Source organism: Thamnophis elegans, chromosome 1 (genome assembly GCF_009769535.1).
Source record: "Thamnophis elegans isolate rThaEle1 chromosome 1, rThaEle1.pri, whole genome shotgun sequence".
NCBI lineage: Eukaryota > Metazoa > Chordata > Lepidosauria > Squamata > Colubridae > Thamnophis > Thamnophis elegans.
The window spans coordinates 141,993,440-142,065,528 of NC_045541.1; the positions used below are offsets into that span (position 1 = coordinate 141,993,440).

The window sequence follows — 72,089 nt, forward strand, 5'->3', positions numbered from 1 at the left end:
TGACAAATAAATAAACATTTGGAGTGCACAATTTAGCTCTTCCTGGATTACAGCACCTCCACAAAGTACAGATGGCAGTTGTGAACAGGAAGGCATTGCGTCATTTCTGAAATGTGAGTCTCTTATCACTGTCAGTCACACCTTAGTCACTCGGCAAACAGATATTGCAATGTACCACATGTGAGGCTGCATTTGAAGACAAATTAGAAGACAATTTAGAAGCTACAGTTGATTCAGAATGCAGCAGAATAAATAAACAATTATGGCTATGACTTGACACAACCACATTAACACCTTTTCTATATAGGCTGTATTACTTGCCAGTGAGCTTTCAGGTGCAATTTGTCACTTACAAAGCCAGTCATGCTGTAATTACCTGAGGGACGGTTTTTACCCATTGTTTCTGCCCAATCCTTAAAATTGATAGGGCTCGTTTCTTACCCCTTTATACAAGCAAGACCATCTGACAGAGCTTAGGAAATGTCTGAAATATCTGTTGTAGAACCGTCTCCTTCACCAGAAAATTGAACAGCTCTAAGGCTTATGTTGGGTCAGTTGAAGTGTTAGTTTCCCCATTTAAGTTTTCTCTCCTTTCTGGTTTAATGTGGTGTTGTATCCAAGCCACTCACAACTACTGTGAGTTTGATGACTTTAAAAATCTAGTAAATAACAAATACTGCTGAGTTCATAGACCTCTATGAGAGTCAGTACCTCAATAATAAAGCCCAAGTACATAACAAATACATAAAGACTTTTCTTCTATTCATGCTAAACAAGCAAAAATCAGTAGGCTTCTAATACCGTTTGGAATGAAAGTATGATCTTTCATACCATATATTCGCAAGTTTTTTAAAATGTTTTTGCCATATCTGAGCATAAGAGAGAAAACCTGTGTGTTATTACTTTTCTCATTTTCAGAGATGTTGCAATTCAAAGCTTTTAGCATGTCAGCTTGCAGTTAGGAAAGTAATCTTCTGTTACTGTATATAACAGTGATGCCTAACCTTTTTGTTCTCATGTGCCGAAAGCCATAATGCAATGCGCCCATGATCCCATATGCACCCTGCCCCAAGCATGCGTGCATGACCCCCCTATCCTCCCCCCATGCAGGCGTGCATGACCTCCTGCACTCTCCCCGTACATGCGCATGAACCCCCCACTCATGTGAGTGCATCTCCTGCATGTGCCATGTCCCTGCATATGCGCGGCAGAGACCCGAAAACCTGCTGGCTGGCGGGAGGCATGTGTGCATGCATGGTGGAGCTAAGCTGGGGCGACAGCTCGTGTGCCCGCAGACCTGTGGCACGCATGTCATAGGTTCGCCATCACAGCTTTATAACAAGGTTTTTTTAAATAAAGAGTTTAAACTAATTCACATATTTTGATAAGCTTCTAAATAGTTTGTCTGTAGCTTTGTTGTGTGAACCAAGTCAGTTGTAATTTAATCAAATAAGCAGTGTTTAAATAAATCATGACTTAGTATATTATGTCTTACAAAACAAGAAGTGATGCTTAAACTTGGATAACATAAGCTATGAAAAAGAGATTAGTATTAATCATTTGATTGGGTAACATCTTAAGTATAGGACTTATTTGTCTGAGTTAGTCTATTCTTGGGAGCAGTTCTTCATTCAAAAAACAAGACTTTAGAAATAGAATTAGAAAACTGATCCTGGTCAACAAGGTTACCATGATACATAGTTACAATAGCTGGTAGCCAAATCTTTTTTTAAAAAAAAAATAACTAACAACATTGAGTGACACTAATCATCTAATGACAAATCATTAAAATGCAAAGACTCTTTTCTTTAAACAATACTACAGTAGGAAACCTGTGCAATTCAAATACAGACTTTGTGGAAGGAAAATTCTGTAACCAGATAGCTTAAAGAAAATAGCTGCTGACAGAACTTGATATAGAGTGTCTTTGTTTTTATTCCAGTGAAATAGACTGACAAGTAAACATTGTGAGATCGTTTAATCTAATAGTCTATTGGCTTTCAAAATGATTTTCTGATTCAGGTATGCAGAATTGCCAGAAGGATCATGGATTTCTTTTTAAAGTTCCTTTTGAGTACTTAAAAATTACCTTTGGCACATGTATTTTTAAGCTGTGTTATTTGTTTTAAATTGCTAAAGTTTAGATGAAAACATTAGTCTCAACGACTAACTTTTTATCTGTCTCTGGAAGATGTTACGTGAGATAGACAAGTTGGCTTGTTGGGGGAAAGTCATTGTACAGCAAATAAAGAAAAATAAATAGTAAATTAGTGACTAAATTAAATCAAGTAAACCATACTGACACAGCAAATTGTGTTATTGTTCCTTGACTTTATAGGATTTGCTGTAGTACATCAAGCTGTGTTATTGTTTTATAGAAACAAGTAGGTTCATACTTCAACAATTTCTAATTGGAAGGGGAGGAAAAATTGGGGAAAAAATAACAGGAGGAATTTGTATGAATATGTTTAAATATAAAAATTGCAATTCTAAATACCCTTACTCAAGTATTTTTAAATACAGGACCAGTTCCTGAGATGGATTAACTGATAGAATTTGAACAAATGGGTCAGTTAAAGCCTTGAAAAAAAATTAAAACAGGGATTTGAAAGAAGAAAGACAGCACTACAGTATTTATACTTATTTATTTGTATATCGCCTGTATTATTTTTACAAATAACTAAAGGCGATGAACATATCCAACACACCTTTCTCTTCCTATTTTCCCCAGAACAAAAGCCCTGTGAGATGAGTTGGAGTGAGAGAGAGTGGACAGCCCAAGGTCATCAGCTGGCTTTCATGGCTAAGATGGCACTTGAACTCACAGTCTCCCATTTTCTACCCTGTTGCTTTAACTACTAGATCAAACCTGGCTCTCTATATGTAACTGTTCTATGACAGAATTAATTAATTGCATTATACTGAGCAGATTTTGATTTTTATTGGATGAAGGTTTCAGTTTTAACTTTAGGTATCTATAGTATGAAGAGCAATTCCATGAGTTATTTCTGCATAATTATTTTGGCTGCTGCTAGCCATTCAATTCTTTGTGATGAATTTCTTAAGTATATGTGCAGGTGAACCAATTTAGATTCTATCATTTTAAAAGATAATAGGAAAACCTCCAGAGAACCTGGATTCCAAGGAAGACAGGGCCTTCCTTCACATAGAAATCATAGATTATTTTATTAATTACATTTATAGTCTGCCTTTTTTTCTGTGACATCAAGGTTTAATTAGGGTCTTTCCTAATTTTATGTCCTTCAGCAACCAAGTAGTTGTAGTTGTAGTTGCAAAGTAGATTGAGCTACAAGAATGATTGATCCTGAGTCACCTATTGATCTCTGTGGTTGAGTGGAACTTGGATCTGGTTTTCCTCAGCACATTGGATACATGAGTCGTCTGAATTTAAACTGCAGAATTTTTTTTTCAGATTTAGTATTAGAGGGAAAAACATGTTAGAAAATTAGAAAAATTTCATAACAGTAAAAATTAAAAAGTTTCCAAGCAAAAGTTAAGAAGAGAATAATAAGAAAAGTTAACAGTGGGAACCAGAGAGCTGTTGGGCTTCTTTTCACTGGAGGCATTGAAGAAAATATTAGACAACTAGTTCTTTTGATGCATTAAATTGCATTCCTCTACTGAGCAGTTGGACCGATTGAATGGTCTAAATTAGCTCTTCAGAGTGGATATAATTTTGCTTGAGCCTCAGATTGTCCTTAAAATTGAACCAAGTATTTTATTTTCAAACTCTTTCTGAAATTGTTGTATCAGTAGAATACAGAGGTAGAGAGCGAATCTGTATCTGCCTGTATCTGTGGGGCTGTTTTCTACTCTGTTCATCAGTAAGGTCAACTCCCTCCCCTTCATAATTTGATGGGGTCTTATAAGATAACTTTCTCAGTAGACACCCCTCCACACACACTTTGAAATTCCCTTCCTAAACAGTTTTGGTTGTCTATGTTTCTTCTAAGCTTTAGGAAAACTGCTAAGAACTGCCACTTCCATCTGGCACAGGAGGAGGGAATGCTTTGATTAGAAAGGAGACTACAAGTATATTATTGCTATAATTTTCTGTTTTTTTTTTTTTTTAAACTTTGATCAGTTTTGGTTTTTAGGTTTTTGGGTTTTTTGTAATCAGTGTCTTACTTTATCATGAGGTTAGGTTTAGCTACTCTTTTTGGAATTGAGTACCATACAAATAAGTAAAATAAATAAATAAATCTCATGTTTTGTTGACAATTTTGTAAGCCACTATTAATCTATATTTGTTTGGCAGTATGAAATAAGTAGTGAGACATCAGAATTGGATTTTCAGAAACAATTTCTGCTTCCAGGATAAGGAGGGCAGAAAATTAGTTATGGATCCATGTTATGTTCTTTGATATACGTTCACTTTTTGTAGAAGAAGATATCTTATTCCTATCTCATTTGCCAGAATTTTAAAGCTGAAGCAACATTTTATCAAGAGTAATTACAGCTTGTCATGCAACTGACTCAGTAGGCAAATTTGGGTTTTACTAGTTTCACATAGTTACCCTATAGAGTTCTGTTTAATCGTATACCAAACTGGCATTTTCACTGTCCACAGTGTAACATCAATCTGGTATCATCTTCCTATCTTCCTTCCCTTCTTTTCCAGCTTGGTTTATATGCTGTCCCAGTTGAAATGAATTGGAAGCAGCTTACATACCTAAATACATATTAAGATCAAAACAGTTAAACAAAAATAACAGCATAACAGTACAATGTTTCAGAGAAATACCAATCACATAAATAATCCTACTTCGTTATAATTCAGATCCTTCTTTGGTTTTGCTCATACATATGGATTCATCATGCTGTTGCTGTTTGAAAACAGCAACATTATACACAGTGGTAATATGCTAAAGAAACGAAAGGCAAGAAATAAACGATACATAATAAATAAATAAACTAAAAGGAAACCTACGCAGATCTAGTTTACTTTATCAACTCCTTATATTTTTGTCCTTGCACACTGCCTTTATTTCTGTCACATCTAAATACTATTTCATACACTTGGTTTTTTAAACTTATGGCCTCTCTGTTTTTGAAGAGCTCATCTTCTTCATCCAGCCATGACTTTCTCTGTCTTCCCCTTCCTTATTAATTCTTCCTTTATATATTTGTTTTGCAATTCAGTTCTCATTCTCTCTATTTAACTATATACTTTTTGCATACTTGTTTCTCTTCTGTATCTGACCATCTTACAAAAAATATTATCTTTGTGTCTTCTATCTCTATGCATTCCTTACCACTGGTACCTCCCCTTCTAAACTCTGCATCTAAGATACTTGGTTCAGAATTTAGAACATTATTTCATCTGTTGGATGACCACCATCTTTTCATTTTTCATACAGGACTGTGCAGTATCATTTTTAGCATCAATTGGGGGGAGGGAAATAGCTTTCAGGGCCCATTTAAAGGATATGATCTTTCCAGATTTCTTCAAATGGATAGCACCCATCATTATATTTGTATTTACCGAACAAATACCCTACTCCATTCCATTTGTACTCTATTCATTCCAATATTCTCCCAAGCAAAATTAATTTCCCAATTTAATCCCGTACTATAAACTGGACCTCCACTCCCAGAAAGACACAACCATTAGAAAGGCTGTCATCTTTTTCATTCCCCTTCTCCAGACCTCCCTCCAGATAAAAAATTTGCTGCTAAAACTTGTGCATGAAGAGATCATGATGAAGAAGAGCTGGATATTTACTTCTAACTGCATCCTTTGAGTGGTCAACTATGAATTCACACAGTCCACTCTACTTTGCTTGGTCTCAGGTGATTTTATTTTTCCTTCAGATCTGCTGTGTTAAGTTTAAAATCTGAAAAAGTTCAGCTAATCACACTATATGCATGGGAGGGCAGGGCATCCTATCAAATCTTTTAAGTTCTGTAAGGTTTTGAATAGGACTTTGTGCAAGCACATTACTCTTGTGTGTGAATTCAGGGAACCACTCAAAGAACTGTACTAATGGATACAAAATAATTTTTATCAAGTCTATTCACATTAGATTATTATGTTCTAAAATATAATGATGTCAAAATGGCTCTAATTCAAATAATAATTTGGAAATGAGAAATATTCCAAACCGTGTAATCTTGGGTGACTAAATCTACATTATTATAAGCTGAAAATTTAGCTCAGTTGTCTGTCTCGGAAACATGTCGTGTAAACCAGTTAAGTGTAACATTTAACACTGAGGAAGGTCTGATAGTAAAAGTTGAAATATTTTGAATTCATTTAAAGCAAATCATAATGGTTGGGTTAGGTTTTATGAGTTCATTTTATTGTATTCTTTTAATAGTATGTGTAAATTTCTTTTTCACATGTTTTTAATTTTAAAATTGATTTATCTGGTTTATGTATTTTTATGATATGAGGTTTTTCAATGCAATTTTCCTTTTATTTTTATTAAATTTGATTTCATAGAAAATGTTTAAAAATGTTTTGTTCTTTTTTTAAAAAAATAAGTTCTGGTCAAGACGTCCAAGGGACAAGCGTGGTTGCAAATCTTCCAGTCCTGATGCGACAGAATCCTACAGAGACGCTGAGGAGAGTCTTGCCAAAAGTTCGAGTAGGTACAGCATGCTTTCCTATTAAAGTATTCCAGTTATACCAAGAACAAACCTCCCACTGATTTTAACAGCTGTGAATATTTTATTACAGCAAAAATTATGTACAAGTAGTCATTGACTTACAACCATTTATTTAGTGATTGTTAGAAATTACAACAGCCTTGAAAAAAATGACTTATGACTGTTTTTCACAGTTATATCTATTGCACATCCCCATGGTCACATGATCAAAATCTGGACACTTGGTAACTGCTTCACTGTTGCAGTGTCCCAGGGTCACATCATCACCTTTTGTGATGATGGAAAGTCAGATTCACTTAACAGCTATGTTATAATTTAACAATTATAATGATTCACTTAATTGTGGCAAGAAAAGTTATAAAATAGGGCAAAATTCACTTAACAAGTCTCCTACTTAATAACAGAAATGTTGGGCTCAATTGTGATCATAAGTCAAGGACTACCTGTATAGTTCTCTATTTACAACAGTTTGTTTAGCGACCCTTCAAACTTACAGTGACACTGAAAAAAGTAACTTATGACCATTGCAACATCCTCATGGTCATGTGATCAAAATTCAGACAATTGACTCTTACGTGTGATGGTTGCAGTATCCCAGCATCATGTGTCCCCTGGCATAATGACAAGGTTAGTAACAAGCTGATCTGGCTTCACCACTTAGCTGCAAAATGCTGCAAAGCCAATATTTCCTTCCAAATATTAATGAGAAACAGCAATGCTGAAACAATTGCTGCTGATTCCCAGTTTCTTCAAATGGCAGACTTTAAAGGGATAATCTTGCAATCACAGGAAGACAAAAGAGCAGGCAAAAAAGTCTGGCTAGTTTTGCCTGAAGGGTTAGAGCCTTACTGCCCCCCCCCCTTCAAACTGGCTCTCTCAACAGCCCGCCAGGTGATTTACACATGTACAATATACACACACAGAGACAGAAACACATGTGAAGACTCTAAAGCTTTCACACCCTAAAAATGCCAGCATGGAGGATATGCAATAGGTGCGGAAGAGTGAGTATTTTAGCCTCATGGTCAAGATGTGAGAAATTTGAATCTGATCCTGCCACAGGTTGGGTGAAAGGAAGGGGTAAGTTCATCCCAAAACTAAAAGAATACAAGGGAATTCCCCCTTTCCTTTCTTCTCTTTTTTTTTAACCTCCTACAACTCTGTCCAGGTGCCACTGGAGGAAAGAGCGGGAAGGGGTGAAAGCAAGGAGGGTTTCACACACAAAAAAGTGGCCCTGTCCCCAACCACCCCCGGTATGGGCTGCTTTTTTCCTTCTCCTTGCCTGCACATCAAAGCAATGTCCTCCACCTTCCCATGCCCAAGTCCACTCACCCCTTGGCGTGCGGATTGGCTGCCCAGATGCACATTTATATGTCCCACATAGCCAAATGGCTGTGGAAAAGTACCCCCCTGTGAAACACAGTTGATGAAGGGGCAGGGGAAGAATGCTGCTGGAATAATGGCAGGAGAGGACTGCTGGTGGAGAGCCAGCCGAGTAAGAATGCCTATGTTTGGTCAGTCACAGTGACGTGCCTGAGAAGAAGTGGGCATATGTTAAGGCAGCCGTGTTCAATTGTCCTAAAGTGAGAAAGCAAATAAAACACAATAACTATAAATTAGGTGTGATTTAAGGTGTGATAAATTTTACAAACAGTAAGCTGTACATTTTATACTTGTCATATTTCCTTTTAATGTGTGTATATCTTTTGCTTAGTTATTATTATTTTTTGATCATACAGGAAGTTCTGCCTGTTGCAAGTGTGGAAATGCAGTTAACAGCAGCTGTTTCTCTTTTGACAATTCTTCAAGAAGAATCAATATCCATCCATACTTATTCTCACTCATTCTTACAACTCATTCTACAGAATCTGGAGCATAGAGATGCAGGTCAGAGGAATGCCATGTTGCTGATTTCTTAGTTTGCTCTTCTTTTTCTTCTGATAATTTACTATTTAAAGCAGTACATGCAGGAATAAAATATGTAATTACACAATAGATTTGCTAGTGCTACATCATGTAGTTGATTAGCTTTTGTTTTGTTTCACCTTTTTTTAAAAGAAACCCCTTTTAATTCAATTATAAAAAAGAGAAGGGAATTACAAGAATCTAAGCAGGCCCATAATGAGAAAGACACATAAAAAGGAATGAGGTGGTGATGGCAATCCAAAGAATGCCCAGAAATTAAAACTATGAGGGTGCTCTACAAACATCCCAATGTATTTCCACTTTGTGCTTACTCACTTGTGATCCCTTCTTCTCTAGTCTCTCATGTTTGCAAGGGGGAAACAAAAAGAAAAACAGATCAGGCACAAGACAATATGTACTGACTATAATGCTAATCAAATGCCTGAGAGACACTACAAAGGTCACTAATGTGAACATAGGTCTTAAAGTTAATTTTTCAGCACTGTCAAAACTTCATTTGGTCACTGTACAAGTCAGTAAACCCAAAGGTAAGTTCAATCTAGGCTTTTATTTGGTGGAAGCCAAATTCCTATTTGATCAGTTAAATTATATTTTAACATACTAACTTCTATAATGTATACATTATATATTTATTTTAGTGTTACTGCTGTCATAATGTTGTTAATTGAAGTCATTGTTTAAAAGAATTTTACGTAACTGGTTTGAGGTGCTTATGTCTGTAGTTTATTTGTACTTCACAGGTGTCAGTAATGCTTGGCTGGACACACTTCTTGCTGCAATAGAAGCTCTTCCAAAAGAAACTATTAGACATGAGGTAATATTGTTTTCCCATGATATTAGTGGGAAGAAATAATATTGACTCAGTGATGTATGTAGATCATACTCTAATTGTAATATCCTGGTTTCAGAAATTATCTTCAGATGGAGGATGAATGATAGATGTTACTTAGAGAAACACCAATCATATAGTGTTGCTTAAAGAATTATAGAAATAAGAATTATTGTTTGTAAAAGTATGTCACAAAAGACAGCTGTATGGGAGACAAGTAAAACATATATGAGAGAAATTTTAATCAGGAAATTTGCAGCAAATCAGGAAAAAAGAACATAATAGAAATTATAATTAGAAGATAGAATAAAAGACAGGATAGAATCATAAAACTAGTCTCTATCAACAAGCACTAAAACAGTTCAATAAAGTAACAATTAGATTTATTGGAAGTGATATAATTTGAAAAGATAAAAAAGTAAACAAAATCATTTTGAAAATGCAAACAAACCAAGGAAACCTCTAGCATATGAAGTGAGAAAAAAGAAAGAAAGAAGTCTGATATAGCTATTAAGAAAAAAAATTATATATAGGATTGGTAATAACAAAAGAATATTTTGTGTGGAATTATATTCCAGGCATAAAATAACAAGAGGCATTCAAAAACATTTATTGAAAACTCAGCTTAAAGATGTACTAAAGAATGTAGATAAATCTTAAATGCTGTTGACTTTGTGTAACAAAAAGATAGAAGAGGTATTAGCAGAACTCTTATTGAAAATGATGAATGAAAGTCAAACAAGAAAAATAATACCAAAAGCTTGAGAAGAAAATGTTTATAAAGTTAATACATAATAACCCAAAGAAATCTCAGGCATATAGGCCATTTTTTTTACAAATATATATTAGCCAAAATGTATGAAGTGCATTCCCAAAACTGTACATGTAAATCAGACAATTATATTCCAAAAAGTAAAATAAAAGGTAACATTCATTATAAATAGACTAAAATTTGTCAACATTAATAAAAAGAAGGCACCTGTTATATTTTTAGACGTAGAAAAAAGCCTTTGATAATTCAGAATGGACTTTTTTTTGCTAGAGACATTAATTCAAATGAAACCTGGAGTATTAAAAACTTGGCTCGATAACATATATTAAAGCAAAGATTAGTGAATGTTCAAGATTTATATGGAATGGGAAAAACCAAGTTATGTTTAAAATTTACAAAACTTAAAATAATTTACATTGTTCTAGATCCGAGAGTATATGAGTTTATCTTAGTGGTTTTATTAACTTGGCCATTATGCCACAGGTTAATGTTTTTCTGATATAGAATTTTTTAAATAAATTTTATCAAATGTAATCTATAATTTCGAGTATGCTGACTCTTGCTGCAAGGTTGATTTGGAAAGCTGATATTAATAAAGATTTTAGCATGTGAAGTAGTTCTTAATGCATATTTTTGTTGCTTGACTTTTATTTATCTAATTCTACATTTGTTACCTGAATTTCTTCTTCTTTTCTGTCTTATAGATCCTGAATCCTCTTGTTTCCAAGGCACAGCTTTCCCAAACGCTTCAGTCTCGCCTGGTTAGTTGTAAAATCTTGGGGAAATTAGCTAACAAGTTTGAAGCTCATATGTGAGTAGCTTGTGTGTGTTTTAGATGTCCTAATGAATAAATGGTCTTCTACAAAGGAAACAAGGTGACCTCATTTTGTTGCAATAGAAAAGAATACTAGTTTTGGATATTGACAAACTGTATATTAGACAGTGATCCTAAGACACAATCTATAAACCTCTGGTGAGGAGCAGCATTTTTTTTATCTAAATGGGAACGACTGAATCTACATAGCAATTGTAGGTCCTGAATTGTATCCTCTATAAAAGATAAATATTTTCTACACCTTCAATTATCATGTTTGTCCTGCACAGTGTCATTCAGCAAATTTTATTCTTATTTCCATGATTTGCCCTAGTGCTTGCCATTTTAGAGTTTATGTTATTTTGTTTGGAAGTGTTTTTAAATTTGTTGTCAAGACTGGTATACCATATTGAAGGATATACAATAATTGCATGCCATCCAGCATGAAAGCAATTTCAGAAACAGTCAACCTCATTTTTGTTCAGAAGTACCACCTTGTTTGCTCTTATAATGGTATAATGGATTTGTCTGCCTGTCTTTTAGTTTTCAAAGAATATGATAGTGTAACTTAGAATAGAGTTTATATAAGAATTGAGATTTATGAATGTTCAAGGTAGATTCATTGTGATTTGCTTAATTTTCTTCAGACTTTGCATTGGCATGTTGATAGGCTTACAGCATGTTGGATATTTTATGTGGGTGTGGAAGACATTAAAAATAACGTCAGTGAATGTTACTCGAATCCATTATCTTCTGTTTAGCATATGAATTTATTTTATTTTTTATCTTGCTGTGGAGATAATACCCCCCCCCCCTTTGAGAACTGTATGGTGAATAGCCAGGAAATAAAGGCACCCACTATATTTTAACAATGATGTAACATAGATTGCTAGAATTCTTGACTTCATCCTTTTTTTCCTGTGTGCCCATGGGAAAGAAGAAAACATTGATCAAAATATGATTTGACTTCAGGATGATGCCAAGTAGCCAGTCAAATTTTGTTCTGTGATGATTCTATGAAAGCAAAGTCCAAAGAATGCTTGCCTTCATCCTGATGCCAATCAACAAATGAGGGAACAAAATGACCAAATGAGGCAGGACTAAATGAAATAGGTTTTCAAAATGTATTTTGTCTTCTCAAGAACCTTCTGTTGTTTCTGAAGTATATTGTGAGTTTTAAAGCATTTAGTTCAACTCTAATAATATCTTGATTTTCTAGAAGATTTTTTTCAGATCAGTCTGATTTGAACAGAGATGAAATTCATGCTGTATCATTTATGTTGCCTGTTCAGTAATTTAGAATTTTGATACATTTTCCAATTATGTATCTACTTACATATTTTAATACTGATCAAGTAGTTATGGTTTGCAGTTCTATTTGTTTGCTAACATTTGTGCTTCTAGTATTTCACTATTAAATATTGTTATGATGTTATAGTGGTCTATATGTTCTTAACATTTGAGAAGTGTAAATTATCTTTTATATATATTGTAGTGGTGTTGTTCAGACATTGAAAAAACATAAATACAGTTATTACATACAGTATTGTAACAATTATATAAATAATATTTATGAGTTTTTTATCCTTGTTTACAGTTTTGAAATATATGTGACAAAATTATGAGAGCATTTTTTTCTATTACAATTTAACTGTTTCCTTTTTAGCATTAAAAGAGAAATCCTTCCCTTGGTAAAATCTCTTTGCCAGGATGTAGAATATGAAGTTCGTTCCTACATGTGCCGGCAGCTAGAACTAATTGCTCAAGGAATAGGGTGAGCAAAACTTGATAATTCATAATTGATAAATCAGTGAAAATAATTCCAGATATTTGTACTAATTTGCAAGAGATCACACAGTTTCTAAATCGGATTTAACATGTTAATATAAGTTTCCAAATTAGTTACTCCAATTATAAGTGATTTTCTTTTATGAACAACCAAGATATATTAGATATGTTAGGGGAAAACAATCATGCTTTTCTTAAATTTCAATTGTTAATAAATTCACCTTTGAATCCTGGGCTATTTCTCTCACAGCCAATGTGACATAAAGATTAGAATATCTGGAAAAAATCCAAATTCAAATTATCACTAAGCTGATCTTGGTCAATTAATAAAGTGTGACTATTCTGCCATTAAGTGAATCCAGAGTTAGGTAAACTGTTATAACCCAATATCAGTATATCAGTGGTTCTGCATTATGTTTAGTGCTTGAGTGCACTGAGTGACATACTGTAGCCCTCTGTTCTAGTTTATATGTTTTTCCACATATGTAAACAATTTGGATGTGTTTAGGAAACATGATTTTAAACTTGGCATGGTGCACAAATATAATGGAGTACAGATAACCTTTGACCTATGATCATCCAGTGATCATTTTAAGTTATGCCAATGCTAAATGAATATTGGTTACGATCAATCCCTGGAGTCCTGGCCAGCAGTCATTGATTGAGATCTGAATGCTTGGCAGCAGATTCATAGTTTTTATGCCATGGCAGTTAAGAGCAAAAGATTCTTCTTTGGTTTAAGTTTTTCCTAAACTGGAGCTCACTAAATTAATGGTGAAACTGACATCTTGAGACAGGAAAATGAAAAATAAGTAGGTTTGGGCTTTCAAAATTAGAATTTTATTTTTCTATCGTCCTGTTTATTCTCTTGACTTTCCAGGTGATGCCATAAGCCATGGTTTTCGGTGAGCATTGGACTACACACACACACACACACACACACACACGATTCTCTCATAAAAGGATGGAGAGAGTTATTTCAAGGGGGGCACCAGACATAGAGAAGCCTCTTTTTTATGTGCTCACCTGTCTAGCAGCGTAACTCCCACTGGAATGTCAATAATTATTTTACTCAACTGATGACAAACAGAACAAATCTCTACTGAAAGCATTTCAGCATTCAAACTCTTAACACATAAATTTTGCTCTAGATTACACTGTTCTTGTATGTGAAATTTTACTGTGTATATTGCTGAGAAATTAAATGCAGTAAACACTCTACTTAGTAGTTAGACCCATTGATTTTAATAAACTAATTATTACTTGATTAACGAATTCTATTCATGTTTAAATATATTTTTCTGTAGAAATAGATTAAGGAAATATACATATTGAAAGCCATCTCTTATTTCCAATGTATGGATACTATAATAGCTGAAAATTATGAATTATTTATTAAATGTTTGCTGGTTTTTTTCTTTCTTTCTTTAGAACGGAACTAACAAAAAATGTAGTGCTTCCAGAGCTAGTAGAATTAGCAAGGGATGAAGGCAGCAGTGTACGTCTTGCAGCTTTTGAAACTTTGGTAAATCTCTTAGAAATGTTTGATGCAGGTAAGATTCATTAGCTCTGCAGCTATTTTTCTACCTGTTATGATCTTTTCTAATATGCTAATAATCATATGTTGATTATTCGTCCCTTTCTAATCATATCTTTTCTGTTTTTCAGATGACAGAAGTCAAACTGTTCTCCCATTAGTGAAATCATTCTGTGAAAAGTCCTTTAAAGCAGATGAATCTATTCTGGTTTCATTATCTTTTCATTTAGGGAAGCTTTGTAATGGACTATATGGTATGACTAAAAAGTTCTAAATACAGTTTTAATGGTGCTGCATTTGTTTATATTTGTTGGAAACATTTAACACTGCAGTCTAATTTGGGTTTATTTCTGGAATAAAGAACCCTTACTATGCAGTTAAATATAAGAAGGAAATATATAATTAAATGACAAAATCTGCTACTTTCCTCCAGATAATGTTTGATATGATAATATTGGTATGAATTTTTAATCAATATCTGCTTAAATCAAGGAGAGAGGTAACCTAGAACTAAGGAGAAATTTCCTGACAGTTAGAACAATTAATCAAAGGAACAACTTGCCTCCAGAAGTTGTAAATGATGCAACACTGGGAGTTTTTAAGAAGAGATTGGACAACCATTTGTCTGAAATGTGTAGGGTTTCCTGCCTAAGCAGGGAGTTAGACTAGAAGACTTGCAAAGTCTCTTCCAACTCTGTTATTCTATGCTGTGCTGTGCTATGCTATGCTATGCTATTCTATTCTATTCTATTCAATATATAGTATAACTACTTAGTATAATTTAGAAAATATATGATTTATAAACATTCACTTAAAAATAGTTGAAATAATTAAATACCAAATAAAATAGTGTCAAGCAAACAATTATTTCCTAGGTGCCTTTGGGGGGGATCTATTACAATACCCAAACCAAAGTGGATTTCTAATGAGTTTAATTCACATCCTGCAAATTTTACATGGAGGGAGAATGAGCTGAAAGGAAAGGAAGATTGTTCTCAAAAGGTGGAACTGTTCAGTGGCTGTAAGAAAAGCTGGTGCTGCACCATAGTTATTTACAAACACTTTGAATTGGGTCCAGAAGCTTACTGACAACCTACAGGTAGTCCTCAATTTAACTACCATTTGTTTAACTGTTCAAAGTTACAATAGCACTGAAAATAGTGACTTACAACAGATCTGAGCCTCAGTCAGAGCCTAGTTTTGACTGACAGAACAGTTTGTCCATACTTGCTTGCAAAATACATAGACAGTTTCATGTTGGTGTTGTCTCTCTGGTAATGACTATATGTTAGTTTGTCTTCTAAATTATTGGAAGAAACCCTAAATATTTGTAGTATTCTCTTAGCCTATCTTTTACTTCATTAGTAAGATATGATTTTTAATGTTTTGTTGACACAGTGTTACAAGTTACTTTTGAACTTTTCAAGTTCTGCTTCTTCTAAAACGAAGGTTGGAATGTGGACTTGGATCATCATAATATTGGCTTGCCCGGAATTCAAATAGAGACCATTCTATCATGGTTATCCAAGCATTGACTCTGAGTCCCTTTTGTTAATAAGGTTGACCTTTCTTCTATGGTATTCTTGTTCATAATAGAAGCTTTGATGTCCTCTCATGTGAAATGGTCTATTTCAGTATTCCTTCTTATGATTCTGCTAGACTTCATCAAGTTTGCCTTGGATCATGATTCCAACATTTCACTATACATTTTTTGCAGCATCAATTTATCCTTTTGATAATGATATCAGCAACTGACTATCCTTTCACCTTTAATCCAGCCACATCACAAAGACCACTACAACTCAGATATTTGGTGTCTGATTTTTCCTCAATAGCTTGCTATATACTTTGCAACCTGTAGAACTAATGTTCAGATTATATGTTTAATCAGATTTTTTGGTAAACACTGAAGGAGGTTGCTATTTCCTTCAGCAGTGTATTTGTCCCTTCATGTATGACCTGCCCATCATGGGTTAATTTTTTGGAAATGTATAACTCTCACAAAAGAGAATATACATAGCTCAAGGTTGAACTGTAGAGTCCTTGGTGTTCTCTGAATTTGGTTGTTTGCTTGCAGATGTTTCATTATCAAACCAGGTAACACTTTCTGTAGATACAACTAATCTGGTAATGAAATATCTGCAAGCAAACAAACAAGCTTGGACTCCATGTACCTCCCAACAATATACAGTAAATTGTATCATTGGCATGTGCAAACCTCTTCAGCATTTCAAAATAACAATCCATGAAATGGGGAAATAGTAAGCTTTAAGATTTTATTTAGTATATTATAGAAAAGCCCTAAAGCAGGAGTTCATATATACTTTTAGGATATAAGCCTCGCATGTTTGGAAATATGCAAGTGAAATCACATAGAATACAGTCACCCTTATCTTGATATTTTGGAGAAGTATTAGATTGCTGTTAGCCCTACAAAATGTGGGTTTGATCAGTGCAGAGAGGAAAGCCTCAGTATATTAGACGTTCATGGTAATTATTTTGTTATAGTTCTTTGATCTGCAAATACTATATTTCAAAGTGATAGAAAATAAAATATTTAGTTTAATCAAATCTGTGTTTCTTCACATTAACATAGTGTTTTCAGAAGTTATATTTGGAGTCTGTTAAGTTTACAGTTGCGCGAGGCAACTAGGGGAAGAGGAGATGAAATTTGCCGGTATTGTCAATGAACAGCCTGGCATGGCAAAGATTTAAAGTGCTAAATTCATTATGTCTGCTACTTATAAGCACAATGATTTGATAGGCTGTCATTTAACCAATTTATGAAAATAAAATATTGAACAAGTATTTTATTTGTTTAAAGGAATTTTTACACCAGAGCAGCATTTGCGATTTTTGGAGTTCTATAAGAAGCTTTGTACACTGGGATTAGAACAGGAAAATGGGCACAATGACAACCAGATTCAGCTGCAAACCCTAGAACAGGAAAAGAAATACATATCAGTGAGGAAGAACTGTGCTTACAATTTACCTGTGAGTGAAATGCTCTTTTGTTTATCCATAATTTATGTGAAAGATAGACTTGTGAAACTTTAAAGAGAGATTATTTCCTCTGAAACACATTTTCTCCTAAATCAGCGATCAGTAAGGTTAATAGGGCTGTTTAACAAAGGGTAGTTTAAAAGAAGAAAGAAGGGTTGCCTGATTCAATGGCCATTGTCGCTTACTCCAGCTAAATGGACAGATTATAATTTCTATTTCTGACAATTATTTTTGGAGAGCAAATAGGAAAGTGAAGCAGGGGGCAGACATATATGTGCTAACCTTTATCATATATTAAATCATTTATATTTATAGGCCATGATGATTTTTGTGGATCCCAAAAATTTCAATTTGGAACTGTATTCTACATTCTTCTGTTTCTGTCATGATCCTGAAGTACCAGTTAGACATACTATGGCTGGTAGCTTCTATGAAGTAAGTCAAGAAAATGTATGTTATGGAAACACTGTTTGCGTTAACGTTAATAAATATTTTTAATATTGAATCTTATTTTGACATGTTTATAATTATCTAAAACATCACATTTTAACCTATTAAAAGTACTTCTTAAAAGATTGCCTCTCCTTAGAACCATGAACCATGGCCACAGTCGTTAGAGTGCAGTACTGCAGACTACTTCTGCTGACTGCCGGTTGACTGCAATTTGGCAGTTTGAATCTCACCAAGGCTCAGGGTTGACTCAGCCTTCCATCCTTCAGAGGCGGGTAAAATGAATACCCAAATTGTTGGGGGCAATATGCTGACTCTGTATACTGCTTAGAGAGGGCTGTAAAGCACTGTAAGGCAATGTGCTAGTGCTATTGAGTATGCAGTGTAAGATCAGTTTCAAGGCCATAGCTAGGGTCTTTTGATAGAGTTGCTTCATGTTGTGATTGTCAAGAGTAAGCCATCTTATTATTTTTTATTTAAAACATTTCAATAGCTGCAGTAATATAGTAGCAGTATCTCAGTTATGGAACTCTCTCAGGGGAAATTTGCCTAATTGCCTCTCTTCCAGGAGTGCTCTGAATGCTATCTTAAAAACAGCAATCAATATCGAATGCAACAGCACATAGTGATGGATAAGAGCCATTACAGCCATGTGACTGTATATTGTAGGTGCAGCATTGGTTTCCAGTAGGTTGCAAAATACATTGAACACGATGTTTGTTTTGATTTTTAAAGAAATAGCTCCTAGCCACTTGCAGAACCTCTTCTCCTGGGTAGAACCAGCTGATAGCAGTGTTCCAATATTTGAGGGGCTGCCACAAAGAAGAGGGGGGTCAACCTATTTTCCAAAGCAGCAAAAAGCAAAACAAAAAAATGGTTGGAAACTAATGAAGGAGAGAAGCAACCTAGAACTGAGGCGAACTAAGGAACAGTGAGAAAAATTAACCAGCGGAATGGCTTGCCTTCAGAGGTTGTGGATGCTCCATCACTGGAGGCTTTTAAGGAAAGACTGGACAGCCACTTGTCTTGAATGATATAAGGCAGGGGTAGTCAATCTTTTTATACCTACTGCCCACTTTTGTATCTCTGTTAGTAGTAACATTTTCTAACCTCCCACCGGTTCCACAGTAATGGTGATTTATAAAGTAGGGAAGTAACTTTACTTTATAAAATTTGTAAAGCAGAGTTACAGTAAACCCCTACCGCCCACCATGAAAGCTGGAACGCCCACTAGTGGGAGGTAGGGACCAGGTTGACTACCACTGATATAGGGTCTCCTGATTGTACAGGGGGTTGGACTAGAAGACCTCCAAGATGTCTTCCAAATCTGTTGTTCTGTTCTGTATCTAGTTTGCTCATTTCTGTTGAAATGTTGAAAGAAACTCACTTACAAAAGGTGAGATCAGTAATGGTGATGTATAATAATTCCTTACTGCAACTCTGATTTCTTTTCAAAAACCATTAATACAAGAGCTATTTCATAGAATATTGTGAAGCTGAAGTTGTCCAATGATGCCCTAGCACTATCAGACATGTATTATGATTATTGTTTGTTATTTGGATTCTTCTTTTTGGATTATGTTGCTGTTTTAATTGTCTTTTTAATGTTTTAATTAATATAATTGCCTTCCGTATATAAATAAAAAAGTAAATAGCAGCACCTTGAATAACACTTTTCAAAGCCAATGCAGTATCCATAATATAAGTATCATACTGCTAAACAGACTTTCTGAACCAACTACAGTTTCCAGATAATCTTCAGGGGCGGTCCCAAGTAGAGTGCATTACAGTGGCATTCCAGTGATCCAATTTAGAAGTTATAAGAATACAAATTACAAAATTTTCTCTTTATTAATCTTTTATTGTTTGTAATATATACTTTATTCAGTGCTTTCAAGCCCTTGTTCTGTAATAATACTTTAGCTCCTTGATTAATTTGTTAAAGGTTTACAAATCAGAACAGTTATAAACATAGCTCTGAATAAGCATAGCTACAGCCATACAGTAAGTTCCATTGATTTCACCTAATGAAAATAGTCAGACCATTTAAACTGAATTTTCTGAAAGGGATGTACAACCTGAGTATAAAAATCATTTTTTTCACTGTATTAATTGAAAAGTTACCTTTAGGAGAATCCTTAGCAATCCACCCAGTGTCCTCTCAATGTATATCAATTGTCTGTTGGCTTACTTACACAGTATCTGTGAAGAAAATAGCCCCTTAGGAAGATTTAACCGCACTGAATCTGATCAACCATGTTTTACGTTAGTAGGAAGTACATGGCAAAATGTATGCAAAATTTATTTTCAAAATATATTTGGATTATATAAACTAGCAAACTATTTCTAAGAGGTTATTGTCAAAGCACACAGTTGCTAGTACATTCTTTTTTCTATGTTTTGTCAACATAATACTATATTGCAAATAGTAAAGAAAGGACATGACCTCAGCAGCCTTAAAGTATGGTTATTGGCATTTTAGATTTAGTCTATACCTTAGTTTCCTATTCAAGCTTTGTTTTAAAACATAAAACATAGATTAAAAGGACTAATATTTGTATATTGCTTTGTAATTTTCCAGGTTGCCAAGCTTTTAAATACTGATGTGTATATAATACATAAAGAACTGATAGCCCTATTGCAGGATGAATCAGTAGAGGTAATGGCCTATTTGTTGTTTATATTTGATAATTCACAATTATTCCAAGTTATATTTATTAAAGGAAGAAACTCTTGATGTCTCAAAGTATAGGATGAATCATAGCTGTTTGTCTCATGATCCTAGACATAAAGGATAGAGAATGATGTCACTGTAAAGTAATCTGAAAGTGATAAGGTAACTCTTATAACACTTTCCCAGGAGAAATAGAAAATGTCTAAAGTTGAATTTGCAAAAAAAAAAAAGAATCACTCTTTAAAGGCACATATAACAGTTCAATCTCACTCCAGTTTGCTATGTCTAAGGTTCAATTCATCTGATTAGTGCTAATTAAGATTCCCTTTAGTATGATAGGTTCCGTTTTGCTGCAGAAATTATATTGTTAAATCAGAATGTATGGGGTGAGACAATAGAAGACAAAGTTATGCAAGGAAGGCATACGGTATTCTGATTAGGAAACAAAAAGGAAGTAATTTCTAATATTTTTTAAATGTTGGACAGCAGAACAATTATATTGGAGTACTATAGTATTTCCTCTTAAATTTGCCTTCTCTGATGAATATTGCAGAAGTATGGCTTAAATCAGAAAGGGGTTAGATGAAGACCTGAGTAGATAAATCACTCTGTGCATTTATGCAACTATGTTTTGTGGATGGGATATTCTCCCCCAGTTTTAAGAGGGAATCGATGATAGATAAGGACTCTGACTAGTGGTGATTGGTCAACTGGTCCAATACTTGGAATTGTATGCCACTGCCGCGAGGCATTTTAGACATGAACTGACACCTAAATTCATATTACAGTATGTGAAACATCTCCATTGCTTCATGGTATCTTACAGATAAGAATGAGTATTTCTGCAGCAATGGATGGTTCCAAATACCCTTTATCAGCCCTGTGAGGAAGCAGACCAGGCCAAGAAATAGGCTCCATGGAAGACTAAGAAATAATTTTGTTTCAATTGGCTATAGTACCATGTTTGTGCTTTGCCTTCTCCCTTTTTTATATTCATGTAAATTAGGAGAGTTTGTCTGAGATGTTTTCATTGTCCTCTCCTATCATTTGGACTCAAGCAATAGTTTCCCTTTTATTGCTTTGTTAACTGATCTTCTCTCCATCAAAGTTTGCTGTCTGCACTCTGCTTCTTCATATGATATTAATGTTGCCTTCTGCAGGCTGTTAGATCAGGATACTTTCTTCTGTCTGCAGTTCTGAACTCAGATCAGCTAGCTAGGTAAATAGGTTTTGGAAATGTAAGTAACATATTGTCTTTTAATTAGGTGATAGATGCATTAATAAATCACCTTCCAGAAATTCTCGAACTTCTGTCTACTGGAGGAGAAAACAGTGGATCAGAGAACAAGGTAAAATAAACGATTATTTAAACAAGAAAGTTCACTATGTATTTATTACAATTATGTATTACCCATTTTTCCAAGGCAACTTTAGATGACTTAACAATCAAGCAGGAGAAATACCAATATAAAATATCAAAACAAATGTTTAGAGACATTAAATTAGAATTAAAATTAACCAAAAATGGTGATGAAACAAGCAAGACATGCTTGGGGTAAAGGTGGGGTCCTATTTAATCTTATTTTATAATCTTAGTCTTATTTAAGCACTATCATTTTTCTCACCCTGAAAACACCTGAAAGTTGTTATTATTCTGTTTTCATTTGTGAGGTTGTGATTAAGTTAATGCAGTACTCTTGAGTACCCTATTTTCAATGTTGTGGGGAAAGCTTTGATAGTCTGTATGTCTCCCAGGACAGGTCTTAATATATTTGGGGGGGATTAAAAAAAAACAAAATATAATTTAGAACAATGAATGTGGGAAGGGATGGATGTAAATAAGAGTCAGAAGAAGTAATCTCAAGCGCTAGTCGTTTTTTATTGATGTTCCCTTGATAATTATAAATAAATCAGCCGAGAGCCCAGGGAAGGGGTGGCGGTGTGGCTATTGTAATCCGGGAGTCTCTGTTACCTCGTAGGGTCCCTGCTCCGGAGCTTGTCGGGTGTGAGTCTCTGCTGATAAAGTTGGACCTCAAGGGTCAAGTGGGTTTGCTGCTAACGTACCTGCCTCCCAACTGCGTTGCAGCATCCCTCCCCTCGCTCCTCGAGTCAGTAGCCGAGCTGGCAGTTGAGTTCCCCAGGCTTATAGTTCTGGGGGATTTCAACTTGCCATCGCTCGGTGAACGCTCTGAAGGGGCGCAGGAGTTCATGGCTTCCATGACAGCCATGGGCTTGACCCAAGTAATTCGGGGCCCAACCCATGCAGCGGGTCACATGCTCGACCTCGTATTTCTCTCGGAGCAGTGGATGTGTGATCTTGGTCTGAGGGGTAATGAGATCATACCCCTGTCGTGGTCAGACCATTGCCTACTGAGGCTTGACTTCCGGAGGCCAAACCCCCACCGTAGGGAGGAGGAACCGACCAGGTGGTTCCGCCCCAGGCGACTTATGGACCCTTTGAGGTTCCAGACGGAGCTTGGGGTTATTCCTGATACCCTCGCCCACAGTTCGGCGGAGACTCTGGCTGCCGCCTGGTACTCGGCGGCGTCGGAGTCTCTCGACCGGATTGCGCCACTACGGCCCCTCCGGGTCAGTGGATCCCGGAGAGTTCCCTGGTTTACCGAGGAACTCCGGGAGAAGAAACGCCGGAGGAGATGCCTAGAGCACCAGTGGAGGTCCGATAGGTCCGAGGCAAACCGAGCACTCTTAACTACCTGCACCAAGGACTATGTCCGAGCATTAAGAACTGCAAAAAGATCATATATTTCTTCCTTGGTTGCGTCCGCCGAGTCACGCCCAGCCGCCCTGTTCAGGATAACCCGCTCCCTCCTTAATAGGAGGGATGCGGGAGACCCCTTGCAGGGTAGGGCTGAGGATTATGCTCAATTCTTGGCGGACAAAGTAGCTCGGTTTCGATCGGACTTGGACTCCACCGCAGTAGATCCAGCTGAGACACAGGAGGATCATTTGCCACATCAGTTCTGGGTTGAGTTCCAGGAAGTTGCCTCTGGGGATGTGGACAAGGCCATCCAAGCTGTAAGTGCCTCCACTTGTATTCTGGACCCGTGTCCCTCCTGGCTGGTGGCCAACAGCAGGGAGGTGACACATGGCTGGATCCAGGCGGTTGTCACCGCCTCCCTTCGGGAGGGGCACTTCCCCGCCGCGCTCAAAACGGCGGTGGTGAGACCCCTCCTAAAGAAACCATCGTTAGATCCAGCCATCTTAAACAACTTTCGTCCTGTCTCCAACCTTCCCTTTATCGGGAAGGTTGTTGAGAAGGTGGTGGCCTTTCAGCTTCGACGGGCCTTGGAGGAAGCCAGTTATCTTGACCCCTTCCAGTCCGGCTTCAGACCTGGTTACAGCACAGAAACCGCTTTGGTCGCATTGACCGATGATCTCTGGAGGGCCAGAGATGGAGGCTATGCGTCCATCCTGGTTCTCCTTGACCTCTCAGCGGCTTTCGATACCATCGACCATGGTATCCTTCTGCGACGACTGCGGGAGGTGGGAGTGGGAGGCACTGTTTTGCGGTGGTTCTCCTCCTACCTCTCGGACAGGTCGCAGTCGGTGTTAGTGGGGGGGCAGAGATCGTCCCTGAGGCCCCTAACATGTGGAGTACCTCAGGGTTCGGTCCTATCCCCCCTACTATTTAACATATACATGAAACCGCTGGGCGAGATCATTCGGAGGCACGGGATAAAATACCATCAATATGCGGATGATACGCAATTGTATCTGTCCGCCCCGTGCCAACTCAATGAAGCGGTGGACGTGATGAACCGGGGTCTGGAGGCCGTTAAGAACTGGATGAGTGCTAACAAACTGGTGCTCAACCCGGATAAGACCGAGTGGCTGTTGTGTTTCCCCCCCAATAATTTGGCTAATACACCAACGCTTAGGCTGGGGGGTCAAATTTTATACCCCTCAGATAGGGTCCGCAACTTAGGAGTCCTCCTGGATCCACAGCTGACTTTTGACCACCAGCTGTCAGCTGTGACCAGGGGGGCATTTGCCCAGGTTCGCCTGGTCCGCCAGTTGCGGCCCTACCTAGATCGGGGGGCCCTCACAACAGTCACTCGAGCCCTTGTGATCTCTAGACTGGAATACTGCAATGGGCTCTACATGGGGTTGCCCCTGAAGTGCATCCGGCGACTACAGCTAGTCCAAAATGCAGCCGCGCGAGTGATAGTGGGCGCACCTCGGTTCGCCCACGTTACACCTGTCCTCCGCGAGCTGCACTGGCTGCCTGTTGGTCTCCGGGTGCGCTTCAGGATAATGATGACCATCTTTAAAGCACTCCATGGTAGTGGATCTGGGTACTTGAGAGACCGCCTTCTGCCGATTACCTCCCTAAATCGACCAATTAGATCGCACAGACTGGGCCTCCTCCGAATTCCATCTGCCAGTCAATGTCGACTGGCGACCACACGGAGGAGAGCCTTTTCTGTTGCTGCCCCGACCCTATGGAACGAGCTCCCCATGGAGATCCGCACCCTCACCACGATCCAGACCTTCCGCGCAGCCCTCAAGATCTGGCTCTCCCAGCAGGCCTGGGGATAGGCTTCTAATTACCCGCCCGAGTGTTTGATTGCTGAATGAAAGTTGTGTTTTATTATTTTTCTTTTGTTCACAAAGTGTTTGTTTTGACCTTGCACTTCCCCTCCCCTGTGGTTGTAAGCCGCCCTGAGTCCCCTCAGGGAAAAGGGCGGCATATAAATCCCAATAAAACCTAAAACCTAAACCTAAATGTATGATGAACTAGAAAAAGCTGTACAGCAAAATCTGAATGGACTGGTTCCTGAAGTTTTGAGGCTCTGGCATTCTCCTGCTTATTACAGATAGTAATAGTGCCCGGAAACCCCAGTTTACAGTTTAGGATCAGTAACTCACGTTAGTTAAATCAGAGTTTAATGTTATACATTTTATGTAAGTTTCAAAGATAATCTGAAAACTGATACAGAATTCAGTGATGTGGTTATTGGAGTGGTTGGGAACTTATATCATAACCATGTTGTATTTTGGTGATTCTGATTTCATATGGGTTGTATCTTTGGCTAACTATACCTAAAAAAATGTTTTTCCCTATTCAGCTTTTAAATTTTCCAGAGTTAATTCCAGCACTAACAAGAGCTGAACAGAGGGCAGCAACCTCTTTAAAATGGAGGACACATGAAAAACTACTACAAAAATATGCCTGCTTGCCTCATATCATCTCAAGTGATCAGATTTATTACCGCTTTTTGCACAGAATGCTGACAATCATTATGACAAATGTGAGTTCTCAACGATCCTTCTCTCTGTATGTCTTTCTAAAGTATATGACATTCGCTTAAAACATTTTCCAAGAGATTAAAATATATACATTGCTACTGAAATTAATCTAAGTTGTGACAAATATATCAGCAACAAACAAACAAGAACTCCTTGGTTTACTTTGTATTTTTAATGAAAAGCTAGTGTTGTTTAAATTGAATACCTGTAGCCTGATTTGCTTTGCTTGTTTCCATCTGTTGCTTCCAAATAAGTCAGGATTGCAAATTCCAAAAGGGAAACTTAATTATGAACAACGATATGAACCTTTATACATTCTGACCATATTTGTATGTAGAATTGGATTTCTTTATTGGGACAAAAAAGTATTTTGGGAGGTTGTCCTGTTTTTTCTGGACTATAGGAATCCCATTTCCAAGTTTAGAAACTTGGAAAATCATGGGGAAAAAAAGATACTTCAGTTGAAAAAATATTTATGTGGCTTCTGTATCAATTGGCTTCTGATTGCAATTCAAGATGCACTGTCACCTTTAAAGACCTTTATAGTTCAGGACCTGGATATCTAGGGGACCACCTTCTTCTAATAAATCTGCCCACCTGGTAAGATTAAGTGGAGTAGGGTTCCTTTATGTTGCCTGTCTCAGGGGCTGTCAGTTGTGGGTTCTGCAGAAGCACACTTGCTTTATTGCTCCCCCTTGTCATTTGGCATTTCCCACAACTTCTTTATAGTCCCTTCCTTTTTAATATTCAGATGGTTTATTAAGGCAGCTGTTCAAGTAGGTCCCTTGGTCTGAAAGATTTGTTTGTCTCTCTAGCAGTGGAAATAATTCTAATCAATTGCATTTTATTCCCATGATTATGTATATGCAATTTTATTGATTATATTTTGTATGATCTGTATTTTAGCTTCATTTTTATCCCAAATTACGGAGGGGAAATATGCATTTACAGTCAATTCTGCTTGCCATGGTATATAAACCCAGTTAAATAAATTATAATAAAGCAAGTGAATTTCTGCCCTGAAACTTAATAGATGCTTCTTATTGAGCTTGAATGTGTTTATTTTTAACTACTGAAAAATCCAATTAATTTTACAAAATTAAATATAAAAATGTCAGCTGTTCCATCTAAATAGCAATAGCAATAGCAATAGCAGTAGACTTATATACCGCTTCATAGGCCTTTCAGGCCTCTCTAAGCGGTTTACAGAGAGTCAGCATATTGCCCCCAACAATCTGGGTCCTCATTTTACCCACCTCGGAAGGATGGAAGGCTGAGTCAACCCTGAGCCGGTGAGATTTGAACCGCTGACCTGCTGATCTAGCAGTAGCCTGCAGTGCTGCATTTAACCACTGCGCCACCTTGGCTCTAATAATTGCCCAGGGTGGCAAAACAAAGTAAAAAAAAACCCTTTCAAATTTGCATCTAAATATGCTTACTTAAAAAGAAGCCACATCAAGACATAAAATATGTACATCTCCTTTTACTGCTTGCTACATATTCCAGATTCACAAACTTTTATACAGTTTGCTTACCTACAAATAATGTCATTTCAGTAACAAATAAAATATACTGACTTTTGTATATGTATAATGTGCTCCCCCATCACTACCCCATAACCTGGTTTAGATGTTCATTAGCAGAATAAAAACATACTTGTTTCCCCCCCTCCTGGGATGATTTTCCTGTAGGAAAAATTAAGTGATCTTAGAATGTGTTTGCTGGTGAAAGATACAAAGTAAGCACCAAAAGATAATATAATCAATAAAAACCAGACTAGCTGTTAAATGATTTGTTAATTAATAGTGTGGCTTCACACCACTTTTGAAAAAATACATACTTCAAATGTTGAAGACGACCAGCCTTAAATTGAATTTATCTCAGCCTAATTTCTGCAACATTTTATTGATGCTTTATTATTTTGTCTTTTTACTTTCAATAATTATTTCCTCATAAATGAACAAATTGTATGCTTTATTACTTATATATATTGTAGAATGAAATATATATTTTTCTCTCTTGAAGAATGTCCTACCTGTCCAAAGAGCAGCTGCTCGAACACTGTGTATATACTTACGATATAATCGTAAGCAAGAACAGAGATATGAGGTCATCCAGAAATTGATTGAACGTAAGTCTTGATGTCCTCTTTATCATGAGGAAATTAATGGAATTTTAGTGAAAACCAAGGCTATTGTGTGTAAGAATGGAAGACTGTTGTGGATGAGAGAGGAAGGCCCCCATTTTTACCACAGAATAGATGTTTTTCACGATAAAGAATTCAGCTGCATTAGCTTCAAATATGTGTATGCAGGTTTACCATGACAACTCATATTCAAGTGCTTCACAATAATATTTAAAAAGTTTATATGATGCAACACAATTTCCGATACTCCAATAAGAAGGTCACATTGTTTAACAAATGTTAACAAATGTTTAACAGCTTTTCTGTAGGGTAGAGAGCATAGGCAGAAAGCAATTGGAATGGTAATGTGGGGAGCTACTCCAGTAGTAGTACCCTCCCAAGAAATAGCCATCCTGTATGACTTCTAGTGAACTTTTCTGCTTCTTAGCTGTACAATTTAGAGCATTATAAAAATTACCTAAAGCATATTTTATAATTACACTAATGAGCTGGTTAAACACCATTACATTATATTTGAGAATAATAACAAGTACTTTTGGGATAGTTAAGCACTAGATTTCTGTTCATTTCTTGTATCAAAATAATAACCTATCAGTGGTAATTTCCCCCCCTCCAGAACTGGGCCAAGGAAAAAGCTATTGGAACAGATTACGTTTTTTAGATACCTGTGAATTCATCATAGAACTCTTTTCCAAATCATTTTTCTGTGAATACTTCTTTCTTCCTGTGCTTGAACTTACACATGATCCAGTAGCAAATGTGAGGTACTGTACAAGTTATACTAAATTAATAAAACACTTTGATTTATTCAGATTGCTTTGTATTGCCATTTAATTCAGGTTGCCCTTGTATCTGGAATAGAATTCATATATTAAAACTCTGAAGATTTGTGTGTGTGTGTACACACACACACACACAAAATTTCTGAATTTAGTGCCTTTGTCAGCATGAAGAAGAAACTAATTTGGAACGTCTTCTAAAGAAGACGTTTATAGAGAGATGAATGGATTTATTTTTAGTAATGTTCATTGGAAAGCATTGGAAAGCTATCCCGACTTTCCTTCCTTAAATTTTTTAATGTTAAGAAAAGAAGCTATGAGAAAATATGAGAATTGAAAGATAAAGACAATGATATTTAAATTACCCTTAAAATGCTGGGCTTGTGGCAGAGCAATTATACAACTGGAAAACTTTCTTAACAGTTTCCATGAAATTCTGTGGAATAAAATAAAAACATTATAATTAACAAAAGTATTGGGACAAGAGCAAAACATGTTTCTGAAAAGTAGCCTTAGGTTTTTGAATACAAATCTTAAATTTCTCCAGTTCACAAGAATGTCTGTGATTTGAAAGAGGAAAAGGCTTCATTTAGAGACACATATAGTTAGTAGCCTAGGAAGTCTGCTATGGAAACAGAATGCTGAACTAAATATGCAAATGATACCATTTTGTTATACTAAAATAAAACAGATTTAGAATAATTCATTATGAAAGTCAAAGAGGAAACTGAAGGATCTAGAAACTGATCAATAATCCAGTAGTCAAGAAGTTAGTCCCAGCAGGATTTGTAGGGTGCTGAGAGCACAAAACATGAAGAAGTCAAAGCAGTGTTAAATGCCATGGTTAGTGAATTCATGACTGGCAGTAAAGAAGCAAAGATGGTAGATAGAATTGTTTTCTTGAGCTCAAGAAGAGGTAATAATACAGTGTGTTCTGGAGAATTACAGGAAAAGTGGTGATGGAGACAAATTTGGAGTAAGAATATTTCTGTGATAACAAAAATCAAAGTTGTTCAAGCAGTGTTTTTGTAATGCTAGTATTTGATTATGAAAGCTGGACATTGTTGAAGAGCAAATTAAAGAAATATGAACAGATATGAATTACAGATTTGGAGAGTATCATGAGCAGCAGGAAAAGTTAATCAATCCTTAGTCAAATAAAATAGGTTGTTCCACTGAGGCACTTGTCTGCAAGCAGAAACTCAAATATTTGGAGCATGTGTTGAAAATTATTCATAACAGAAAAAAGATTATTCTATTTCGCAATTAAAATCGTACTTGAAGTAAGAGTATATTTGTCCTCTATAATAGGAAAAATGTCTTGATCCTAAAGGAATCTGTCCATCCCTAGTTCATCTTGTTCATCCAGCTGGGTGACTTTGAAGCAATCATACTCTTAGCTCAACTCATGTCACAGAGTTGTTTTGACAAAAATCGGAGCAGATATGTCCCCCCCCCCCTTTATAACAATAATAAAGGTGGAATAAAAAACTAAAAAAAGTATTTTTAAAACAATCTCTAAAATGTTTAGAAATATAAATATTGTACAATAAAAGGTAGAAAAAAGAAAATATGATTTTCATAACCTTGCCTAAAGGCCCATAAAGGAAACAGATAACAGTATGAAGAATTTCTTTACATAACAGAATCAGGACAGTCTTCTTCACAGTTCCATAGATAATAGCAAGCCAACATGAACAAATGATCTCTTTCAGATAGTAAGGATAATTCCTAGTTATCAATCCTGTCTATTTTAGCAACTATCATTTTTTACTGTGGTTTTATCTCTTCTTTTAAGGCTTTAGAGCATACTCTTTATTTACTTCAATATTATTTATCACTTCACAGTTTGCATGTTTCTGTTGTTTTTTTTAAGCTAGTACATATATTAATTTTTTAAAAAAATACAAACATTATTTCCTTATATAGAATGAAGCTTTGTTATTTATTACCAAAAGTGAAGTCAACCCTCAAGGTTCCCACAGACAAACATTTACTGCAGCAGCTAGAAATGAGCGTAAGAAAACTTCTTTGTGAGGAAAAAGATAAAGACGTCTTGAACATTGTTAAAAAAGTATGTGAGGTTCTTTTGTTCATTCAGTATTTTTCTTATATTTTTATAATAATTCTTAAGATAACAGGCTTCATTGTACAAAACCATAGTTTGCTTAATGCAACAATTAAACCCAAGTAACAGCTTGGTTTAGTGTGATATTGTGGACGCAATGTATGAGTTGCAAAGTTTTTGAATTCTGTTTATGCTGAGATAAATCAAATAAATCAAACAAAACCAATAAACCAAACCAAATATAATGATCCTACTTATAAATGTTTAGAAACGAATAGATATAATTAACTTGTGCTGTAGCTGAGATGACGGTAAAGAGGTTTTTTTTGGATCATATATAGTTCAAACTTGTGCATCTATAATTAGAAGACTCATATTATGATCAGTAAACCTCTGCTGAAAGAATGTTACAGGCTTCTAATAGGTAGGCATCCCAGTTCCCAAACTAGCCTAGGATCTTATCCTCTGTATGAGCCCATGTCCTTTCTAAAATTGCTATTAGGAAATCCAAACCATTTGAGATTCTTTTAAAACAGTTATGGCAGACCTATAATAATATTTTTTTTTTAATAGATGGTATTAGAACTTGACAGAATGGATACCTCTTTAGATGTTGTAAGTATAAACTAAAATTATAGCAGTAATAATATGCTGAAACCTCCAGCGTGATTGCTGATCCTCTGGTTTCACATTTGAACAGTTTCAGAAGAGGTTTTATGAAAATGACCTATTGGATCAGCAGAAAGAAAGAGAGGAACAACTTCTTTTGGAAATGGTATGTTTATTGCATGAGAAAGGTGTTACTATCATACAAATTACCAGTAAAATGTAACTAAGGTTTACATTTTTTTCATGAACTTGCATTAAAAATACTGTAAAATTTCTTACACATTTACCTGATTTTTGAGGTAAAATGTATCCATGTAGACATGGGAAAATGTTGGTCCAAAAAAAATGGAATCTTGGATGTAGCTTGCCTTTAACAGATAGATTTCAGATTGCTGTGAGGAGAAAATGCATTAGGAAGTACATCACCAAATGTTTGATACTAATAATAACTGGTACGAGACGTTACATCATCTCAGTAATCCTAAAATGTAGTCAACATTATTCTCAAGTTATGAATAGAATCATAGTGGCTTGCCTAAGAGCAACATCAATTCATAGTCATAGAACATTTCACTGTCTACTGTGGAGCCCAAAATATATCTCATCCTATGATTTTTGCTTCAGCATTCAGATGATTCAGATGCCGGTTTCAGCCTTCATATATTTCTTCACTTCATCCTTTGGTGAAATTAGTTTATTTTGCTATATAGGAGGTCTTGCTTTTTTCATAATAGGCATGATATAATAACCAGGAAATTGCAAAGTATAATTACATTCCCTTCTATGTTGATTCTATTTTAACAACTCTAGATATTATGCCATGTATCAAATTGAGATCTTTTAGGTCCAAATTAAGGTTACTTTGGAAAAATTATTGGTCTCCACAAGTAGAACATCTACTCAGAGAACAATTGGTTCTTCCCAATCTGGGTACTCTCCTAGAATTTTATAGCTATGTCTTCTTTTTCAAGGAGAAAGCAACTAAACAGTGTGATAGCATCACAGGAGAGCTTATTTATATATTTATGGCTTTATTATTAGGAGAGGTTGGCAGCTTCTGCACCAAAATATACTTTGAACGAACAATTCTTTTGTCATTGATAACATAAAGCATTTCATGCTGTTTCTTGAACATAGGCAGATCATTAAAACATTCTAGCATAAAAGCTGCAGGCTATTAATCCAAATTTCATTTTTACATTAACACTTTTATTACACTGTTTCCCTACTAGGAACAATTAGAAAAAGAGAAACAGCAAAATGAGAGCAGGTCTACAAATATGAGTGATAAAATTTATGAAAAGAAGCGTAAGTGGTTGTGATTTTTGTTGGTTTGTTTCCTTTCTCCAAAGTCTTGTTTATTTATTTATTTTTATAGGTAACAAAAAGTGGTCAGCTGGAAGTGGTAGATATTGTATTAATTAAAACCCTCAAGGGATAGTTGCTGCTAACGTACTATGAGAGCATGTCATAGGAATGTGTGCTTTTATAGATTGACCCTTAGCATATTTGAAGTAGGAAGTGCAAACTTAAAATATGGAAAAGACCCAGTTCTTATTTTCTAGGAAAAGTTTCAGTACAAAATCATTAGAGGCCAAAATACTGACTATTAAGGGCTGTTATTTGAAATGGGTTGTCACAATTAGCAAATCTATTATGGAAAAGCCTTATATTTTATAAATTTTATAGCTTTTTAAATAGAATTATTACTGCTTTTTAAATAATAGAAGAGGTAGGAAAAAAATAAAACATCGAAATACATAATAAAAATAATGGTGCTTTAAAATGAGTGAAAAGTTACAACAGAAAAGAAATAAAATATAACATTACATTATTTATATTAAGTATACTTTACTTTTGCACACTGGCACCTTGAAGCCATCGTTACTGATGGGAGAAAGTTGAAAAAAATCACTCCCGAGAAATAAAAGAAAGAAATATAAGGCTAATTCCTTCTGTTTTGCATTATGGTTGTCATAAAGCCAGCATTAAAAATACTTGTTTCCAGTTTTGCTCTACCAGCAAGCTGACCATGCCACTCTTAAGTGTAGAAACAAACAATATTGAGCTTATTTCATGCATCAGTTTTATGGATTAACTCTTCAGTCGAAATACTTGATTGCTGATTATTCTAATAAAGAACTTTACTTAAGCACTAAACATTGTATTAAATGATGGCCTATTTTTCTGAAGTATCTAAAAAAAGCATGTTACATTTTGGTAGTTTCAAAATATGCACTTGATGATACAAGTGATAATTAATGCTTGTAATATTTAGTGAATTGTGTTTAATTTAAAATAGTGGGAATGTTAGTTTTGTTCTTGCAGTTAATCTCTATACAGTTAATCTCTATACAAAAGCACATAATAACTTTTGTTTTAGGTAGAGACAGTAAAGGAGCATCAACTTTGGCCAAAACTATCCCAATGTCTGTTTCTGGAAACCCTTCAGGCGCTTCAGCAAGTAAGAAACAAACCTCTTTGGTGCAATTTTTAAAAATCCAATCTATATTGCAAATAACATAAGGAAATAAGTAGAAAGGCATCGCATCTGATTGTTTCAGGTGATCTGTGGAAGGCATTAAAGATATGCTTGCACTGGAAATACTCTTAAAAATTCAGGAAAATATTCAGAAATGTATCTGTTTTGAAATAGCCCACATTGAACTATATAGCACAGTCAAACATCAGGAGACGACCACACAAAATGTTGTATGAAATGTTGTATTATGTCATAAAATGCATAGTGCTGATTTTTTTGTCATAAAATGTTTTATAAAATTTGCCAAACTTCAATTTCATGTGAATCATGGATCCTGAATTTTGGACACATTTTGTAAATTAGCTCATTTGAGCCTTAATGTCCCCAGCTAGAAAGATAATATTGAGTTTTTAGCAATCATTGAGGAATTGAATATTTAAAAATCCTCAAAATAGTTATCTATAAGAGTGTGCTTTTATCTACCTTTTATATGGAAGTTGTTGCAGGAGAAATTTAAAAGTGAGGTGAATGGAGTGAGAATATATTGCATAAAAGGCATTTTATAGTAAAAGAAGAAGAGATATGACCAAAAATTACTGGGGGATGAATAAATGTGGGCTGATAACAAAAGTGAATGACTAGTATGAAAAACACAATTGAGATGTTTTGGTAAGAGAACAAATGGGGATGAATTGTAAACAAATCTGTGGGGGAAACAATGAATGAGCCGAGACAAAGGAGATGACTAAGAATATTTTGTTCAGCAAGAGCTAATGAGATCCTCAAAAAGAAAGAATTGAAAAGTTTAAAGAACAAAAGGCAGCATAAGAAAATGGTGGAAGTAAGGATGATTTGCAAAGATAGGAAATTAATGAAAGGTATGGATATTAGTGTGAACTAGATAATAGGTTTTTCTTGCCTCATACTTTCATTTTTCCCCTTCTGATTTGAACTCTTTTTCTGCACTCTATATATTACTGTTTGCCTCTAAAAAGAGTGATGTGTGTGTGTGCGTGTGTGTGTGTGTGTGTGTTCGCAAGTGGGTAATTTTACTATTTAGAAATCTACTGATTTCAAACCATTTTTTTGGGGGGGGGGTGATTCCCCAGGTAGTTCTGATCTCAGTTCAATGCTATTTTAATTCTTTGTGTTGTTCTTAAGTTTATTTACCATGAAAGGGGGAATTGTGTAATGGAAATGTATATACTGTATTTTCCACCTTTTTCCAGAAACTCAAGATGATAAAGATAGCACAGTGTAATAATGTAAATAACGGGACTTCAAATTCTGATAATCATTTCCTGAATAGTTAACTTGTATTCAGTGAAATTAAATCACATGTTTTGACAGAATTCCATAAAATTAATAACTCAACCTTTATGTTCAGTGAGGAAAATGTTTTTTGGCACATAACCATGGTTTTTTTTTAAAAAAACAACCTATTCATGTCTATTAGCATTACTTATTTGCAGATTATGGATTGCACTTGCAGTTATATATTTGCTAAGAAAGAGCTATATTAATTATATGTATATGTATATTTTAGGCAAAGAAGTAAAAAAGTCTAAATTGGTTCGAAGCCAATCTTTCAGTAGTCAAGCATTGCAGTCAAAATATGGCAACATTGACAAATGCCCCAGGTATATAATATTTTGTTTTATTTAATGTTAGGTTCATGACTGTAGTGTATAATCCCTGTAGCTGCTCATTATGGAAACCTAACATTTTATTTGCCAGTTCAAATGTGCGGTTCTTTTGGCGAAGGAAGGACTGAAAAGAAAATTTATTCTTTGAGTGATGTGCTATACTTTAATAATTATGTGGATAAAAAAACAGAATGGGCTAATTGCATTTATATTTTTTAAAAGCTAGCAAACATGTATCTGAAGGCAGAAAAGCTGGCACGTGGAGGGGAGGGGAATTCCTGTGAAAGGCCTGAAAAGGAAGTTCAGATCTTGATGTTTCAGTTTTCCTTACTCCAACCCAGAGCAGCAGTTCCTTCCTGCACACAGATGGAAGGAGAATCACCTTGCTGGGCCAGAGAAAGATGTATGGATCCTGAAGAACTAAGCTTCCTTTCTCCAGCCCAGCTCAGTGGTTGCCTTTCATGCAGGAAGGGGAGAGGAACTCCTGCGATAGGTGATCACTATTTCTAACTTTCTCTACTGGCGTTCCCAGAAAAAATCAATGGGGAAACTGGTAGGAAAGGTTGTAAGCTATTGCTGCCCCCATTCATTCATTTGCTGGGTTGCAGAATACTGCAGAAATAAAGCTTGGATTGAAGGAGGGGAACTCCTGCACTGAGCTGGAGAAACATAGGCCAGGCACAGCGGGGAGCTCCCTGCCCACTTTTGGCAGGCAGCTATTTCATTCCGTCCGCTCAACAATCCATGCAGTCATTTATTACTATAACTGGGAGAGCCAGGATTGTAATTGTTAAGCAAAAAGGTTATGACCATGACTTATAACCAAAATTCCAAGTGTAATTGTGATGATAAGTGACTATTACTGTATAATTAGATTGTGACTGAGCTGAAAGAGTGCACACAAGGAAAGTCTTCTGTAAGTTAAGGTACACTTTAACAAGTTGCCTATTATTTAAAGCATTCTAAATTTTAGGGGCCAGGATGCTTGAAACATGTGTTTTTCCACACAGCTCAATGGTCTTACTGTGTTAATCATGTAAGGCATTGCAATATCTACCATTGTCAGTAAATGCCTGAATAATTCTCAGGCAATGCTGGGACTTATTGGTGGAGGGTTGCACATTTTCTTTCTCACCAGTTGCTTATATTTCTGATTTATATTGTGAACTTGAGGTTTGTTCCCTCTTTAACTTTATTCCTTATCATTTTACCATGTTGTTTAACGTTCTGAATTGTCTTAAAATCTCTGAAATGAAAAATTATTCTAAAAAAGCTATAATAACAATAAATAAACATAACATTCCCATTATACATTTTTTATTCCTTCAGCAAAAGTTCTTCTTTAGGCTATACTTCTGTGTCAGGAGTAGCAAAGAATTCTATGTTCTCATTTACTGGTAAGAAATCTGTGTTACTTTTCATTCATTCATTTGTTTGTTTGTTTATTTATATTTCATACTTCTTAACTGCTCATCTCCCTCAAATAAAATAATATTTTATTAGAATTCTTTTAGTAGCTTCATTTCATTTTTAGAGTCTAATGCTCTTAGTTTTGCCCCAAATGCAAGAAATTATATAAGCCAGCAGGCCTGTTGATAATCAGTTCACACAACTAACAAAATTTGTAGCTCAGAAACAAATTAGTTTAATTATAACCTGATTTTCTGAAATTTTATATATTTTCTTTCAGATGATTCCTTCCGAACTCGTCCCACCAATGTCAGTGGCACTGCTGCTTTTAACTCTACTTCCACCTTACCATCTTCTTCTCGTAACACAAATAACACAGTTGATCAAAAAAGCAATGGGAATAAAGAGAGCCATTCACGGAAGGTTAGCTTGTAAGTGATCAATAAATTAGTGCAGAATTAAAGATTACAATAAATAACTGATTTTTTGTGTTCACACATTTAAGTTGTTTCTCCTACTTAGGATAAAAATGAATGCTGTTTATGTCATCGGTTCCTTAGCTATGTTGACATAACTATTTATGATTGTTTTAACCACTATTTTAGCAAAAATAGGGAAGTTGTGGTTAGAGATTTATTCTAATTTATCAATAAGACTAGACTGCCCATGAGTTAAGTTATTGTTATTGTCTTCTGATATAATATTTGGGAGGCTATGCATATTTTGATAAGTTATTTCAGCTCAAAAACAATGTTCCTGGCCCAAATATACTGTATAAAGAACTAGAATTCTTATGGTAGTTCTGGTTAGTATGATGACTAATATGATCATTGTTATCACAAACAGCTGCAGTCGAGTTATCACTGTATGTTGTTAGATATGGGTAAGAGAAGTGTGGAATTAGTATTCATTATTTCTCTGTGAATCATACATGACTTTGTACTTGTACTGATCATCATTCTGGAATAATCATGGATTCAAATGATGGTCTACAGAGGTACAAATTCATATGTATTAATGTACTGATAAATGAAAGAAACATTATTTACTATAGGCACTGTTATTTTGCAATTTGATTCATCAGCACCATGTATTTTTTGATATTATAAGTAATCCTCAATTTACAACTGGTATCTAACAACTGTTTGAAATTGCAGTTGCCTCAGAAAAAGTACTTTATGGCCCATAAAACGCTTCTGACCATCATAAGACAGATGGCTTAGTGGTTAGAATGCTGTATTGTAGTCTAATTCTGCTGACTGCCAGGGTTTAATCATCACTGGCTGAAGGTTGACTCAATCTTCTATCCTTTTGAGGATCCAGATTGTTGGGGGCAATATGCTGATGCTGTAAACCGCATAGAGAGGGCTATAAAGCACTCTGAAAGGGTATATAAGTCTAAGTGCTATTGCTATAAAACATTGTGCTGCTCTCATGACTGCATTTGTGGCATTTGGCAACCTGTTTACATTTAATGACTAATTTCCAAATGTCTCGTGATCCCGTTTGCAATCACCTCTGCTAACTTTCTCAGAAAGTCAGTGAGGAAGCCAGCAGAGAAGTTTGCAAGCTGCTCCCACCTGCCAGAGATCTCCCTCTTGTCTCTGGGGGCTGGCCGAAATTGCTGCCTGCTGAGTGGACCTCAGCTCCTCTGTTGGGCTGCAGAAATAGGGCTTTGATTGCAAACATCTGAGCCCTGTTTCTGAAGTCTAGTGGAGGTGCAGCTGTTTGCACATGGAAGAGCACTGTGAATACAGGTAGTCCTTGGCTTGTGACTACAATTGAGCTGAACATTTCTGTTGTTGAGTGAGACATTTGTTAAGTGAGTGTGCCCCATTTTACGACTTTTCTTGCCACAGTTGTTCAGTGCATCACTGCAGTTGATAAGTTAGTAACCTGGTTGCTAAAGTGAATCTGGTTTCCCGATTGACTTTGCTTGTCAGAAGGTCGCAAAAGGGGAGCACACAACCTTGGGACACAGCCAAGGTCATAAATATGAAGCAGTTGCCAAGCAGCTGGCTTTTGATCACATGATTGGGGGGATGCTGCAAAGGTCATAACTGTGAAAAATGGTCATCAGTCATATATTTCAGTGCCATTGTAACTTTGAATGGTCACTAATCGACTGTTGTAAGTTGAGGACTGCCTGTACCATTGTTTTGAAAACTAGAAAGATGTATGATTGCATCCCAGCTTATATTTCAGTGGTGTTCAGCTGAAAGCTATGGGAATTCCCAGATACCTGAATCAATTTTCAGTTTACAATAGGCCTGTAACTTTCATTGGTAGTGCATTGATATTCATAGGAATTCATCTAGAAAGTGGTTTTACCCACAGGAGACCTGCATTAGTGAGTTTTCAAAACAGAGCATATTCATTCTCATTGCTAGCAAATAGACTATGTTCAATGAGTCATACTCAAATAGACAGCAAACATGAATCACAAACATGGAGAATTACAAAAAAAAAGTATGTTCTGCTACTGTGGTGCTGCCTTTGGTTTTATTATCTTTTGTATGTCTGCTCATTGTGAAGAGCTTTAGACATTTTCTTTCAACATAATAACTTATATTCTTACACTCCTTCACAAAGTATTTAAATATACAGCTAGTCAAGTGTTAGTATTCTTAAAATGAGTAATTTTAACATGAATTGGGATAAGTAATACTTTACCACATGGGCATATACTGCTAAAATATCTACTAATGTTCTAAATAACTCCTTTAATTAAACATTAATATTCAGAAATAAATATCTTTAACAAGAACATAGGACACTTATTCACATTATTAATCATTAAACTAAGGTATGCAAATTACAATGACAGGCAGGTATGATTGCTTTGGCAATATTATTTATGTTTAAGATAGTTGTCTTTCAACATAATATTTTTTACTGTTAAGCAACAGTAGGAGAAAAGAGAGCCAATTTGGTCTAGGGGTTAAGGAACCAGGCTAGAAATCAGGTTATGGGTTCTAGTCACATGTTGTGCATGAAAGTCAGCTGGATGATTTCCAAGCTGCCACTCCAGCAGGAGGAAGGGCATGCGTGGCTGTGGCAACTGCTGGCCCTCACTGGTCCATCCCTCTATTTTCTCCTTTTCATACTGCCACCCTGTTTCCTCTACCAGCTCTGTCCAGATACTTATTCTCTGGTTGGACCCAGCAATTTCCCTTTGGCAGATGAGGCATCGCCAGCTTACCACACTTGCTAATCATCTCCCTGGGCACATCCCTCACCTACGGTAGTGCCAGGATCCTGGGCTAGTACTGGGATGAGGAAGATGGCAAAGTCAGCTGTTGGCATTGGCGGTGGCAGGGGTAGATGACAAGAGTGTCGAGTGCCCAAAAGGGCAAAAAAGGGAAGAGATGGGAAGAGTTGAACCAGAGAGAGTTTGCCAGTGATTGTTTTTTAAGCTCCTGTAACTCTGCTGAGTAATTTTCTAGTTGATTATAGGCTCCATTGAGTCACAATCCACAAGGATTTTCAGTGTTCCCTTTGCAGGCAGTGGAAAATAAATCAAAATTGTCCTTCAAGGACAGATATCATATTAGAAACAGATTCCAATGTGAAATCCTTGTGGAGTCCTTGTGGCTCTCTGAGTTTGTTTGTTTATTTGTTAAACATTATTAAATTTATTTGTCGCCCATCTCATATTCAACAACTCTTGGCGGCCTACAACATTTGCCTGTAGATATTTCATTGCTCAACTAGGTAACATCATTGATACAGACTGGGCCTCCTCCGAATCCCATCTGCCAGTCAATGTCGACTGGCGACTACACGGAGGAGAGCCTTTTCTGTTGCAGCTCCGACCCTGTGGAACGATCTCCCCGTCGAGATACGCACCCTCACCACCGTCCAGGCCTTCCGCGCAGCCCTCAAGACCTGGCTATCCCAACAGGCCTGGGGATAAGCCTCTAATTTGCCCCACCCGAGTGTTGAATGTTGAATGCAAGTTGTGTTTTTATTATTTTATTTTGCTCACATATTGTTTATTTTGAATTGCACCCCCTCCCTAATGATTGTAAGCCGCCCTGAGTCCCCTCAGGGAAAAGGGCAGCCTATAAATCCTAATAAAATACAAAATACAAAATACAAATACAAGTTAATGTGAGATTTGTTCCCTATTTAGTAGCTTGCTCTAATAAAACTAAATATAAAAAGGCTAGGGAATTCCTGGAAGCTTGGTGTTCAGACAAATCAACCACCAATAAATATATAGAAATAATCATATTTACACACTACTCAAAAGAGAAAACCGACAACTTCATCAATCAACCCAGATATATATCGACAGGCTCAGCATCTTAGTCACTGAGCTACCATGTCCCAATATATATATCATATGCCGACCACATGACCATAGAGACATCTTCGGACAGCTCTGGCTCTTCAGCTTTTAAATAGAGATGAGCACCATCCCCTAGAGTTGGGATTGACTAGCACATATGTGTGAGAGGAACATTTACCTGTGTGTGTGGGGGGGGTTTATATATATATACACACCCTGTGTTTTCCTGAAAACAAGACAAGGTCTTATTTTCTTTTGACCTCTGAAATAAGTGCTTGGCCTTATTTTCAGGGAGGTCTTATTATTTTGGAGGTACAGAAGACGGGGGTGTGGTTACCTCATGGCTGCTGCTGTGTTGCACTATTTTGGGGGAGGGCTTATTTTGGGGGGAGGGCTTCTTTTAGCGCATGCGCTCAAAAGTCCAATTGGGCTTATTATCCGGGGACGTCTTATTTTCAGGGAAATAGGGTATATATATTCATTCTCTTCTATTGGAAGCAGATTCCTTTGTAGTTCACATTTATTTGTATATTTAACAAATGTATAAGGCTTTCCATCTGTCAAAGGAACTCAGGGGAGTGTACAAAAATAAAATTATCATCCAAGATTTACAAATCCATTAAATACAGAGTAAGTACAGGGCCCTGAATATATCATTTTTAATATATAAAACTCAACTCATGCCAGAAGTCCATTGATCTTCTAGTCCCAGTCATTGTCAAAAAGCTGATCTTCACAGCCTTCTGCAAGACCACTAAGCTTAGTGCCATTCGTATGCACGGAATGCAGGCTGTTCCACAAGACAGGCAGCATGACAGAGAAGGCATGTTCCTAGGGCCCATTGAAAGACATTGCTTCAGTGGGATCTAATACCTACCTACAAAGTTGGATTTGGTGGGATGACAGAAACCAAAAGAGAGAAGCAGTTGTGCAAGTAACTTGATTCCATGCTTTATAGAATTTTAAAGGTAACAATTAGCACCTTCAATTGTAGGTGGAAGTCACTGTAATTCATGTGGCAGCAATATTGCATAAGGATTCTATAGTAAAATATTGCATATGGTGTTGCTTTCTGGACCATCTGAAACTTCTGAATGCTTTTTAAGGACAGCTCCTGTACAGCATGCTGTGGTAGTTCAATCAGTAAGTAACTAAGGTATGATTGACCATGAAATGTCTTCTGATCCAGAAATGAGTACAAGCTATAATTGTATGAAGATCTCTTCGCCATGGCTGTCATCTGGTTTTTAGGCAAGTACCATAAGTCTAAGAGATTCCTCAGATTACAGATCAACTTTGCATAGGTGAATGATGCCCTATCCAAATTTAACAATGGAAATTCAGCGGGGAGAAGGCAAGTGCCAAATCCACAGCGAGTCAGTCTTTTAAGCTTGAAGGTGATTCTTCCCTACCAAACGCACAAGTATCCAAGCACTGAGGATGCACCTCAGTAGCATCTCATGGAAGGCCCAGGACAGCTGTAAAACCACCTATTGTCAGTGTACTGATACCCACATGCTTACGGATGACTTCACCTAGTTTTCACTATTAAAACAAATGAGTCTGATTTAGTCCATATTCTATAAGAAAAATCTTTTAATATGTACTTATGTATGTTTTCCAAACCAACAGTTTAAGATAACATCTATTCTGAGGTCTATATGCTGATTTTTTTGATTGCATGCTGATGGATGGACAATTTCCACATAAAGAAAATCCACAGGATATTGGCGGGGGGGGATGGGTGGAAAGGAAGCCAAATGAGTTGGATGGCACAATGGATGGGAAAATGAGTGCGCCTTGAATCAAGACTGTTATTTTTAAAAAGCATCTTATTGTATTTAGAAGAAATAATATTGATTCGTTTTTACTTAGAATACATGTGTTTTAGATCACAACAGTTTTGGAGCTGTAAATGATGACTGCAAGAAGTTAGCAGTTCTGAACACTGTTAATTTAATCTGCTCTGTGTGATAAGAGTGTTTTTGTTTCCCCTCAAGGAAAAACAGAAAATCAAACTCCTAGAGCTGGTGAAAAAAAGCATGCACACCAAAGACCACCGGAGGCAATGTGGCTGAAGTCAGGATTGAACAAAGCTAGAGTACAACCTTGAATTTAAGGACCAGGAAGGAGGGATTGATTTGATACCATAATGTTAACATCTTCTGTCAGTTAAATAAATTCCTATGTTGTAAAATATCTTCATAGAAATAATGTAATATGTGCAGAATGCCAATGTTGTAAGTGAAGTGCTTAATTCAACGTTACTTTAGCAATGTGCTTTAAATCTGCTGCAGCTAAAGAGACAGGGTTTCCCTACTTCCCCCCCTCTCAATTATGCCTTCTACTAGTTCAGGTTATTCAGTTTGGAATGAAAGTGCCCTCTACTTTAAAATATAGCTATTTACAAGCTTATGGACTCCTAATTTGCCTTTGCTATGGAAATAGGGCCATATGTGTGAAATTGCTCTGCGTATAAGAATTAACAGAACAAGTGACACTTTCTCTTACAAAAAAGCTTTTAAGAAGCTTCAGTGTGGAATCTGGAAGCATGAACAGAGAAATGTGGAGAAGTGTAGTCCTTTAAAATAAACTTCTGCTATAATTTTAGATAATATTGCTTATCTGGTGTATAAAATGTCAAGAGGATTTCTTTTCACTTTTTAATAAGAAACAGATACCTCCAAATAGCATATGAATGATTTCTTAAATTTCACATTGCAATTTTATTGTACAAATACTTTGTTTTAATTTACCAGTATATCCTATTGTAGTTTCTCTTTATCCAACATTTTAGAGATGATTAATCTAGTTTTTAATTAGTAGTTAATTCAAGCCATCATGCTTTTAGCTATATCAACATCATTCTGTTTGTATTCATGCTAACATTCCTATCAAAATTTGCCTGCAAAGTGCAGTTCTATTTAAAACATTCAATTTATGCCAATACTTGAGAGAGACTGTATGAAGCTATTGTCAGCTTCTCTACTTCACAAATGCAATCAGCAAAACTATATTGATATCAGACTATCTGTTTTTTTAAATATGTTGGTGTATGATAAAGATAATCTAATTTGTGAATGAATAAATGTGTGGTTACTTTTTACAATGTGAAATAATGAATGCTTTATGCACAATAAAACTTAGGCCATTAAAATACTGGAATGTTTTGGGTGGGAAAGATTTAATTTGCATCTTTTAATTTAATTTTTTTTTAAATTAAAAAACTGAGACATAAATATTCCATATCCACTACACTAGTGATTAATATGTAAGTCTAATATACGTGCAACATAGGAAAATTTCTCTGCCCCTATAGTAGCAAACCAACCCCTTGAAGAATAAGCTGTTCACTTAAACACTAAAGTAACACCAGTAGCTGGAAAGGCTCAGTAAGTAGAGCATGTTTTCTGTGTTGAAGATCTTAGTTTCAATACCTGGTCTTTCCAGATGAGTTTACAAATGATATCTGTCTGAAGCTGTAGAGAACTGTTGCCATATTTAAATGATATTCAGCTGCATGAACCAATGGCTTGCCTTAGAATAAGTGGGGGGGTTGTATTCTTAAGAAACCTATATTCACAGTATCAGGTGGAAAGCATTCAGCAATGCAAATGTAGCAACTAAATTCCTCTGTGAGGTTTTTTTTTAATCATCCCTTCTATAGACACTGTCGCAGATTTCACCCAGTTTCAGTACTTTTTAACTAACATCCAATACAGCCTTCTCTTATGATGCAATTCATACACTGTTTTCCAAAAGTGAAACTTTCCAGTATTTTGTGGGTATTGCCCTTTGTTGAGTGCTCCATAATTATACATTCTCTGATCAAGTCTGTGTAATGGTCCTTTGGGTTCAAAGAAGAAGCACTGGTGCTTCCATGGACATAGAAATGGTTGTGTAATCCCAGTTTGGAGGTTTAGAGTCTAGCACAATGGTGGCACTGGAAACCCATTGTTGTAGGCCATGGGGAGGCCACCTGCCTAAGACCATCCAAGACTTCCCCAACCCATAGAAATACCTAATGCTCCCCACAATTGGTTCTCCCACAACCTGCCGGTCTGGGTCACTTATCTTGTGAAGTTCTAGCAAGCAGTCTCCTCGGGTTGCTCGCTGAAATGGAGGGGGAGGATCTGGTGCTCTGTGGCTCCATTCAGCCCACCGTGGCCCTCCCCCAGCCCATTGCAGGTCAAAATGCAGCCTCTGGGAGGAAGATCTGGACCTCCGAGGCTCCATTGCAAGCCGAAATGGAGCTTCTGGGGGATGGATCCAGTCCATGGAGGCTCCATTTCAACCTGCAACCGGCCAGGGGAGGCTTGCAGAGGGCCGAACAGAGCCTTGAAAGGCTAGATCTGATCCCTGGAGCTTCCATTTCGGCCTGCAATGGGGCAGGGGAGGCCCACAGAGGGCCAAACGGAGCCTTAGAGGGTCGAATCCAGCCCCTGGAGACTCCATTTTGATCTGCAATGGGCCGTAGGAGGCCTCTGGATGCCCAAATGCTAGGGGGTACTTATTGTGTAGGTTCAAAGATTCGCTAAGAGAACACATGTGACAGGTACAGGTACAGGTACAAATAATTTAGCAAGGCCTGCTAAACTAATTCAGTCTTCAGACTGATAATAGGCTGCTTATCTAACAGCTGATAATCAGAGTATATCAGTATCTGAGAAATTGTTCAGCATCAATTGCAAATCTCTGACTTTATGTATCAGGAATGCACAGTCATTAGCAAAGGGAGTTTCTTGAGTGACTATATAGAAGCACTTTGTGCATTCAAGTGGTGAAGGTCAAAGAGGGTGCCATCCAATTGGTACCTGATATACAAAATGTGATAACATGCAAGTGAAGAAAAGATTGAATAAATGTTTAACTCCATTGGAAATGATAAATGCAGCTGTTGCAGAGTAGCTGAATCAACCTCACAAATTTCTTTGGACATCCATAACGTCTCAGGTAGATTCAGAGAGACTCCCTTTTTGCAGTGTTTAGTGCCTTTGTCAGATCAAGGAAGATAGTAAAGAGGCATGTTCTGATGAATGCATTTCTGGGCACACCTCATATCAAATACCATTCCTGCTCTATTCCAGTCTGGCTGAAAGCCACACTGTGCCTCTGGGATGTTCCTTTCCAAGGCAATGACAAGTCCATACAAATAAACGCAGGCAAAGATCTTGCCTTGGTTCTACAGTATGAGATACCTCTGTAGTTTCCACAATCTGATTTGCTTCCCGACATCAGCCACCTTTGATTTCTGTGCTACCCGGTACATATAATTTCCCTTCCCTTCTGCTACTATTTAGAGCATCTCCCTTGTAACAAGTGCAAATTCTTATTGTGGATCTGCACACTTCAGGCAAGACCAAGTTGATCAGGATAAACTCATGAAAGACTTGAAATAGCTTTGATTGATTGCTTTCAGCAATTCTTCTGCCAGACTGAATAAGCTCCAGAATGGAACATGATACCATTGGTAGCTATTCTCCCATTCTAAAAAATATTTTTCATAGCAGCATTAACTTTTAGTATTATGCTATGGTCTCAATTCAGATCAGCTTGCAGAAAACATTTGTAATTTCTTTATGTTGAGAAGAGGACCCAACTACTTTTTAACAGCAATAATGTATGATACACTTTTAAAAAAAAAGAAAAGTGCAGTAATTGGAAGCTATATTTAAAATGTTGGAAGAGCGAATGCATTCAGAGAAGTGTTGTGAGAGTGTTGTTGGAGAATACACAAACCAACATACAGAGGCACTGCAGTTTAAATAGACTTTTACTTTTGTGGAAATAGAGGTATCAGAGTCCATCAAACAGTACAAGTTATACACAGATAAGACACTCAGTCATCAATGTCTTTCAGTTAAGGGATAATCCAAATAACATAGTCCCTAATCATACAAACAGTCTGGTACTCAAAGTTTGCTAGCAGTTGCAAAACTTAAATAGCTCACTGCACTTTCTAACAGCCAGCTTCCAAAACACTCAGATGAAATCAGCCTAGCATCTAACAGAGAGCTAACAATCATTCTGGCTCCCTCTTATGTCCGATTGTGGAAAAACAGCAACCTATCACATTTTGCAGTATAATTTAAAGAAACAGGTACAGCCTTGCTATATGATTTATATATTGCCAACCCAACCGTTAGATAATATTCCTAACAGACCTCATGACCATAACATCTGAACAAATGATATTTTTTTGTCTTCCTACTCTTTCCAAAATCAGGTCCCTGCTTTTTATACTATATATCTTGGATTAATAATTGTTTTGTCTGAATGAAGATATTTCCTAAACCAGCGGTCACCAACTGGTGGTCCATGGACCACTGGTGGTCCATGAGAAAAGTTTGGTGGTCCGCAGAAAAAATATTTGCATTTTTTATATTGCACTAAATCAGGGATCTTCAAACTACAGCTCCTAGGTCGGTATGAGCAATGTTTGTGTTGCTGCAGAGAATCTCCCCCCTTGGTATCTTTTTGTGTGGATCGGAGAGGGGCAGAAATTCCGACTTGGGGTCTGCTTCAGCCTCCTGGTGTGGGGCTTTGGGCAAAGGCTGGAGGGGAGAGCCACTGGTGGGGAAGAGCTGGAGGGGCTTGTTCCACTGGGACTGCATTATGGCCTGGAACTGACTGACCTTCTCAGCCCACTGAGCCTCCAGGCACCGGTACCTGGCCTTGCACTCCCACAGGTCTTCCTTCTGCATGGAAAGCCTATGATCATAGTCTTCAGTGAGGTGCTTCTGCTAAGCCTCCTCCTTGATCTGATCCAATTTGAAATGAGCTGTTTTGCCAACTCTTTCTCATGGTGGCTGCTTAGCTGCAACAACAGCTTCCTGTTGGGGCCCAAGGAGCCCAGGCGGGGAAACGAGGAATGGTTGACAGGGGAAGGGTGTGTAGAGGCCGGCGAGGCACCCCTTGACGTGAGTGACATTGAGTTGGCTGTGACCACTTAGCCATGGCCACCTAATCATTAGGCAGATCATATTAGTGGTGCACGGGATTTAAATTATGAATTTAGTGGTCCCTGAGGTCCAAAAAGGTTGGAGACTCCTGTCCTAAATAATGGATGTGGGAGTTTCTTCTTTGATCATGCTCCTTTTTGTTATTTTAGTGCTGAGTGCTTTGGGAAACAGGATTGTGTGGATGTAATTTCTTCCATTAAATTTTTATTCTAATTCAATTTTCGTGAAAGATACTGCTTGCTATATTTATATATTGTTTTGAGGAGGGAATTTTTGGTGAAAATATTTTAAAAAGGAAAATGTTTACCTGTTTTCCACATACCTATATTTTTCTCCTGAAAATTAAGAAGTTAGTGCGAGATCATATTTAAAATGTGTTCTTAGTATAACATGTAGTTGACTTGTGGTAGTGGGAGGGGGTATGTCACTAAAAGAGAGTGCATCAAAAAGAAATTACTAGCTTTTGTTTAATTCATTGTTCTGTAGGGTTAGTAACTCTGCCCAGAAACAATACAATCTTGGCAATTTCTTCATATATCATAAAAATGAATGGCCGATTTATCCGCATAGTATTAGGCAAAGAGTATGCCATGATTTCTGATCCAGTGACAGCTGCAGCTTCTGTTCCTTTCTCATTCACTTCAATGCTGGCTCTTTGAAGAATCTAAAAAGAGTGAAAATGTAGGGAGATTTTTAGCAAGATGCTTACATTTCCAATTTTTGGAAGAAATGTCCTTCTGGGTTCTGTTCCAAGTAGGGAAAAGATACTGAGAAACATGGAGGCTGCTTAGAAAGATGGTTTAATGGTGGACAGGACCACATGGCTTGAGCTCCTGAACAGAAAAGGGGAACACATGCTTCCAGATGTTGGGTAAGAAAGAAAAAAGGCAGAGATGCTGAAAGTCCTTGGTTTTATGCCCTCACTGGGCTTTGATCTTAAGCTTGTATTCTGATTGGTTGTCAGATTCCCATGGGGCCACGCAGGGGCAACTCTGTAGGCTGTGCTTGGAGTCCAAGTTTGGTTGAGCATTGCTTCTTCCCAGGTGCCCTGTGATGAGATGGGAAAAGGGCTAATACTATCATGCTTTAATCCCATCACCCTGGAGCTGAAGGGGGATATCTTTATTATGTAGAATAGACTGGCTCAGGCCTTTTAATGGCCCATTGACAAAGGTGAGGGCTATTAAGAGTGAGTCTGTTTCCTGCCTAAAAACATGTCTGTCCATTTCTTATTCAGGGAAATGTAATATTCTGCCTTTTCAATATTTCCCAGGATGTTTCATTTTTGTAGGAGAAGGGTGGGTTTTAACTTCCTACAATATCAACCGGTCTGCCTCTTCAGTACAGATTTCCACTTAACTTACTCAAAACTGCTCATGCATCCCCCCCCCCCCACACGTATATGGAAGCAGCATCCTGAATCCACAACTACAAACACTTTGTTTCAATAAGAACATACTGGGGATACGCCAGCATTGAACTTCACAAAACAAACGTTCTGTAGAAGGGAGATTAGGAAAAGGGAAATTAAAAGGGGTAGTCAAAAAGATCAAATCTCCCCGGACTTCTGGACCTGATTGAGTCCCAAAAGTTACTAGGGTAGTTTATGAACACAATCAAGGAAGTTATTAGCAGGAAGCAGGTTTCCCCTAGAACAGGAGCCCCCAATCTCTGCGGTTGGTAGCCTGGCTGTGGGGTGTGTGTGTAGAGAGGAGAACTGGGCTGCATGAGCAGTGGGCTGGCACACAAGAGTGTAGCTCAGTTTGCATAAGTTGATTTCTGTGTTCGTGTGCATGTGCATGCACACATTGGCTCAAGTCGGGGGTGGGTTCCTGCCAGTTCTAGCCTCTTCTATAGAAGAGGTTCCACAAATCTACCGTGCTGTTTAGAACCGGTTCCAGCTCCCTCCCCTCGCCCGTCCGCATCACACTTGCCCCGCCCACCGCTCACTGATTGGCTGGCTCACCAATCACCCCGCCTGCCTCTAAGAGTCCTATCTAAACCTTAAAGTCTTAAAGCTGTCAAGTTGAAGATCCCTCGAGTTTTTTTCTAAAGGGTTAGGGGTGCAAGGGTCTTGTAACCTGACAGCTTTAAAACTTGCACACTTCAATGCCTGAGTTCCTGAGCCAACATGACTGGAGGAGGAATTCTGGGAGTTGAAGTCCACAAGTCTTAAAACTGTCAAGTTTGAACACCACTGGGTTTTTTTTCTAAAGGGTTAGGGGTGCAAGGGTCTTGTAGCTTGACAGCTTTAAGACTTGCATGCTTCAAATGCCAGACTTTCTGAGCCAACATTTTGGTTGCTATGCAAGAGCGTTGTTAAGTGAGTTTCACCACATTTTACAAGTTGGCCACGCCCACCCAGTCACATAACTGCCAAGCCACTCCCACTCGGTCATATGGCCGGCAAGCCACTCCCACAAAGCAGGCCACATCTACAGAAGAGGTTCTAAAAAGTTTTGAAACCCACCACTGGCACAAGTGCACACCAACCTGCTGCTCGTGCAAGTCACAAGGGGAGAGGAGAATTGGGCCTGCATCCCCATCTGCGTGATCAGGCAAAATGTGAAACCATACCCCCACCAGTCCACAGAAAACCCCCTCTCCACAGAATCGGTTCCTGGTGCCCAAAAGATTCGAGGAGTCACTGAACTATAAGATCCTGTTTTTTTCTTCTTTTGCCTCCAGCTAAAGTAGCTAGCATGATGAAATTGAGAAACAAAGTGTTTAGCAAGTGGGTCTCCAGTAAACGAATGGGTTTTCATGTTATTTGTTAAATATGTTTAGTTGAAGAATATAGTAAACTGCAGAATTAACATATTATTTTTTTACCTGTGATATTTTTGCAAATTTATGATTTGTGAGATGGCTTAGGTCTGCTTTATAAGAGAAAAGATCCTTAATTCCCAAATCCTGAAGCAGCTGATCCATGTGATATGTCTGATCTAGTTTGAAGCTTGGAAAGTAAATATCCATTTCCCTGTAATGTAAACAAATACAAATGCAAGTTGAAGGTAAATGTGCATACACTGGCTTTTGCATGCACAAAAAAATTGTAAAGATAAATAGCAGGCAGCAGAACATTTGCATATTGTTCCCTTCTTTCTGGATGCTATGAAATTTTGAGCACCAAAGGCAATGCATGTGACAAGTCTTTCTTGAATTAATTGGATAAGTATAACCTGTGAAAGAGAAAACTATATGAAAATTTCAGACATCTGGAAGGCTTTCACAAAAATGATGCGGAAGATCTTACAGAAGTTATAGACTTTTTAAAATAAGTAAAAACCAATTCTTTTTTCTCAGTAGATTTGGTAATAGGGAACTCAATGGCTTTTCTTTCTTTTTGATGAAGCAATATATCGTAAAGCTCCAAAGGCTGTCTTTGGCAAATTTCAATGGCCTATTCCCAGTTACTCCCTTTTCTTCCTCTTCTTGTTATTTGTATTGACATTTTTCTGTTTGGCCATTTTAATTTGTACTACAGGATTTTGTATCCAGGATTTTAGGAATCAAAAAATGTGATGCGATTGTTATGACTTGTACCTGATCTTCATGGTCTGAAGCCAAGATTCCACAAGCTCATTGGTTAGATGATCTTCAACAAACATATAATCAGCTTCCTTCACAGGCATAACAATCAGCATCTGCACACTTCCTTTGTATGGCAGCTTTATCACATAACACTGCAAGGTCTTATCAAATGTGGAAGCAATCTTGTCTGTTTTGAACATCATTGGCACTTGAACAGTCCTGTAATTGTCTATATAGAAAGTTTCCAGCTCTGTAAATTTAGCAGGAAATGGATGTAGCCATTTGCCTGAGAATATAAAGAAATGCAATATGTTATTTTATATTGTGATATAATCCAGAATTATTGAGGGAAAATTCAACAGTAATCCAGGTACAAATCAGCCTGATTTACTTCAATTTAAAGATGAATTTCTATTCTTCCATAGTATGACTGAAACTTTAAATCTATATTCCACTCCTATGTTTGAATCTCTGGTTCTGATCCAATTACAGGGGCTAATGACCATTTCAAATGAGATTCCTTTTCATAAATAGGAGCTGCACACTAACCAAGTCTCTTGTTAGAGAAGTAATGATTAATTATATGAATCACCAGTTCAATCCAGCCCCATTTCATTTTGAAAAGCCGATAAATGCTACTCTCTTACTTTTTCATACTGACTGGCTCCATGCATCAGTGTGAAGTTCTGCTTCACTGTCACAGATTAATACTGTAGAGTCAGTGAGCTCCATGATCAAATGGAGACTTAAATCTGGACTTCACACCACTTGAGAATAATCTTACTCAGTACATTTAATCCAAAATTCATTCATTCATATCTAAATATTATTCTGCTCTAACCATTTCTTAGTTCTTGCACCACCTACTTTGCTTGCAATGCCAAGGCAGAACATGGCCTCAAATGAGAAGTCAGTGGCACCACATTCTATGCTACTGACCAGTTTTCCTTCCCTATTGGGGATTCAAAGGTCTCTCATTCCACTATCATTCCCAGCACAACTTTGTGGGATCAACAATACTTCTTTGAATAGCTATGGAGACAGAACCAAAGTAGTGGTGGGATTCAATTTTTTTTACTACCAGTTCTGTAGGCGTGGCTTGGTGGGCATGGCATGGCTTGGTTGGCATGGCTTGATGGGCGTGACAGGGGAAGGATACTGTAAAATCTCCATTCCCACCCCACTCCAGGGGAAGGTTACTGCAAAATCCCCATTCCTTCCCGATCAGCTGGGACTCGGGACGCAGAGAATAGATGGGGGTGAGGCCAGTCAGAGGTGGTATTTACTGGTTCTCCAAACTATTCAAAATACCGGTTCTCCAGAACTGGTCAGAACCTGCTGAACACCACCTCTAAACCAGAGGCTCCATCGTAATCCATTTTAGTCTCTTAAAAGCTGTTGCCTTATTGTTCAATGTGATTGTGCCAATTCTCCCTACCCCCCATCCACCAAGAAATGTTTACCTCCTTGTAACCTCCCACTATAATGGGTGCCATCCTGCATGTTTTCCAATTGCTTAAAACTCACCGAATCCTCTAGGAATTAAATCACCCCTTAATGTTCAAGATAGCAGATGTCCTCATCCTCCCTCATCTCTCAGCAACACATTTTATTGCAACTTTGCAATTAGAAAAGAATCAGAGCAAGAGCTAAAAATACAGAAGTGAAATTAGCAATATTTAATTGCAATAGGCTTTTTAGTTGCCATGGTGCTCTTTTCAAATATTTGACAGGCAACAGCCTATGCTGGAAATATCTTTCTGCTCCCATTCACTCCTCTCCCCCCTTTTTGGCTATGAAACTGATAGAGAAATTAAATTCATGATATTCATTAAAAAATAGAAATTCAATAATATACAGACCATGTAAGGCAACATTCAATTGACACCCCCCCCCCAAACCCATGAAAATTGCAAGAAGAGGTATCTCTTCTTGTATCTATCTGCACATCTCTATGAGGCCTGGCCTTGCTTCAAAATCATATTCATTGAATATTTCAATGAATATGATTTTGGGGAAGATAATTCACTTGATAGCCTCCCTACATTCAGCGCAAAGTATATACAGAACTCTGTACATAGAATTCCTTCTGGACTTACCATTGCATTCATAAAGATCAGAAAAGGCATAAGGAGGCATAATCTCATTCCACTTTCACATATAATATTCTTCATCCCTACTATAGGTCTCTTAATACACAAGGGTGAGAGAAGGTGCCATTTGAATTTCTTTTAAACACAATTTTTTAATTAAAAAATATTAACTGGAATTTTCCTTTTGCTATGGGTTCAGACAAAAGGATAAGAAACCTGCTCATGTGCTAAATGATTTATGCAGCAATGTGTGAATATCCATTTTTCCAGATCACTCCTTCCCTATCTGATGTCTTCTATTTGTGCTGGATCTCAGGTCACAGAAACCAGGAGCCATGCTGGCTCTGGAGGTTCTAGCAATCAATATCTTAAACAATTAGGAGTCGCCAGGCAGGGAATATCGTGCTCTGTTTTATTATCGTAGAACTGTAGAAAATGTAATTTCACGATCCTGATTTATACAATAATTGTTTATTAAAACTTGGGGGGGTCTTTTATGTGTGCAGGATCAAACTCAAAAAACCTTTGAAGAGTCATTTAGGTGAAATGGATTGCATAAAAATTGTATCAATCAATCAAATAATTGATCAATCAACTTCCCCTTGAAATGATAACTTGATATTCTGGTCCAATTAAAAAAATAGAGTTCTGAATATTTCATGGGGACATTCAGGGGCTTTGGTAATTTCAGTTTTTCCAGGTTTCTACAAAACCATGAGGAATTCAGATATCATAAAGGTAGTCCTCAACTTATAATCAGTGGCCATTCAAAGTTATGATAAGATCCTCTATACTGCACCGTGGTTAGAATGCAGTTTTGCAGGCTAACTCTGCCCACAATCTGCAGTTCGATCCTGATGGGGTTCAAGGTTGAGTCAGCCTTCCATCCTTCTGAGGTTGGTAAAAAGAGGACCCAGATTGTTTGGGGCAATATTCTGCTGACAAAGAGTGCCGAAAAGCACTATGGAGTGGTTAGTCTACATCTAAGTGCTCTTGCTATCACTATTGCACCCCCTCTGTCATTCACCTTTAGGAACGTGCACTATCCACCTGCCTATTTCCCCTCACCTATCATACTCCGTTGACCCCACTGGGTCTCTGCAGGCCTTGGGTCTGCTTCCCAACCCACTAGGCCCCATATATTCTTGCTCAATTACCTTTAAATGAAAGGTAGAAAGCCACTTTATTGCTGGGTCACATAGTGTGATCCTGGAAGTGGCTGCCATTTTCTGAGTGGCTGCATTGAATCGTGGTTGCTCAGAAAACGGTGGCCACATCCAGATTCATGTTACATTGCCCAGCAACAAAGTGAAGATCCCAAAGAATGGGAAGCAGATCATGGGATGTTTCAGAGAGTGGGTGATGGCTTAGGAGACCTGGGATAGGCAGACTTAGGCCTCTGGTAGGCCTCCTAGGGCCTCCCCTCATGCCTGAGGCACCCATGCTCTAAGGACCTACATATGGTCATTCAATGACTGCGTCAAAGAGAGCAGAGGGTAGTGGTCGGCTGTCATAACATGCAATCATAATGGGTACCACTACCTGTACCACTATATCTTAGATTTTTCACCTGTCAGTGAATTGTCTTAAATAGCATTGTACATTCCTGAAGGTAAGTAATTTTCATAATATCTCCCACCTAAATAGCACTGGCAACATTTGCACTGCAAGTTTAAAATAAGAAATACAGACCAGAAATGATAATAGGCATTACTGCGTGGAAATATCAGCGAAGTATGTCACATGAGAAGGATAATTGATGTGAATCAATTGATGTTTCCACCCATAAACAAAACATATAGGAAAAGGAATAATAGCTTTGAGAATGGACCCATCTGTTGACACATTTTAGGAGACCACGTTAAGGACAGGTTCCCCACATTTTTTACAGAGACACACTCTGATAAAGCTACTGTGACTGGTGCCCTGAGTTCTCCTCTTTAAAAACCATGAAAGAATTAATGAAAAAAAAATCAGTTACCTTGAAATAGTATGTAATTCAGTAGAATGATTTTAGCATGCTGATCAAAAGTGTGAAACAATGTAGGGATCACCCCTCTTGTGTACTTTTTAATGTGCTCGTTGACAATTTTTTTGGCAAGAGTAGAGTTGCGGAAATCAACTGACAAAAATTCCATGTCAAAGTATTTCTTGGACAAGTTATGGAAAGCATCCTTGATCTGAAATTCTTCCTGGATGAAAGAGAAGCTATTCTGCGAAAGAGTGAACTCTTCATTTTGGGTGATATTAAGCCTTAGTTGTTGGAACAAAGTCAGAAACTGTTCTTCTTTTTCTTTCATAAACGGCAAATTTAAAGATTGACTTATTTGGTGGTGGGTTTCCCCTTCTGAAGCCAACATGAATATTGCTAGAGCAAAAGACAGTGATAGCGGGGAGAAGAAGATATTGTTGTCATGCTGCAGTGCAATTTTCCGGTAGAGATTGAATCCAAAATTGTTAATTTTTTCTGTGAAATTGTGCAAAGAGACTAATGATGAGGGGCTTTCGCTAGATGACTTTTGAGTAGTATCACGTGGATATTGTTTATCGGAATCATTGAAAGGGAAGAGATTTAACACTAAGCTACGTGATACCTCCACTCCTGAATTTTCTGCTATTCCATTCGATATGTACATTTCAGCAATCAGTCCAAAGAAGACCAACAAAAAGTTAGTTTTCATTTTGCACATCAGTTACTTCTTTCTGGTGAACAGAGTAAACATAAATTGATGACACAAGTTAATATTGTAATTAAAAAAGAAAGGATGTTTTGGCATTTGGAGGATGTAATACAACCCCATCCAACTCATTTATCCCGATATCTTTTCTAAAGGTAGCATCAATGGGATTATCTCATGTTAATTTATTACTTTCACATTAAGGTAAACTAAGATTAGAGATCTTCCCAAATTCATTTAGTGTGAAACAACACAACACAATAATGAAATTACTAAAGATGCTTCTGCATTATTTCATATTTAAAAGGTCTTACTAAAGATGCAAACATTTATTGACAGAATCCCCATTAAACATGGAGCTGATGGAAAGACAATTTTATGTAATCTAATAATGAAAACTGTTGACCAGAAAGAAAGAGATTCTAGGCAAATTGACTTAGTCTTTCCAGTCTGATTAGATCATATTTTAAAAGAAGAACACTTTGAATAAACTTTTTAAAAACCCTGATAACAATATATAAATCAATTCCACTTTGCAACGGACAATATTTTTCATTATAATTTTAAATTAAATGCAGATGCTTCTATCTTACCTGCAGGATAGTCTCTTTTTTTCCTTTCTGAAGCCTGAAAAAGGAAACAAGTTACAACATTAAGGTGAGATAAATATTTGCTATTCCAAAGTGTAGTTCCGTAGTTTTGTCTGTTGTAGATTAACTGAATGACAAACAGGAATGCTTTCATTTTGCCACAGAACAGAGTTAAAGAGGAAATAACCAGATTCCAGTAAGTAAGGTCTCTTGGGTAGCTGGATTTAAAATTAAAGAAATAAACAATAATAAAGAGAAAGATACTTGTCATATTAAAGGGCTATTCACAAACTCTAATTGATATTAATCAATCATTGATTGCATTGTGCCAAGCGATGCCCTTACTATATTCCCCCTCCCCACTAATTAAGAAAACAGCTCTGTTTCTTCTTTGTTTTTCAAATGCTGAGTGACTTTCTGACTGAAATTATGTACTTTCAATGTATTTCAACACACCAATGCCAAGATGTCAATATTTATTTATTTGTTAAATTCATTTGCTGCCTATCTGACGAAGGGGCTATTCTAGGTGGCAATATATAGTTGCTCCATTTCCTCTTTTACTGTGGCGAGCTTTCCTGTGTTCATATTTCTTATGTTTCAGATTCCCACTGGTTAAGTTGCACATGGACCATTTGGGCATGGTGCTGTTAAACCACATGGCAACTTAATATTCAGCTGTGGAATAGACCAAAGCCAAGCCGTGGGGTGTTAGCATCAGCACCCCAGGATGCTTCAGCCAATCTGTTCAGTAAACAGTTGTGGGCTTTCCATTTTGCAGCTGTTTTTTCTGGGTGCTGTCAGAAGGTTAGTGATCTGTAATCCCTGAGTACTTTGTAGAGTTATTAATTGAAAAATATGGTTCCGGAACTTCACTGAAGGCTGGTACTTTGCATACATATTGATGCAGTGAAATATGGCTACTTCTGTTTTTGTCAGGCTTAGTTGGAGATGCCATTTTTTTTGAAGTAGTCATTCAGCATCTGGAGATCTTGAGAAAGGATGCCCTCTGCATCACTGAAATTGGTCCTTTGGACTGTGGGAGTCATATCACTGGCATAAATACATTTATGAGAAACATTTCAGGTAGGTCATAGATGTAAAGTTACAAAAAGAAGGGGATAACACTGATCCTTGTGATAGCCTGTTGTTCATCTTACAATACCTGATTTTATTGAATTAGACTTTAAACTTTATTGGCATTTTGAATATACACTAATTGGCATACATTAAAACAAAATTTCATTGCATACAGCTCTCAAAGGGTCACCACCTCCAATTTACACTACATAAACATGACAAAATAAATATGGTAAATAAATAAATACAAAATTATGCATATACACACATATATTATATGACACAGAGAAACAACACAGTCTAGTTCAGATGTATACATGTACATGGATGAAAGATGACTCTTGCGAGTTTACCAGACAGATGGCATAGGGAACAAAGCTGTTACAGAGTCTGGTACAAAACTTGAAATAGCCTGTTACACAAAATGTTGCCAATCAAGGCAATGGTGTTGTGACAAGGTATAACCTTGATTAGTTGGAGAAGTCCTTCTTTCCAGATTATATCGTAGGTCACCAAGAGGTCAAGAAAAATAGAGACAGTTCTTTATTTTCCTTCGGAATCCATTCTCCAGATAAGAAGTTAGTGCAAAGATTTGATCACTGCAATCCAGCTTGTTCTATTTGGATGATAGATTCTACTGCTAGGGCTGTTCTGTAACACAAGCCTTTCTAAAGTTTTGTCGGTGACACATAGAAGAGCAAGTGGCCTGTAACTTTGGGGAAGGTTTGGATCTTTCCCTGGTTTCAAAATTGCAAGAATATAATGGCCTCTGATATTGGAAGCAATATGTAGTTATCAGAATCAGTGGCACTGTAAGGGAGAACATGATCCTATACAAGATGTTCATCTATTCTTGAATGTGCCACTACTAATTCTCCTCTCCTGACAACAGTTAAATTCTTGCTCCCCTTTCTCAAGTTTTAAAATAATGTAGGTATATTTTGTTCAACCAAACCCAGCTAGGCTGCAGAACCTGGTTGACCTTGGAGTGATCTTGACGGCAAAATACCTTCAGCCTCGATAAATTTAAGAAAAATCTGCCAGAAGAAGACAGTAAAAAGTCACCTCTGCATTATTACTAAGGAAAGGATACGGATATGTGCAGAGTTTGAGCCCAACTTAGAAGAAGCATTTTTTTTACCCTTTATTTAGTTAGTGATCTCTGGGACAGAGAAGACAGGGACAGTGGTAGGATTGTCAAAATCTTTGGACAAATAGTGAAGAATTTGGGACTTTTCCATGTCTCATATTCATAATCAGCATTTTGGAGTCAGTTTAGATACTAGAAACAAAAAGCAGCAGCATTTTTCCATAACCACTAGATGTCACAACAACCCTTTTGCTGTCAATGGAAAGATAGTTTTGAAGCAAGCTCATTGCATGCCTTTCCCAACACAAGACTGGGGGCAGCTTCTTTCAGCCCTGCCCTTACTCTGTTTCCTGAACTATTGACTGTTATTAGGAGGTCATGAAATACAGGGATAAGGAAATTATCCGTTTGATGCTGAGGACTGCAAAATATTGAACCTAGCTCCTGCTATTGGGTGGCCAGTGAAACAACAAAATCTTCAAGCAGAGGAGGGATAGGCAATGGGAATACTATTTGTTTGTGAATTTATTTATGTTAAAACATATGCTATCTGCCATTTTGTGACTATGCTTATAAACTTGGCCTTTAAGGAAAACCAGTCCTTTCTGCTTATATTTCCCCAAATTTGTCTTCCCCAGGATTACATTCAGTCTGTTATCCCACACATGTAGTTCTTTTAAAAGCCAAAACCAGAGTGAGGCTTTCAAGATACCTAAAAAAGAAAAATGCTGAATATCATCAATATAACACCAATTCATTTTAAAACCATGTATTAAATTTTTAATAGCTTCATACATAGTAGATGTTTAATAACATGGAAGATGGAAGGCTGATCTCTTGAAAATTTCCAAAAGCCTGAATAAAATATTCCTAATATTACATTCAGATGGTATAAAGAAAAACCGTGGAAAAACCATTGCAATGTAAATAGCCTTATCACAAGGCTTAGTGTAGTTAGGGTCAGGTAGCTAGACAGAGTTAAGAGCTTTCCTTATGGCTCAAACAAAATAGTTTGAGGAAATAGGAAAACATCCCTCCTCAAAAATATGTTTTAGATGTTGCTTTGGTGATGTAAGTGGTCCAAGGAAGAGTGTGAATAACTGAACGGCATATTTCTATTGCTCTGTTCACAATTCATTATCTGAGAACACAACTATATGCAACTACCCTTTTCCCATATTTGCCGTTGACATTTGATGATCCTACATTCTATAAAACAAATGGAAAGTGTTAAAATGAATGTCTTCATAATCATAGCTTGAAATGATTATTCTTGGTTTCCTCGAGGATTATTTTAATGCCCTGTTGCTACTGTTAGTGTGTTGACTTATCAGAACTGCTCTGCATAAGAAGGCACTCTGCTTTTCTTCAAAGTCTTTTCTGTGTTGATTTCAACATTAAATAAACTATTACACACTTTAAAATGTTACAATGACCATAAGCTGATTTCTAAGTAGACCATAAAAGTGTCAGTTTCTTAAGATGTAAATCTTCCCAAGGCAATTTGTGAGAAAATGCATTCCTTGAGAAAAAAAGTTTTTCTTCTCTTTTTTTTAAAAAAGGATTTCCTTATTACTATTTCTTTCCAAGCCACATAGGACTTTGTTTTCCTCAATTTCACATTTTTAAAAAGCTTCCTGAAACATAAACTGAGACTTCTAAGTCTTAAAGTGGTCCATGCAGCTAAGGAGAATCTTGGCGATATTAGCATTGACACCTCTTCATCTTTATTTCTTTTGAAAATCAAACTGCTAATAAAATGGGCGACCCGGGATGAATGGAAGATGCTGGAATGAGAAATACTGGAAGGTTGAATGTTGGCTACAATGTTCTGTAAAAGTAATTTTATGACAATTTTAAAGTATTAAAACAAACATAGCTGTTTTTAGCACTCAAGTCTCTACTACATAGCTTCTTTTAATTGTATTCAATCAATTAAACAGAATTTATCACATTCTAAAAAACAACAACTTAACAGTCCAAATTGTAAACTTTCCCAAAGTATTTATACAATGATATATTGAAAAATGAATAGGATCACAGAATACTAAAATGTTTTACCCTACTCATGTTATGATATTTTACTCCATTAATGTACTATATTAGACAATAAAAATATTATAGAATATAATCAATACATATTTTAGAATAAACCTACCACTGAAAAATCCCAAAGACCAGACTGGGGACAGATTGTCTTGGAGAAGAACTATATTTATGATTGCTAAAAGTCAACATTGATTTGACAGCAATAGCACTAGCAATAGCTCTTAGACTTACATACTGCTTCATAGTTCTTTACAGTTTTCTCTAAGTGGTTTACAGAATCAACATATTTCCCGCAACAATCTGGGTCCTCATTTTACTGACTTTGGAAGGATGAAAGGCTTAGTTAAGGTTGAACCCTGCTCAGAATCAAACTCCTGGAGTGAGTGCAGTACTGCATTATAACCACTGCGTCACCAGGGCTCTTATCTTGATGGTGTGCAATTAATTAAATAAATTAAAGTTCTATTGTGATGTTTTGATACTATGATATTAGAAGATATTAGAAGATGGAGCGCAGGAGTTCATGGCTTCCATGACAGCCATGGACTTGACCCAGATAATTCGAGGCCCAACTCACTCAGCGGGTCACACACTCGACCTTGTATTCCTCTTGGAGCAGTGGAGTTATGATCTTGGTCTGAGGGGTAATGAGATCATACCCCTGTCGTGGTCAGACCACTGCCTACTGAGGCTAGACTTCCGGAGGCCAAACCCCCATCGTAGGGAGGAGGAACCGACCAGGTGGTTACGCCCCAGGCGACTTATGGACCCTGTAAGGTTCCAGATGGAGCTTGGGGTTATTCCTGATACTCTCGCCCACAGTTCGGCGGAGACTCTTGCTGCTGCCTGGCACTCGGCAGCGTCAGAGTCTCTGGACCGGATTGTGCCACTATGGCCCCTCCGGGTCAGCGGCTCCCGGAGGCCTCCTTGGTTCACTGAGGAGCTCCAGGAGATAAAGCGCCGGAGGAGACGCCTAGAGCACCAGTGGAGATCCGATAGGTCCGAACCGAACCGAGCACTTTTGACAGCATGCACCAAGGAATACATCCGGGCATTAAGAACAGCTAAGAGAACACACATTGCCACCTTGGTAGCGTCCGCCGAGTCCCGCCCAGCCGCCCTGTTTAGGATAACCCGCTCCCTCCTAAATAGGAGGGAGACGGGGGACCCTTACAGGGTAGGGCTGAGGAGTATGTTCAGTTCTTGGCGGACAAAGTTGCTCGGTTTTGGTCGGACCTGGACTCCACTCCCGCAGATCCAGCCGAGACACAAGGGAATGACTTGGTAGACCATCTCTGGGTTGAGTTTCAGGATGTTGCCTCCGGGGATGTGGACAAGGCTATGCGAGCTGTGAGTGCCTCCACCTGTATACTGGACCCGTGTCCCTCCTGGCTGGTTGCCAACAGCAGTGAGGTGACACGAGGCTGGATCCAGGCGGTTGTTACCGCCTCTCTTCAGGAGGGGCACTTTCCCACCGCGCTCAAGACGGAGGTGGTGAGACCCCTCCTGAAGAAACCGTCCTTGGATCCAGCCGTTCTTAATAACTACCGTCCAGTCTCCAACCTCCCCTTCATGGGGAAGGTTGTTGAGAAGGTGGTGGCCTTCCAGCTTCAGCGTACCTTGGAGGAAGCTAACTATCTTGACCCCTTCCAGTCAGGCTTCAGGCCCGGTTACAGCACAGAAACCGCTTTGGTCGCATTGACCGATGATCTCTGGAGAGCCAGAGATGGACGCCACGCGTCCATCCTGGTTCTCCTTGACCTCTCAGCGGCTTTCGATACCATCGACCATGGTATCCTTCTGCGACGACTGCGGGAGGTGGGGGTGGGCGGCACTGTTCTGCAGTGGTTCTCCTCCTACCTCTTGGACAGGTCGCAGTCGGTGTCGGTGGGGGGGCAGAGATCGTCCCCGAGGCCCCTAACTTATGGGGTGCCGCAGGGTTCGGTCTTATCCCCCCTGCTGTTTAACATATACATGAAACCGCTGGGCGAGATCATTCGGAGGCATGGGATAAAATACCATCAATACGCGGACGATACACAGTTGTATCTGTCCGCCCCGTGCCAACTCAATGAAGCGGTGGACGTGATGAACCGGGGTCTTGAGGCTGTTAAAGACTGGATGAGAGCTAACAAACTGGTACTCAACCCGGACAAGACCGAGTGGCTGTTGTGTTTTCCTCCCAACAATTTGGCCGACGTTCCATCACTCAGGCTGGGGGGTCAAAATTTATACCCCTCAGACAGGGTCCGCAACTTGGGAGTCCTCCTGGACCCACAGCTGAGTTTCGATCATCACTTATCAGCTGTGACCAGGGGGGCATTTGCCCAGGTTCGCCTGGTGCGCCAGTTGCGGCCCTACCTGAACCGGGAGGCCCTCACAACAGTCACTCGAGCCCTTGTGATCTCTAGGCTGGAATACTTTATTCTCTCCCCTCCCGAATGTTGAATGAATGTTGGGTTTTTACTGCTAATTATTTTTATTCACATTTTCTTTTTGTGTTTTGTCCTGCACTCCCCCCCCCCTTATTATTGTAAGCCGCCCTGAGTCCCCTCAGGGAAAAGGGCGGCCTATAAATGCTTAATAAAAAAAAGAAAGATTCCAGAGGTGCAAACCAGTGGTAAAATCTAATCCCCCCTCCCACCGGTTCTGTGGGTGTGGCTTGGTGGCGGAGGTCATGTGTTTGAGTGATCATGGCCAACTTTTTTTTCACTTTCAGTCTGTTTTAAAGCTTTTTAAAGCATTTTTTTCCCTGCAAGTTTGGGCAAACCCGCAGGGAAAAAAATGCTTTAAAAAGCAGGGGGAAAGCTTCTGACAATCGTGCAACTCACAGCTGAGCACTGAGATCCTCGGAAGTGGTTTTTTTTTACTACCTGTTCACAGAACCAAGGACAATCGTCCCTATCAGTTCGGCCAAACAGGGTCGAACCAGGAGGATTTCAGCCCTGATACAAACAATAAATTGTTTATTCCAGATTGCCCATTCATGTTCTATACAACCTATTTAGGGCTGCATGATGCACTATTTTATGGAAATTCTGCATTTCCAGTTCCATCCAACAAAACTGTCCTGAGACAGTTTAAAAAAAAATGTTGGTGATCCACAGCCCAGGTTTCTCTATTTTAAAGTCAATTGTTGTATTCTGGAGCCCAAGAGAAATGATGAACACAGAGAAAATTTAGTGGAAGGCACTGGTTTGATTGCATTTGACAAATTGTCTAGTTAGTCTTTATTCTCAAAGAAAATGTATCTTTTTATGTTCTTTGATTATTTTGCTCAATTTTTCATTTCAGTCTTCAGGCAATCCACATGAGCACTGCTCCATTTTATTTTCTATTTACAAACCATTTCATTTCATATGAGGATTCACACAGGAGGCAAATACGTTTGTTAATTTTCCTTTGAAATCCCCCCCCTCCCTGCCTTCTCTCCTTGAAATTCATGTTCCAACAATACTTTATTTTTGAACTGTATTCAAAAGCCAATATACTCTGGGGGTTTTAAATTTTATTTTACAGTTGTGTTGGATTTACTATCTTGGCTGCAAATAATGTACCATTGATCTGTCTATTAAAAACCAATACTATAAAAGGATGGTTAAATTGATGTTCTGGAGGCAATGATACAGGCATCAATTCTGCAGCAGTGGCACCTGTTGCCTCAGTTCCACTTTCATCAATAGTCAACACAGCCTTGTGGATAGCCTGAGAAGAAAGGAAGAAAACGTTCAAAGTCTGCAGTTGAGAAAAAAAATATTTCAGAAATGGTGACAACTTGTTACACTGATCTGTAGGCCTAGGTTAACTTTCTCGGTATTGTAGCAATTTTAGCCCATGCACTGTGGAGGTGAGTAGTAGCTTCTCTTTAAGGAAAATATTTAGCCAGTGTTTTTCAAACTTGAAAGCTTTGTGAATTCTAGGAGTTGATGTTCACACATCTTAAATTTGCTAATTTTGAAACGCTGGGTTGAAAAGGAAGAAGCAAAGTATAGTGAGACAAAAAGAAGAAAAAGGAACCAAAGAAACTCTATTTGCTCCTCAAGTCAAACAGTATTGAAGAAACTGAACTAATGATACTTCAAAATGTGAATATTGTTGGTAATTATTTTTGGCTTAAACAAAGAGAAGTTTATAATTAATGCATGTTTTACTGAGCTCCATCTTTCAAAAATAGAAAAATCAGGCAGAACAATTTTGCCATGGCTATCCTTGAAGCTTGGTATCTTCATACATATGTCAGGATTCTTGGGCTTAATATGGTGCAGGGCTACTATTAGGCCTCCTTTAATTCAGCCACTGACAGACTAAAGAGATTAAAATAGCTATTCTAGACACTGTTTTCAACTTCCAAAATCATATTGCTTGGAGCTTTCTCAGACACTGAGTTGCATTGCATTGTTAAACTAGATGTCTAGAATTCTGTGTTCTATGCTTTGAGACAAAGGTTTTAGACAGATTTTGTGCTGAAAAAATTATATGTTTACCTGTGATAAATTTAGTTTTCTGCAAAATCAGGCAAGTCGACTGTTTATTTATATTTCATTTTCCCCCTCACTTTCCTAGCTTACTGAATCTCTTTGATAACCACAAGAGAAATGGGATGGGATGTGTCCAGACACACAAGGTTTCTCTTTAAAGATATGTTACAATTGCTGCAATTCCTGTTCTATGATCTTTCTTTGTTGCATTTTTTCCTGTACTATATATTTTTTAAAAAGTGCAATTATCCCTGTCTTGTTCCTTGGACTTTCTGGGTAAAGACAGATGCGTCTTTATTGATAGGCCAATAATTTTCTAGAAGAATTACTTTGAGGAAAAACTGAACGTGGATAAGCTGCCTTCTCAATCTTTATCTTCTTTGTAATGATGAAAAATCATGAACTTATGCCAGAAAAATACTCTGATGCACACATTTTGCTTACAAAACAGCAATTGGAAAGGAAAGTTCTGTTCTGCAAGGGTGAGATTTTACACCTAGTTCCCCCTTTTTGACATTGCTGCTATGAAATCTGGCTTCATCTTGCTTAAATCCTGTGTGAAATGATGTAAGCAATATAAATATTTTACTTACCTTAGACAATTTCAAAGCCCTCCCCCTGGTGACTCTAGAGAGATCAGCATCGTCAGTAAAGATTTCAGTAATCCCGAGCTGGGAGAGGGGTTCCTTTAAGTTGTATGTGGCTGAAATACTAAACTTGGGGATGGAGACCGTTGCTGTATTCCTTCAGAAAGAAAGAAAAAAAAGTCATTTTTATTCTAGACATCACAAAGTTAAGAAGTAAACCCAGTAGTATTTACTAAAATCAGTAAAAAACACATATACACAAAACCATGCCATCATTGTCATATGGAAGCTGGACTTTTAAGAGAGAAATCCCTGGTATTAGTTATTATCATAGCAACCATTGTAAATCTGTTTAAGATGTTTGAGTGATATCAATATAGGCTAATGATGGCTAACCTTTTTTGGATTGAGTGCCAAAAGTGGATGGGAGCGCAGGGGGGTCGTGCGCGGGCATGCCCACTCTCATAATGCTATATGTGTGACTCCAGCGCTCATGCACATACAATACCTCCTCCTCCTGCGCGCATGTGCGCATGGCCAGCGCTCTCCCTGCTTTTGGTGTGCTTTTTCAGCCCTCCCCAGGCTCCAGAGGCTTGGGGAGAGTGAAAACAGCCTGCCCTGCCCATTCGGAGGGTGAAAACCGGCCCTATGGGCAACCCGGAAATTCAGGAACAGTGATTTCCGGTTTGGCCGTAGGGCCGTTTTTCGCCCTATGGAGCCTTCAGGGAAGCAACCTTAAAAGAAGGCCAAAGTCAGCTGGCCAGTATATGCATGCGTGCTGGAGCTGACAGGGCAACACCTCGCGTGCCCTAACAAATGGCTCCGCATGCCATAGGTTCCCCATCATGGATGTAGGCACTGCTGTCGAAATAACTATTGGACTTGAGTGAGTGATTGAATGAATGAATTTATATGCTGTCCAACCCCTGTATGATTCTAGATGGCTTAAAACTAAATGAAAACATCAAGATATAACAAAGACAACCAACCAATATACCAAAACAACTTATAACGTAATGTAACGTAACGTAACATAACATAACTTAACTTAACTTAACTTAACATCTTATCAGCCAAAATAAAACACAAGTTTCATTTTTATAACATCAGTTACTTCCAACAGGCTTGAAGAACTTCCATCCAATGGTTAATTGGATAATTCTCGCCTTATAACAATTGGTTAGTGACCATTCAAAGTTACAATGGCATTGAAAAAAGTGACTTATGACAATTTTCCATACTTATGACAGTTGAACATCCCCATGCTCATGTGATCAAAATTCAGATGCTTGGCAATTGTTTCATATTTATGACAGTTGCACTGTCCCTGGGTCATGTGATCAACTTTTATGATCTTCTGACAAGCAAAGATTATTGGGAAAGCCAGATTCATTTAACAACCATGTTATTAATTTAAGAGCTGCAGTGATTCACTTAACAACCATGTCAAGAAAGGTCATAAAATAGAGCAACTCTCTTGAAAATTGTGTTGGTTAGCTACATAAATTTTGGGATCAATTGTGATTCTCTTTTATACCCAGGGGACACTACTAAGAGATGTATCTGAAACACTAGTGAGACATGGACAGATCTAGGTTGCTGATCTCTATCTTAAAATCAATTCTCAACAATTATTCTGGAAGAGCATAGCACAGAATGCGAAGGCACTGAAGTATTTTTCCATATTCTTTAAGAATATACTAACTATGGAGAAATATAGAAGCAGTAAAAAGAAGTGTTACCTTTGTACATTTTGTGCCCATCTGTTCACAGTTTCTATTGACAGACTCGCATCCAATTCTTTCTCTTTTTTAGGATCAGGCAAAACAAAAAATGTGGTTTCTGTACCATTGTAGTCTATCTGCAGTACTGTGCAAGACAGCTGACTATCAAAATAGGAGTAAAACCAACCGGTCCTATGCATCATTTGGACTTTGACAGTTGTGTTGTGATCCACAAAGAAGTCCTCTTCCCTTGTGAACTCTGGATTAAAAGGATTCTTCCAGTGTCCTAAAGAGAACAAAAAAGACCCACAATAATATTTGGATAATATTGATAACAGTATCAAACCTGCATGAGGTGAATTAGGTTTGCCCTCGGGAAGATCCTGTGATCTTCTTTACTAAGGCAAAGAGGTGGTAAAATTGAACTAGTAAGATGCTCTGGATTCATTTACTTATGCTGACCACCCCTTGCAAAGCTGGGACCTATTTCTGCACATCCACAGCAAATGCTGCTTAGTCACTGAAGCAATGCAGCTGCTGTATTACTGTCAGAAGAAAATGGCCATGTACCTTTTTTCATGACACATTTTATTTCAATCTTGGTTGAAGAGAAAACACCCATTCTAAATTCTGCACAGCCTTATGGACTTATACTCTGTTCAGATAGAGAGATCTTCAGCCTGTGATCTTATATGAAACAGAATTATTTAGAACAGTCAGTCCATTTATCTTTTTCTTGTTTTTAAACTCTACAAGGATGCATTTTAGTTGCATTTGTAATCCAATTATATGAAGAACAGGATTAATGTCCACTAGTCTGAGATATCAGTTATGCTATTTTGGGTAAGAGGGCTATCTCTTAGGTGCTTTTAAAAACTGGAACTACCATTCCTAAAATAGTTCTGCAAAAGTGAAAAACCATGTAATTTGGTTATAAAAAATACACAGTTTCTGTTTCGTACAACCCCCAGTAGTGAAGTAGTTATACCAGAGATAAAGAATATACTTAAATTTCTATCCTGGACTAGTTTTTCAGTGCATGTACTTTGTATTGATAAGAAATTATGGTTTTTTTTCTGAATTTGAACAATTCCACCCCTCTTTCACCAAACTCAAAAAGCTTTACTCTGTCTCAAAGAGCATCTTTGGATATTTCCTTTAGTGGGGGAATCATTCCTTTTCTCTGTGATGGTTACCTCGAAAGAATATGTAGTTTGTGAGAACAAAGACTGTTTCTGGGTTAAGATCCTTGACTAGTTCTGCAATTTTCCCATGTGTTTTTTCCTTTATATAATCATTGATCTGTTTTTCAGCTTCTTTTGGATCCTGAAACTTTGTGGCTTGGATTTCTGCTTCATAGAATTCCTTAATCTTATCTAAAAATGTCTGCAATGGTTGTATGCCTTTCTTTAAAAACAGGCCCTGTCCGATATCCAGCTTGTAATCCTCCTCTGAATGTGTGAGCAGATGGAGAAGTTCATGAAACCCCTGGTGGATCTCATCTTCCTGAATTTTTGTCATGTTAAAATCAAGGCCCTTTAAAATCTCTGCATGCGTGTTTGAATTTGTCCCTAATAACAGGACTGAAAGCAATATAGAAATGCTGCAGGGTGAGAAAACAATGTTCTCTCCGTGTGATCTTGCAGCCAGTGTTTTGTAAAATTCAAATGCAAATTCAACAACATTGCTTTGGATCTTGATAGCAGCTTTGGGGTCATGATGATCGTGGTGATGATCGACATCATGGTGGCCATGGCTGACGAGGGAAAACACTATCAAGGCCAAACTCAGATGAATGATCCTGTTCATCTTGCCAGTAATTTATTCTGCAAAGGAAAATAGGAATAAAGAAGAGGGATTTTATTTTATTATAAACTGTTTGCAAAGCACCTTTTTCAGTTACAGTCTTATGGGTATTTTGGCTTCTAGATGAAAGTCAGCATGAAAGGATGTTGATGATAAATTGTTACTTGTAGGCAGGGGTGGGTTCTGGCTTCTTTTACTGCTGGTTCGCTCAGGGATGTGCTTCGGGTGTGTGCATGCACAGAAGCAAAAAACAAGATGGTGGCACCTATGGTGCCGCCGATAGAACCAATTCCGGTTCGTGTCCAGCCAAGTTACTCCCTACTCGGCCGAACCAGGCCGAACCGGTGGGAACCCACCTCTGCTTGTAGGTAGTCTTTGAGTTATCACCATAATAGAACCTGCTCGTTAGGGTTGAAATTAAGAACAAATGTTAAATGAACTGGCTCAAGTAATGAATATCCATCCCTGTGGTCCCCAGTGCATTTGTTAAATAAATGAGTGGGTCATTAAGTGGAGTGTGGGGTGCCTCACAGATGGGAGACATCCTGGGAGGATTAGTGAAGCCACAAGCCCACCTGCCTCAGGTCTCCCATAGCGTCCTCCATTCTGAGATACCCCATGCTCTGCTTCCTGCCTCTTGGGTGGCTCTCATACATTCCGACCACACTGCTGACCACATTGCTAGGGAGAAAACATGGCGAAGGAAAACGCTGGAACACTTGCCTTTCCAGGTTCTACCATTGCCCTTCATCCTGCCAAGCTGTATCTGCCTTTCTGGGGCAAAAAAAAGCCTACTCCTCGAGACTTTCAGAACTTTCTGCCCTGATCAGCTGACAGAATAGAGACTGCAAAGCTCTCCTGCCTCTTCTTAGTCTTTGGGAAACCAGACCCCGCACTCTAAGGCAGAAGCTTCAGGACAAGCTTCCCAAACCTTTCCCTTGCTTTAACCCAGGGGTGAAATTCAGCAGGTTCTGACAGGTTCTGGAGAACTGGTAGTGGAAATTGTGAGTAGTTCGGAGAACTGGCAAATACCACTTCTGGCTGGCAACAGAATTTGCTACTGCAAATTCTCCATTCCCATCCCACTCTGTTGCCTGCGAGTGGGGTGGAATGGAGGTTTTGCAGTATCCTTCCCCTGGAGTGGGGTGAGGATGAAGATTTTGCAGTATTCTTCCCCTGCTACATCCACCAAGCCATGCCCACAGAATCGGTAGTAAAGATTTTTGAATTTCACCACTGCGTTAACCCTTTCCTTCCCCCAGAAAGCCACATTTGTTCAATAGGAGTTAGACTTATATACCGCTTCATAGGGCTTTCAGTCCTCTCTAAGCGGTTTACAGAGTCAGCATATTGCCCCCAACAATCCGGGTCCTCATTTTACCCACCTCGGAAGGATGGAAGGCTGAGTCAACCCTGAACCGGTGAGATTTGAACAGCCGAACTGCTGAACTGCAGTCAGCTGAAGTGGCCTGCAGTGCTGCATTTAACCACTGCGCCACCTTTTGTATAGCAAATACAAAAACTAATACAAAATAAAAGGGTAACTTGTTGATTTGCACCCCCCATTCAAAATTAGATGCTAAAATAGGAAACTCTCCGCATCTACCCTCCAATCTCTATCCCTTTTAAAAACCTTATGTCCTATCCCAGTCCATATACATGTACACACAAGTGGGGTTAAGTGAGATTCTTTCACACCACCAGCCCCATAATTTTTCCCCAGGTCCCAATTCTGCACATGCAGTCCTTAGGGTCAGTTTCAAGCAACTTCTGTAAATACCACACTGACTGGACATAGCAAAAGCAATAGGAGCAAGATAAGCTGCAGTCTCTTCCGCACCTAAGGCACGGGGACAACACCAGCAAGGCGAACTAAGAAGTCGAGGGAGGATGACAACCAGGTGACTAAATGAACTTCTGACAGGAAGACAGCAAGGTGAACTAGTGAATTCCAAGCAAGATGACTGCAACAGCTGATGGCAAGGCCCAATGAAAGGAACTACAACTCTCCAGACAACAGGCACAGTGCAGGGAACACAGTTTCAACAGGTTCAAAGCAGCCCAGCTCCAATGGTTCCATGATATGAGGGCAACATGGCTTCCATGGATCCAAGGCATGATAAAAGCGACATGATCTCCACAAGTTTAAAGCAACGAGTCAAGAGCATTCATGAATTAGTCAGATTATGGAAGGTGTCCCCAGCCACCATCAGGTTCAAAATGCCGAGGTAATTAGGTGCCGACTGATGTGGCTCATTAGGAGGGGCAAGGCTGGCTCCTTGCGAGT

General features: G+C 37.9%; 3 protein-coding genes and 1 long non-coding RNA gene across 4 annotated transcripts in view; 2 read left to right on the forward strand and 2 right to left on the reverse strand.

Annotated features, from left to right (window-relative positions):
* Positions 1-6,508: 6,508 nt before the first annotated feature.
* On the forward strand, positions 6,509-44,220 carry PPP4R4 (protein phosphatase 4 regulatory subunit 4). The gene is made up of 23 exons (XM_032223838.1): positions 6,509-6,611; positions 8,373-8,520; positions 9,300-9,373; positions 10,865-10,971; positions 12,641-12,748; positions 14,194-14,315; positions 14,431-14,553; positions 17,124-17,293; positions 17,618-17,737; positions 20,334-20,411; positions 21,692-21,775; positions 25,517-25,699; positions 27,723-27,828; positions 28,460-28,607; positions 30,552-30,696; positions 31,264-31,305; positions 31,391-31,465; positions 32,532-32,607; positions 33,683-33,763; positions 35,328-35,421; positions 36,757-36,824; positions 37,118-37,268; positions 43,132-44,220. Exons 1-23 carry the CDS (start codon positions 6,561-6,563, stop codon positions 43,154-43,156), a joined length of 2,379 nt encoding a protein of 792 aa, XP_032079729.1. The 5' UTR covers positions 6,509-6,560; the 3' UTR covers positions 43,157-44,220.
* A 3,167-nt stretch (positions 44,221-47,387) lies between these two features.
* SERPINA10 (serpin family A member 10) lies at positions 47,388-57,080 on the reverse strand. Its single transcript, XM_032233570.1, has 5 exons — positions 56,992-57,080; positions 55,702-56,423; positions 51,640-51,913; positions 50,926-51,073; positions 47,388-48,757 (listed from the first exon to the last, which is right to left on the reverse strand). The coding sequence occupies exons 2-5, from the start codon at positions 56,408-56,410 to the stop codon at positions 48,566-48,568; spliced, it is 1,323 nt and encodes a 440-aa protein (XP_032089461.1). The 5' UTR covers positions 56,411-56,423; positions 56,992-57,080; the 3' UTR covers positions 47,388-48,565.
* Positions 57,081-57,124: 44 nt separating this feature from the next.
* The window catches only part of LOC116519634, an 18,102-nt gene continuing 3,137 nt past the window's right edge, over positions 57,125-72,089 (forward strand). Inside the window, exons 1-2 of the long non-coding RNA XR_004256661.1 lie at positions 57,125-57,184; positions 57,593-57,795. This is a non-coding gene — a long non-coding RNA (uncharacterized LOC116519634). The remainder of the gene's footprint in view (positions 57,185-57,592; positions 57,796-72,089) is intronic.
* The window catches only part of LOC116519614 (alpha-1-antitrypsin-like), a 9,422-nt gene continuing 2,028 nt past the window's right edge, over positions 64,696-72,089 (reverse strand). Inside the window, exons 2-5 of the mRNA XM_032233583.1 lie at positions 69,193-69,822; positions 68,015-68,282; positions 66,279-66,429; positions 64,696-64,912 (exon numbers count right to left, since the gene is read on the reverse strand). Of these exons, the coding sequence (XP_032089474.1) occupies positions 64,721-64,912; positions 66,279-66,429; positions 68,015-68,282; positions 69,193-69,805 (1,224 nt within the window). The 5' untranslated portion in view covers positions 69,806-69,822 and the 3' untranslated portion in view covers positions 64,696-64,720. The remainder of the gene's footprint in view (positions 64,913-66,278; positions 66,430-68,014; positions 68,283-69,192; positions 69,823-72,089) is intronic.

Coding starts and splice junctions, on each gene's coding strand:
- PPP4R4 (XM_032223838.1), top strand. CDS start 6,561: ATGCGACAGAATCCTACAGAGACGCTGAGGAGAGTCTTGCCAAAAGTT. Junction 14,316..14,430: donor CTTAGAAATGTTTGATGCAG/GTAAGATTCATT, acceptor TCTGTTTTTCAG/ATGACAGAAGTCAAACTGTT. Junction 35,422..36,756: donor AACATTGACAAATGCCCCAG/GTATATAATATT, acceptor TTATTCCTTCAG/CAAAAGTTCTTCTTTAGGCT.
- SERPINA10 (XM_032233570.1), bottom strand. CDS start 56,410: ATGTGCAAAATGAAAACTAACTTTTTGTTGGTCTTCTTTGGACTGATT. Junction 51,914..55,701: donor GAATTACATACTATTTCAAG/GTAACTGATTTT, acceptor TTATATTCTCAG/GCAAATGGCTACATCCATTT. Junction 48,758..50,925: donor AATTTGCAAAAATATCACAG/GTAAAAAAATAA, acceptor CACTCTTTTTAG/ATTCTTCAAAGAGCCAGCAT.